This window comes from Callorhinus ursinus, unplaced genomic scaffold (assembly GCF_003265705.2).
Source record: "Callorhinus ursinus isolate GAN/ISIS: 27379988/994484 unplaced genomic scaffold, GSC_fseal_2.0 scaffold71, whole genome shotgun sequence".
NCBI classification, from domain to species: domain Eukaryota; kingdom Metazoa; phylum Chordata; class Mammalia; order Carnivora; family Otariidae; genus Callorhinus; species Callorhinus ursinus.
This window is the reverse complement of record NW_027397133.1, coordinates 5,982,254-6,048,436: the sequence shown is the minus strand read 5'-3', so window position 1 is coordinate 6,048,436 and position 66,183 is coordinate 5,982,254. Positions and strand designations below refer to the sequence as shown.

The window sequence follows — 66,183 nt, the reverse complement described above, 5'->3', positions numbered from 1 at the left end:
CCCCTCCTCCCTCACACCCAGGAGTCCAGGTCCCCAGCCCCTCCTCCCTCACACCCAGGAGTCCAGGCCCCCAGCCCCTCCTCGCCCCTCAGACCCAGGAGTCCAGGCCCCCAGGCCCTCCTCCCTCAGGCTCTGACCTGACTGCTCCCCCTCAGTGTCGGTATCTTCCTGGGGCCCTGGTGAGGCTGGTTTGGTCTCTTCTGGGGTTTTGGGTCTCTGAGGTGAGCTGGGTCCTGCTGCCTGAGGGGGCTTGGTTTTGGTCTGGGGGCGCTGAGGAGGGGGCAGCATGCGTATGAGTGAGTGTTCTTGCAGAATGCAGGAGTGGAGAGTCTGGGGTACCAAAAGAGACCCATGTCCTCCTCCCACTGCACCCTCCCCCACGCCACAGCAAGAGGCATAGGACCTTTTGGGGAAGCTTGGGGGCTTCATCCCCGCTGCTGCCGCTGTGGGAGCCCCCTTCGTCCTCACTGCCGGAGCCTGGCCCTGCCATGAGATACCTAGGGGAGGAATCCGGCCTCAGACAACCAGCATATCGTGTCCTCCAGGGGAGGTGGGGTGGGGGGAGGGCGCTCAGGAAGCCACAGTGACTGGCACGTACTAATTGCTCAGGATGCCCTGGCTTCCAGCTCTGGAAGGGCCCCACTGAAGCCGTCAGGCACCGCAGCCACCCACAACAGAGACCTCACCTTCGGGAGGGCAGCCGCTGCCGCATTCGGTGACAGTCTAGCACCCATTCTTTCCGCACGATGCGGCCTCCAAGGCCTAGGACCTGGCTGTACTTGGGGGTGTTGGCAAAGGCACAGCTGTTGGGGGAGCAGAAGGGAGGGTGTGGTCAGTCAGGTGTGGTCTGAGTGGGAAAAGGGAAAGAGAGATGGGGACAGGGGGAAGAAAGAGAGAGAAGTCAGAGACAGAGAAAGAGATGGATATGCGAGAAACAGAAAAAGACGTGAGGAGACCAAGGGAAAGATGTAAGAATCAGAAAAAGAGGCAGAGGATACAGAGAACTGAAGAGACAGAGACAGATGGGTAGAGAGGCAGACAGGGAGAGAGAGAAAGCAAGATGGAGGAGCCAGAAGGAGACGGAGAAGCAGTGGGGAGCAAGGAGGGGAGGAGGGCACAGGCCTACATGAGGTGGGTGCTGTCTGGAGTCCAGTCCGGCCGATACTTGGCCCCCAGCTCTAGGGCCTTGTCCCGGAGCTCCGAACGGAAGGGGTTCTGGAAGCCACTCAGCACCACCACTACACCCTGAAGGATCTTCCCCAGCTCCTCCGGGCCAGCTCGGGGTCCCCTGGGCTCAGTGCCTTCTCGGGTCTTCTCTGGCACTGCGCCTCGTGCTGGGGCAGGGACTGGGGTGGTGGCCGGGGTGCGGGTGGGAGCCGACACTGGAGAAGACAAAGAGTGGATTCATTTAATACTACTGGGACTAGGGGCACCTGGGTGGCTCAGTTGGTTAAGCAACTGCCTTCAGCTCAGGTCATGATCCTGGAGTCCCGGGATCGAGTCCCGCATCGGGCTCCCCGCTTGGCGAGGGGCCTGCTTCTCCCTCTAACCCTCCCCGCTCTCATGTACTCTCTCTCTCTCTCTCTCTCTCATTCTCACTCTCTCAAAATAAATAAATAAATCTTTAAAAAAAAAAAATACTACTGGGACTAAACCCAGCCCTCCTCCCTCAGAACCAGAAGTCCAGGCCCCCAGACCCCTCCTCCCTCAGGCCCAGAAGTCCAGGGCCCCAGCCCCTCCTCTGTCAGACCCAGAAGTCTAGGCCCCCAGCCTCTCCTCCCTCAGACTCAGGAGTCCAGGCCCCCAGCCCCCTCCTCCCTCAGACTCAGGAGCCCAGGCCCCCAGCCCCTCCTCCCTCAGGCCCAGGGGTCCAGGCCCCCAGCCCGTCCTCCCTCAGGACAGAAGAGCACAGGCCCCTACAAGAACAAGGAAGCCAGCACTCACATTTGGGTCTCTTGACGGCAGGTGGTGAGGGCTGGGCTGATGGTTTGCTGGGCGTCTTCCCTTCTTCTTGGTTCAAATCCAACTTTCTCTTCCCTTTGGGGCACTCCTGAGGCTGAAGGGTTGGGATGAGTTGAGGCCCCTAGCCTCCCTCTGCCCTCTCCACCCCACCAGCGTCTGACTACCTCACCTTGGAGGTGCTGCCCACTGCCCTGGACAGGGGAGAGGCTGAAGAGGCGGCGCTAGAGGCCTGCAGAGTAGCAGTGGCATAGCTGGGTCCGGCCGGGTCACCGGCTGCAGCTACCGAGGAAGAAAGTGGAGCCAGGGTGAGAGGGCAGGGCCCTGAGAGCCTTCCGCTCCCACCCAGGGGACAGAATGTTGTTCCCAAAGCCCAGCAGTGATCCGGTTAGTCCAGGCCCCCAGCCACCTCCTCCCTCTGACCCAGGAGTCCCTAGGCTCCTCCTCCCTCAGACCTTCAGGTTCCAACCCTGGACTCCCTGAGGACTCAAGCTTCCACACTTACCTGGGGAGGTCTTATTGATCCGGCTAAAGAAGAGGGCCCCGGGTCTCAGGGAGTTGGCACCCTCATCCTCCTCCTTCACACGGAACTGGCCAAGCTTGGTCACCTTCTAAGGTCTCACAAGGTCAGCACAATGAGTGGCTGTTGGCATGTGGGGGTTAAGTGGTAGGGAGAAGGCTCTGGGGGGTGGTGGGCAGAGCTTACCTGGGGTGAGGCCTCTGCCTCCTCTTTGTTTGGGGGGCTGTGAAACCGTATAAAACTCAGGCCATAGGGGGAGTCCTGGGAACGGAGAGTGGGGGTCAGGAAGTCTGGCCAAGGACAGAGGCCTGACCCCAAGCCCCTTTCACTTGGCTCTTTCCCTCTTATAGACACACATGTCTAGGGAGGTGCCCAGAGGACAATGATGACAATAATAACATCAAGCTGCTAATGAGCCCTAACTCTGGGCTGGGCTCAGCTGTGAACCCTTTACGTGCACCAGCTCCGTTAGCCTCATGGCAAGTGACAGAGGCTGCTGGGGGTCCGAGTGAATCCTCTCCTGCATGCCTGAATTCCTGACCACAGAATGGGAGGGAGCACTGTGTGCCACTTCTGGAACACAGAAATACTCCAGGCTCTTTCCCACTCTGCCGGCTGGACACAGAGCCTGGGTCCCTGGATGACCGGACAAACACCCCCCAAGACAGGTCCCCGGGTAAGAAGTCTACCTCCACTGTGTGGTGGACATATGTTATGACATACTCGAGTCTCGCTGTTACCAAAGCTTAGCATCCCTACCTCACAGCAACCCTATGAGGAGCAGGAAACTGAGGTAAGAAAGGTTAAGTCACTTGCCCAGGGTCACACAGCTAAGAAGTGGTGGACCCAGCATCTGACTCCAGATCCCATGACGGTAACTGTTAGACTGCTCCTCTGCCAAGTCAGCTGCCCCCTTCCCCCATTCCCATCTGAGATCCTGCAGTTCACCCTTCCCAGACATCCTCTAGGGAATGAAGCATCACCTATGGGAAGGATCGCAAACCCCTTCAGAGACCTCTGGGACCCAGCCTCTTCCTAATCCCCTGGGGAGATCAGCTGCCCCATCCTTCCAGCCCTCTAGGACTCAACGCTGGCCCCTCACCTCTTTCCTTGCCCAGGACCAAGGACCCTGCACCCCATTCCCGCCCCAGGTACCTTGCTATAGGGCTGGCTACAAACGATTTTGACGCGGTCCCAGCGCTTCTCCGCTGCTGCCCGGACCAACTTGTCGGGCCCAAAAATGCGAACACGGTTGGGGTTTGAGCCACTGCGGCTCTCGGAAGGGGACATAAAAGACGAAGTGACCAGCAGGACCTGGAAGAAGGAACATCGAAGGAGAACCAGGGCTGGCCACCTTAAATGACACCTCCTGGGGCCGGGGAGAAAGCAGGGGCTTTCGCCAGATCCAGCCTGCACTTCCACATGCCTCAACGCCTCTCTCTTCTCTTGCTTCTGGGCCTCAGGTCGGTTCCTCCCTGACACAGGCCCCAGAGGGATCCCTCCACTTCCAGGTCTAAATGAACCCCCTCCAAACTCTTTCACAGGGTCTCCTCTATCTGGCCATAGAGCCCGCTACACGGCCTTAAAGAACCCTCCCAGTGGAGAATAATCACGATGACTGGCATAATGTTCAAACACCTTTTGGAAATGCACGGCTGAGTTCACAGAAAGCAGAGGAAGTATCGGGGAGGCCAGACGTGAAAGAGCGGAATCCAGAGGGCTAGGAGAGCTGCACCTGTGATGAGTGATTCTCCTGGGGCTCAGCGCTGGGACGCTGGGCAGGGACATGGCTGCCTCTTCGGCTGCTCCTTCTCGGGCCCTGCCAGTAGGGGGAGCTATGGAGCGGCCGCGAGGCAAGAGGTCGGAGGAGGGATGTGCTCCCTGCTTCTTGGGGCTCCAGTGAGCATCACCCCTGGTGTGCTTCTGCAGCAGCCTCTCCCCAGGGCAGCCAGCGAATCTGCTTTCAGCGTCTTATCACCTGCAGAGCTGGCGTCATCCGGCCCCTCTCAGGGATTCCAGTGCCAGCTCCTCAGGGTCTGAGTTTCAGCTCTGTGGAACCCCACTTCCGAGCTTCTAAGCATCGACGTTTTAGGAATTCCAACCATGTCGCTGTTTCCCTGACCCCAGGCGTGGCAGCTGCTCGCCGCATTACTCCTTCACCACATCTCGGTGTTCTTGCCTCTCGGGTTCAATATGTAGCTGCTAATTCTTTAGGTTAAATTCTCGGTTTCAATAACTGGTGTGGTTTCAGTCTCTTGGCAGGACCCTGACTGACAGGGTGGGTGGCACTGAGGTTGGTGTTTGCCCGGGCTGCTGACTCTGGGTGCCAGAGAACGTAATTTTAATGGGTGGCAGGGGCGGGGGGTGGGGGAGACGGGAACAGAAGACAAAGCCTGGGCTCCAGGCAAGGAAGAAGAGTAGCTCAGAGACCGTCACCAACTCACACGGAACTTAGCCCCCTCAAAGGGCAACACCCTCCGTGAGTAAATTAGGGGAAAATGTGCCTTGTGGAGTGAGTCAGTGAGAGGCCCTCGCTCTGGAGGACAACAGAGAAAACATGAAAACTGCTCTGGAGGAATCCTAAGGACAAGTCTGTACTCTTAAGGATTTGGAGCAAAAAATTCATATGAGCTATCTGCATGGAAAAACCCAAGCTGAAGACTTTAGTCTTCAGTGGTCCTGATGTGGGAAACAAAGGCAGGAAAAAAAGTATTAAATTTCCTTACTACCTACAGCCCATTGACAAGTCCTTGAGACAGGCAGAGTGGCATTCCTCTAGGGACTCAGCTGCCTCGATGTTAATACTTTGCTAAGGGCAAAAGGCAATCTCAGCCTGACCCCTAGGATCCTGTAGATCTACTTTAACATACAAAAAATTCCTTTGGAAACTTCCTTTATCTCTACTCCCCAAGATACATGTTGGCAGTCATCCTCCGAGCATATGACCCGCCGATATACATCTGAAGAGTCTCATGACTGAGTTTTTACTAAAATAAATGACCTTTTCCTAACAACAGCTATCCTCCTCAGGATCCTGGAAACCTTGTTTCCAAAATAACTGGGAGACTTACGCTATCCCTAACCCCTTCCAACTTGAAAATATATATTGGGCCACTCCTCATGACCCCAGCGCAGCTCCTTCTGCCCCCGGGCCTGTCCCCATGCTTAAATAAAACCATCTTTTTGCACCAAAGACATCTCAAGAATTCTTTCTTGGCCATCAGCTTTAAACCCTAACGTTTTCTCCTACAGCAGACGCATGTATACAAGATCACCTGACACTGTGGCAGATCCTCTTTGGAGGAATATACTTAAAACCAAGTCCTCAGAGATTTCCCACAGACACATTCCTAAAGAACAGAGGTTAACACACACACACACACATACACACACACACACACACAAAACCATGAGGCATATGGAAACAAGCAGCAGAAACCACAAACTGCAGACTCAGACTCACGAAGGCTGCATACATTGAAATTCTCAAACACACAATATAAAAGTAAGTCTATTTAATAGTTTAAAGAAATAAATGGAGATCCTGATGGTATGATGAGGGGACAAATGAGAATCAAACGGACCAGGCAGTTCTGAAAAAGAGTGTTAGAGCTGTGTGCCCAACACTAAAGGATGAACCATGATTGGTCCAAGCCGTGCAATTTCCTCTGCTAATGGCCAGTCGGGGTCAGGCACATGACCCAGTTGGCCAATGTGATGGTAAGAGGAAGGCTGCTGGCGGCTTCTGGGAAAGTCTTCCTTCCTCATTACTGAGAAACAGGATGGAAGACAGCCACTGAACTCCTGCCATTCCACTTCCTCCAATCCCTGCTTTGGGTGCTACTAGGTGATGGGTGGAGCAGCAGCAATTATCTTGTGACCGTGTGGACAAGTCCAAAGAATCAAGAGGTGCCAACTAAGCACCCCAACTGCCAGATCAACTCTGGGTCTCCCTAATGCTGGACTTCCCTCCCAAGGAAACAATAAATATTCTTAGGCAGTGAGCCAATTTGAGTTGGCTATGTTCTGTTTTACTTTGTGTTTTCTCACAGACATGCTGTGCACTTTGGTGAAATCAGAAAAGAAAGCCTTTTGCTGAGAAAAACATTGAATCTGTTGGCCTCTTTGTGCTCAGCTCTGATTATGAAGAGGAAACAACAAAGACAAAGACAATTCTACAGAAGGAAAGCCGTCTCCCTGGCCTTGACTTGTTTATAAAAGGCCTGATTTTGAGCTGACAGGGGAGCTGATTTGATCATCCAGTGACAACAATGAAGGGACAATGCAAACTATGGCAGGCAGCTGCTACCCATACCACCAGGTAGATGTCCTTGCTCCTACCATTCGCTGGAAAGAGAAAACAACTCTAGTTACCAGACTTTTATTAACCGACACTGTATTTAAAGTTCTAGGGCTAAACCTTTATTCTCTAGACCATGTTAACCTTGAAAGCTTATGTATCTCCCTTGTAGAATTTGGAGGAGGAAGAAAAGAACAGGTTGATCTTGTAGGAAATGGTATTAGTTATTACACGAGGTGCCTTACGCTTGATTTGTACAGGCAACCCCAATGTGGACCAGCCCTGCTCTGCCCTTCAATTTCATTTTCTTTCTGGACTCTTCCAGACCCATCTGGTCTCTGGGTGGAAGCCAAACATCACAAGTCCCAGAGCCTTTTTTTTTTTTAAGGTTTTATTTATTTGACAGAGAGAAACACAGCGAGAGAGGGAACACAAGCAGAGGGAGTGGGAGAGGGAGAAGCAGGCTTCCCGCTGAGCAGGGAGCCCTATGCGGGGCTCGATCCCAGGACCCTGGGATCATGACCTGAGCCAAAGGCAGACGCTTAAAGACTGAGCCACCCAGGTGCCCATGAAAGAAGTTCTTAAATATAGTTGTTTTTTAAAAAAATATTTTATTTATTTTTTTGACAGAGGAAGAGAGAGCACAAGCAGGGGGAGCAGCAGGCAGAGGGAGAGGGAGAAGCAGGCTCCCCACTGAGCAGGGAGCCCGATGCAGGACTTGATCCCAGGACCCTGGGATCATGACCTGAGCCAAAGGCAGCCACTTAACCGACTGAGCCACCGAGGCATCCCCCAAGTCTTTAATTCAGTCTTGGTTAGAAGTTATAATAAAAATGCAGGACTCCAGCAGAAGTTTAATCAAAATTCTTGAAAGAATGGGAGACTTTGAGCATCGGCATTTCAGAATTTGAAAAGATAAAGCCCCGACTAGCCATTCCACCTTGCTAGACAGATAAGAGGGCGAATAATAAACATTCACCTATAAAGATATGATAAAACTGTAACTAAAAACACACTTATTCAGTTTTCATCATTACAAATAGAATTGATCCAAACCTGTTTGCCAAGAACAGAGAATTTTTTTTAATAGTCCCCCAAACTGCTGACTTTGTTAAAACAGTTAACAAGCAGGGTTTCTGGGACTGGGTGATTCTAGTGCTTAGGGAGCCTCTGTAAATAAATCCAAATCTAGGGCGCCTGGGTGGCTCAGTCATTAAGCGTCTGCCTTCGGCTCAGGTCATGATCCCGGGGTCCTGGGATCGAGTCCCACATCGGGCTCCCTGCTCAGCAGGAAGCCTGCTTCTCCCTCTCCCACTCCCCCTGCTTGTGTTCCTGCTCTCGCTGTCTCTCTCTGTCAAATAAATAAATAAAATCTTAAAAAAAAAAAAATAAATCCAAATCTAAGCCAGAGTCAGAAAATGAAATTCAAACACAATGAATCATAAACAGCCAACTAAATTTCTCAAGTTTGAGAAAATGAAATTCAAGAACCACTATTCTAACAGCCAAATAACTAGACTTTCCCAAACAAGGCAACTGTTTAAACTCTAGCCAATTAAACCATGTCTTTGGTTTGCTTCAGCGTCTTCTCTATAAAAACCTCTGCCCTAGCCTGCCCACAGAACACCCCTAATTATTTTCAGTTTGAGCCCCCAATTCGAATTGTTTGTTCAAACAAACCTTCAAAATTTCATGTGCTTCAGGGAATACCTTTTTACAATTTATATAACCTTGAGAATGAGAATGTTTGCCAAAGGAAAACCTCATTTGTGAAAATGTACCTCACAGATCAGAAAAAGCACTTGACAAAATTCCACGCACGTTCATTAAAAAAGCTCTCAACAAAGTAGTCTAGAGAAGAACGTCCTCAACCTGACAACACCCATCTATAAACAAATCTCCAACTGACATTGTATTTCATGGTGAAGACTCACCACTCTGCCAGTAAGACCAGGAACAAGACAAGGGTGTCTTGCTCTCACCACCTCTATTTGACACTGTGCTAGAGATACTAGTCAGTGTGATAAAAATGAGAAAAAGAAAAAAAAAGCATAAAGACTAGAAAGAAAGAAAACTGTCTTTATTCACATACAATGTGATTGTCTATGTAAAAAAAAAAAAAAAAACACAACCCAAGGGATCTACACAAATCCCATGGAATTCTCCTATAAAAATTAATAACTAAATTTAGCAAGGTCATAAGATACAAGGTCAAAATATAAATATCAATTTTATTTTTATTATGCTATCAACAACTGGGAAATGAAATTTAAAAACATATCATTCAGGGGCACCTGGGTGGTGCAGTTGGTTAAGCATCTGACCCCTGGTTTCGGCTCAGGTTGTGGTCTCAGGGTCATGAGATCGAGCCCCACGTCAGGCTCCCTGCTCAGTGTGGAGTCTACTTGAGATTCTCTCTCCCTCTCCCTTGGCCCCCCCAATAAATAAATAAATATTAAAAAATATATCACTCAAATAGCATCAATAATTTAGGCAAGAATCAGTAACAGATGCTAAAACTAGTGCATACAAGTTTGTGGAGTAACAAGATATTTATATAGCCTCAAAGTATTTCCCCATAATACTTATTCATTACAAAGGGCAAAACAGTAATTTTACAGTGAATGAGCCTGGCCCTCACCACCTTAACAAAAGGACCCAAGTTGCCACCATCAGTAATAGAGCAAGTCAGTGGCATGTGCTCTGATCTGATGCACCGAGAAAAACACATTACTTCTGTGGTGTTCTGGTCAAAGGTGTATAGCCTACATGTAATCATCAGGAAACATCATTTTGTACAATGAGTGACATTTTACAAAGTCAATGACCTCCTCTATCATTCCAAAATGTGAGTGGCATAAAATGACAAGAAAGTCACGAGAACTGTTCCCAGGGAAAGGAAACCAAGCAGACATGACAAATCAATGCAATGCATGATTCTGAATTTTCTTTCGCTATTAAGAACATTATTGGGCTGATGAAGAAAATCTGAATAAGGTCTGAGATCAGATGACAAAGTACTATATCAAGGTTAGTTTCCTAATTTTGATTAAATGTACTAAGCTTAAGTAAGAGAATCTCTCTCTTTTTAGGAAATACCCACTGTAGTGAATAGGGATAATGCAAAATCATGTATGCAACTTACTTTTCAGTTCAGTAAAAAATATGTACCTATGTGTTAACATTTGGGGAATCTGAGTGAAGATTATAAGGGAATCCTTTGTACTACTTTTGAAACTTTTCTGTAAGTCTGGAATAAATGAAGTTATTGACAAGCTGGTTTCATAATTTACATGGAAATAAGTGCTAAGGATCTAGAATAGTCAAGAGACTACTGGCAAAATTGGAAGTCCAACACAATCTGATTTCAATATTTACTATTAAGACAGTGTGGTATGGGCACAAAGATAAACATACATATCAGTGGAACAGAACAGAGAGTACAGAAATAAACCTACACATATATGATCAATTAATTTGCAATAGAAGAGCCAAAACAATTCAGTGGGAAAAGGAAAATCCTTTTTTTTTTTTTTTTAAGATTTTGTTTTTAAGTAATCTCTACACCCAACGTAGGGCTCGAACTCACAACCCTGAGATCAAGAGTTGCATGCTCCACTGACTGAGCCAGCCAGGCACCCCAGGAAAATCTTTTTTAGAGTATTTTCAATAAACATTAAAAAACAAAACAAAACAAAACAAAAACAGGAAAAAAAGGACCTTGTCCTCTACTTCACACAATATACAAAATTTCATTTGAGAGATGGATCAGAGATCTAAATGTAAAATCTAAAATTATAAAGCTTCTAGAAAAAAACACAGAAGATGGTGGCAGGCAGAATCATGGTGCCCCAAAGAGCTCCATGTGCTACTCCGTGGCACCTGTGAATATAGCAAGAGAGACCTGGCAGATGTGATTAAGTATCTTGAGATGGGGAGATAAGCCTGGGTTATGCAGGTGGGCCCAGTATCATCACAAGGGTCTTTATAAGAAAAAGTGAGGCAGGAGAGTCGGAGTCAGAGAAGTGAGGATGGAAGCAGATGTTAGAGTATTGTCATCCCTGCCTTTGAAGATAGAAGGGGCCGCAGGCCAAGAATGCAGGCAGCCTCTAGAAGTTGTGGTAGGTAAGGAAATGGATCCTCCCCTAGGGCCTCCAGAAGAAACCCAGCCTTGCCAACACTAAGATTTTAGCCCACTGAGACTGATTTTGGACTTCTGACCTCTAAAGGTGTGAGACAGTAAGTCTGTGTTACAGTTTTAAGCCACTGAGTTTGTGGTCATCTGTTATAGCAGCAATAAGAAATTAATACAGGGCATATCATGACTTTGGGACAGGCAAATATTCCTTACAGAACACAAAAGGCACTCAGCAGTAAAAAAGAAAGCAGTAAAGAAAAAGAAAAAAAGAAAAAGGAAGGAAGGAAGGAAGGAAGGAAGGAACTTTAAAAAAAAACCTTGATTGATTGAACTTCATCAGCTCCATCAAAAGGCACCGTTAAGATAATGGAAAAGTAAGTACATGGACCGCGGTGAGCACTGAGTGAGGTACAGAAATGTTGAATCATTACATTGCACACCTGAAACTAGTCACAGACTGGGGGAAAAATCTGCAACACATGTATCTGAAAAGAAAAAATAAATAAACCCATGCATGACAAAAAGATGTACAACCCAGTAAAAAACAAGCAAAAGACCTGAACAGACACTTCATAAAATAAGATAAATGAATACCTAGGAGGTCTGTGAAAGGTTACACGATGTCACATTACTTGTCAGGAGAATGCAACTTAAAGCCCTAATAAAATACCACTGCGTGCCATCTGAATGGCTGAAGTCGAACAAGTTAACAACTGGCAACATCACGGACAGGTAAGGATACAGGGCAACTACAACTCTCAGCTTCTGCTGAAGGGAACGTAAAACGGTACAACCATTTTGGAAAACTGTCAATGTCCAATAAGGTTGAGACATACATCTACCCTAAGACAACACAATTGCACTCTTAGGTATTTACCCAAAAGAGATCTCCATGCAGAGGCTTATACAAAAATGTTCACAGCAGCTTTCTTTGTAATCGTCAAAAAGTGGCAACAGCCCAGGTGCCATCCACGAGAGAATGGAGGCACAAATTGTGGTCTCTGCCTGAGGTGAATGCTACTCGGCTGACATGAGATATGGAAGAATCTCAAAAACACAGGACATTGAGTGAAAAAAAGCCAGCCACAAAAAGAGTACATACTGTAAAATTCCATCTATATGAAATTCTATGACAGGCGAAGCTAGTCTGGAGTGACAGAAGAGACCAGAGGATGCCTGAACTGGTGAGGGTGGGGGGCGGGGAGTGACTGCAAAGGGTGCAAGGGACCTCCCCGGGATGCTGGCAAGGCTCCATGTCCTGACTTGGGGGCCGGTTACACAGGTGTATACAGTTGTCAGAACTCTTCAACCCGTACACTAAGATCTGTGCATTTTACTGTTTGCAAAATATACTTCAACTAAAAACAATTTCTCACTGCAAGGAAAAAACTCATCTTGTAAGAAACTGGTTTACTGTTTACTGAAAATTATAAACTTGCTTTTCCAAATAGGTTTATTTCTACCCCAAAACATTTTGTGGATTAGCCAGCTGGCTAACTATGATGTCACCAACCCAGCTCTAATGAATTCAACCAGTAAGAAAAGGATTGTGCCAACTTTTAAAATATTTGTAATAGAGTGGGGCGATTGGGTGGCTCAGTCAGTTAAGTGGCCAACTCTTGATTTTGGCTCAGGTCATAGTTTCAGGGTCCCGGGATACAGCCCCACATCCGGCTCCAAGCTTAGCAGGGAGTCTGCTAGAGATTCTTTCCCTCTCCCTCTGCCCCCCTGCTCCTCACGCTCACATTCTCTTTGTCCCAAATAAATAAATCTTCAAAAATAAAATAAAAGAGGGGCATCTTGGTGGTTCAGTCAGTTAAGCGTCTGCCTTCAGCTCAGGTCGTGATCCCGGGGTCCTGGGATCGAGCCCATGTCAGGCAGGGAGCCTGCTTCGCAGGGAGTCTGCTTCTCCCTTTCCCTCTGCCCTTCCCCCCATGCTTGCTTTCTCTCTCTCTCTCTCTCAAATAAATAAAACCTTTAAAAAATAAATATCTGTAATAGAGCAAAATGCATTCTTTCTTGTCAACATTTGTCCCATATAAAGTGACTAACAGAGGCATCCCAAACAATGTGGAATCTCGATTTGCCAGGACATCTGTGAGAACCTCTGGGACCAGAGAAAAGCAGGTTTGCCTTCAAGCAGTGGCTGCCTCTTAGACCAAACAAGTGCGCCCGGTTGTTCACGGCCCTCTCCCTGAAGCAAACATGGGTCTCTGCCCTGGCATGCGGTTTATCACCCGTACCTACTCCTCCAGGGGGCAGAGTGCAGTGGGACTCACCCAGGAGGCCCTGGCGGGAACGGGGGCTATGGGCACCTGAGGCAGGGATCACATGGGGCTCATCTCGAAGCCCTGCTTACCTCATAGTCTTGCTCCCCAGCTCCTGCAGCTGAGCTGCCCACCAGCACCTCCACGAAGGCCGAGCCGTCATTGCCGATGTCCACGCTGTGTATCTGTTCCTCCTTCTCCAGCTGTGGGAGGGGAAAGCCCACTGTCAGGGCCTGCTCTGCCCCTGGCCTCACTGTGGGCCCTCCGGAGAGGTCTGACCCCCAGCTGGGCTGCCTCGTTCCCTCACAATGTCAGCTCTGTGACAGTGGGAGCCAGGATAAGGGGTGTCACCGTGCCCCCCGCATGTAACACAGGGCATGGCCCAGAGGTCGGAGCTCAGGAGATCTTCCCTGGATGAATGCATGAGCCCCCATGCTTGCCTCCCCGACGCCTCCAGACTGCCAGATCAGTGTGGAACCTGCTGTCATGGAGCTCTCCATGGTAGCACCTGCCAGGGTTCCAACTTCATTCAAATAATCATGCACACAAATGGCACATCTGTCCCCTCTCCCCCGAGTCACACAGGACTCTGAGGAAGCTCCCCCCGGGTAGGGGCCTGGTGTGGTTTTGCTCACCACGGCTTCCTGGGTTTGAGTCCCAGCTCTTGCCATACACTAGCAAAATGGCCTTGTCAGCCAGTCTCTTGGTGCCTCAGTACCCTCATCCGTAAAATGGGAATAATCACCAAATCCAGGAGTATACACATGAATACTGTGGCCACAGAGCACAACACGTAGTAGACACTCTGCCCCGCAATCAGGAGGCACTGTTAGTCAATGCTCCATAACTACTTTTTTGAAGGAAGGAAAGAGCTATCTATGTGGAGGAAGGCTCCCCGAAAAAGGGTCTGCCATTCCCATCTTGACAGTTAAAGGCACAGAAAGCCATGTGGGGGTGGAAGGCAGTTAGGAACGGATGACACAGTCTGCTCTCCAGTTTGGGGCTCTTCTCTGTGGCTTCTAGAATGACAAGTTATTACAGCACTCAAAGGTACCTAGTCCACCGCCCCCAGGAGCATCCGACGCTCCAGTCGGCCCTGTCACTCGCCCAGACTTCGCCTACACGCTGCCACAAAAAGAGACTTCCCTACATGGGTGGAGGAGCCTGGACTTGGGGTGAGGCGAGCCTGGGTTCAAATCCAGCCCTGCCATTTCCAAGCTGAGCAAGCCCGGTGGCCATGCAACCTCTCTGAGCAGCGGTTTTCTTCCGTGTAGGATGGGCGGGCTGTCCTTATAACCCTCCTCCTCAGAGGAGCTGAGATGAGTCACGAAAATAACAGCCACAGTAACACTTGCAGCGAACATCGAAGTGCTCATGCCGCACGGGACACGCAATACGTGCACCTCTTCTCCTCACAATGGCTCTGCCAGGTGGGGGCTGACATTACCCCCACTTAACACATGAGCGAACAGAGGCAGGAAGCGGTTATGTAACTTCCCCAAGGTCGCACAGCTGGTGAGTGGCAGAGCCAGGCCTGGAGCCCAGGGAGGCTGGCTCGAGTCCACACGTGCTCCTCCATCCCATCACGGGCACACTGGAGAAGGAGGCGGTGCTGAGGGAAGGGGCTTCCCATGGCAGAGCCAAGCTGGCCTCCTGACGGCACTCCCCCTGCCTCCACAGCTCTGGGCCCTGGGACGGTGTGCGGTGCTGCCCAGGACACAGGTCCTAGTCTGACTTCTCAGCCTCCTGACACACTTGATGGCTCCCCTCTAGCCACGCCAGCCTTCCTTCTGTCCCAAGAGCACAATGGCTCCTTTCCACCACAGGGCCTTTGCACCTGCCATCCCCCCTGCCTAAACCATTCTTATTTTTCTTCAGTTATCACCACTTAATTATGTAACTACACTTTTTATTTGCATTTGTCTGGCATCTCTTTCCCCCACCAGACTTTTAAGCTCCATGAGGGCAGAGACAATATCTAAGCCATGATTGCCGTCGTGAATGCCGAACACAGTGTCTGGTCCTTCCCAGCTCTGCATACTTAGTCTGTGTGACCCTGGAGCAAAGAGTTTCATTTCACCCCTGTGTCTCAGTTTCCTAACCTATAAAATGGGCACAGTGACAACTTTGAACTTAGAGAGCTGTTGTAAAGATTCAAACGAGGGATACTACAAAGCCCCTGGAATGGTGCCTGCCATAGAGCAAACACTCCTAAATGTCAGTGGACACTGTTCCCACAGAAGGCCTTCAATACGTTCCTGATGGATGGATGGACAGATGGACAGATGGACGGGAAGCCCCTAGTAACCATTTGCTGAAGGAACCAATGCCCCCTGAGTTGTAACTCGGGCTCTGCCCTTCCTGACCAAGTGGCTTTGGTGAGGCACTTGCCTCAGTCTCCCCATCTTGTCGCAAAGGAATCATCGTGGCCAACACTTTCCGATTCTCACTGTGTGCCAGGGGCCTGGCGTATTCGTGTCCCACTGCTGCTGTAACAGATGACTGCAAACTCACTGGCTAACAACAATACCTCTTACAGATCTGGAGGTCAGAAGCCTGAAATCTGGTCTCACGGGGCTTCAATCCAGGTGTCGGCAGGGCTGCATTCCTCTGGAGGTTCCAGGGGAGAATCTGTTTCCTTGCCCTACTTCCAGCTTCTAGAAGCCACCTGTGTGCCTCAGCTGGTGGCCCCTTCCTCCACCTCCGAAGCCAGCGATGGCATCACTTTGGCCTCTGTTTCCCTCTTCATGTCTGCTTCTCTGGTTCTCCTGCCTCCCTCTTTCCTTATAAGGGCCCTTGTGAGGATGCTGGGTCCCCTCCTATCCTCCAAATAACCCAAGCTAATCTCACTACCTCAAGATCCTTAACTTCACCACAACCACAGGGTCCCCTCTGCTGTGACAAGTGACACGTTCCCAGGTTCTAGGGATCAGGACGTGGACGTCTTTCAGAGGCCATGACTCTGTCACTGAATTGTACGCTTCACATGGTTGACATGGTGCATTTCATGTTATGTGAATTTTATCTCAAAAAAAAAAAATCGGGGAGCCTGGGTGGCTCAGTCGTTGAGCGTCTGCCTTCGGCTCAGGTCATGATCCCAGGGTCCTGGGATTGAGCCCCGCATCCGGCTCCCTGCTCAGAAAGGGAGCCTGCTTCTCCCTCTCCCTCTGCTCTGCCACTCCCCCTGCTTGTGCTCCATCTCTCTCTCTCTCTCTCTAATAAAATCTTTAAACATAAAAAAAAGTCACAAACATTAGGCTGAGCGACAGCAGCCACAGACATCTATCCTGCATGCTTCTATCTATATAAGATTCAAAAAGAGACAAAATGAATCTGTGCTAGGGGCACCTGGGTGGCTCAGTTGGTTAAGCGACTGCCTTCGGCTCAGGTCATGATCCCGGAGTCCCAGGATCGAGTCCCATATCGGGCTCCCTGCTCAGCAGGGAGTCTGCTTTTCCCTCTGACCCTCCCCCCCTCATGTGCTCTCTCTCTCTCTCTCACTCTCTCTCTCTCAAATAAATAAATAAAATTTTTAAAAAAAAAAGAGAAAAAAAAATGAATCTGTGCTACTAAAAACCAGGACAGTTGCTACCCTGTGGGGCGCAGGGACAGGAAGGAATGAAGGGGGCCTGGGGCCTGGGCCCATCCTGTGACTCGGATGTGGATGGGGTGTAGATGGGGAGTATGTGGGTTGCAGTCTGTGAGGATTCACTGAACCGTGTGCTTCACTGTACACCTGTTACACATCAAATAAGCGAAAAACAATTGAAGATGCCATGAGGACAAACTGAATGGTTAGAAAGCCACTGAAAAACCACCACAAAATGTGCACCACCCTGCTGTTAAGCATTTCTTCTAAAGAACGCACATCAGCGGGGCACCAGAGCTACCTGGACCTTGTCCCATCCATGCCCTCTGGCCCAGGAGCGGTTAGCCAAGAAGCTGGAATTCCCCTCCTGGGAGCAGCTGATGGGTTATCCTCGGAGCCTCCGTCAGCTACCGCAAACAAAAAAGGTGTGTGTGGCCGTCACGAGCAGAGGGTTGAACGCTGTGTGGCAATCCAGATGTTGCATAACATGGTTGGGAGGAACACTCCACAGATTAATCCACACGCATCTGCGTCCAGAAATGTCTGCCTTTCCACTCGCTTGACAAGAACCAGAATTAGCATTAGATGAATCTGGAGTCACCCTGAATCCTGGCCATTGCCAAATGCAATCAGATTGCCCAAAGTGTCTCTCATGTGGGATAAATTAACAGTCGCTGTGATGCCGCATGCCCCCTGCGCTTTATTCTCAACGCGGAAAGCAGGATTCCGTGAGAAGCTAAGTTCGCTTCTGTTCCTCCTTCGCTCAGAGCCCTTCAGTGGCTCCCAACTCATCCAGAGTAAAAGCTCAAGTACTTACAGTGGCTCTCAGGCCTTCAGCGTGTTGGGGGCCCTCCACCCCCCCCCCCCCCCCTAGCTCCTCTCCTGCTTCTCCCCACCTTGGCTAACTCCACTGCACCCACACTGGCCTCCTTGCTGTTCCTCCAGCACGCCAGGGACCAGGCCGCCGCAGAGTCTGTGTTTCCTTCCCAGATCTTTACATAGCTCACTGTGCTCAATGTCACCTGCTCAGGGAGGCCTTCCTGGATCCGTATTAAAAGAAAAACCTCTTGGGGCGCCTGGATGGCTCAGTCGGTTAAGCGTCTGCCTTTGGCTTGGGTCATGATCCCAGGGTCCTGGGATTGAGCCCCGCATCAGGCTCCCTGCTCGGCGGGAAGCCTGCTTCTCCCTCCACCACTCCCCTGCCTGTGTTCCCTCTCTCGCTGTCTCTCTGTCAAATAAATAAATAAAATCTTTAAAAAAAGAAACACTTCCTGTCACTGCCTCCTCCTCCAGCTGCAGCATTCCCCTTTCCTCTTAAGGGTTTAATGTTCCTCCACAGCATTCACCATCCCTCTGACACTCTTTACATATTGGTTTGTCAGTCTTTCCCTCCTAACACGAAAGCTCCACACGACTGACAAATTTTGGTCTCGTGCTATCTGCTGCTGTGTAGCCCCAGGACCTAAAACAGTGCTTGGCCTATAGAAGGTGCTTCATAAATAATTAGTGAACAAATGAACATAAGAATCCATTTACTCCTGAGTCTACAGGTCCTGCCCCTGCGCTAACAACTTCCACACCTCTGTCTCCATCCAGGTCCGGTTCTGATTCCTAACTGCCGCCTGGACCTCAGATGTCCCAAAGTCACGGCATGCCTGGACATCCCAACTGAAGGTATCACCTTCTCAAGCTGCCCCTTCTCTGGGTTTCCCATTTCAGGGACAGCTGCAATATCTCCCTCAGTCTCCCAGACCAGAGAACCCTGTGTTTTGCTCTGGCCCCTCTGGTTCCCGCATCCCCCGTCACGTCTCTCCTCCCTCTGGTCTCTCTGCTCCCACTGCAACTAGGGTACAGAATGGAATGTGATTCTCCCAGGGTCACCTGATCCTAAGAGAACCCAGCAGAATCATCACCCAGTAATAAAAACATGAATCCCTCCCTTTACACAAACATCTACCTGTTGACAGAGCACTTTTGCAGACGTTATGTCACCATATTTTCACAATGACCCTGGGCTTCGATCTCATTATTCTCAATGGACAGGTGAGAAAACAGGTTCAGAGAAATGGAAAAATGTGCCTGAGGTCACAGAATGAGTAAGAGGGAGAGATGGGGACTTGAATCCATGTCCCAAGACTAAATCGTGAACAACTTGTCCCTCCCTCAGTTTATATATTTATTTGTTTTGTACCTCCTCAGTTTTAAACACTGGCTTTAATCAAATGGCATAACCTCTCTGGGACTCAGTTTCCTCATCTCTCAAATGGAGATAATACTAGACTCTAGGCCATGGGGTTTTTATAGATTCAATGAGTTGATCCATGTGAGGTGTTCAAAACCATAACTGGCAGTTGCAACGTTGAACCAATGTCAGCTCTCATTATTATTACTCTGTTAGGGACTGAGGAGATGTTTAAACTTCTAAAATCAGAAAGTCTTATAGGTCTGCGTATTTTTCCTGGGGCGAGAATCCTCAGCTTCTCTCTAATTCTAAAAAGGCTCTGTGAGCTCAAACTTTTTCAGAACCACTGGGCAAAAGAGAGACCAAGAAAAGGTTCGACACAATCATGTAAGCCTTGCTCCGCAACATCCCTCCCCAAACACCCCTACGTTCAGAAGGAGTAGGGCCAAGATCAAGAAAGCCAGTGTGTTGGGGGCGCCTGGGTGGCTCAGTCGTTAAGGGTCTGTCTTCGGCTCAGGTCATGATCCCAGGGTCCTGGGATCGAGTTCCGCCTTGGGCTCCCTGCTCAGCGGGAAGCCTGCTTCTCCCTCTCCCACTCCCCCTGCTTGTTTGTGTTCCCTCTCTCGCTGTGTCTCTCTCTCTCTCTGTGAAATAAATAAATAAATAAATAAAATCTTAAAAAAAAAAAAAAAGCCAGCGTGTGAACACAAAGCAGTGTGACAAAGTGTTCAGAGCACCAATGTGGGTTTGAGTCTTAGCATGCCAATGACTGATGGTGATAAGGGCCCTTGTGTCACACTGTGCCTGTGAACAGTGAGATCATCCAGGCCAGTACCCAGCACAGAGCAGATGCTTCAAACATGCTTAGCTCTCTCCTCCCACCAGTTTCTTATCCGTGACAGGAACAGCCCGCTTGGAATTCTGTAACCATATGGGGTCAAACCACACTTTCCTCCGTGCCTCCCCCCAACTTCACAGCACTGGGGTGAAGAGTGGGTGAGAGCACTCAGAAGAACCTGGCAAGCATTCTAGAATGGCACTTAGCCTAGCCACGTCACTCCTCCCCACCTCCCGCTTCAGTTTCCCCATCTTTAAAATGGGGTTGATTGGTTTCCATGAACTTCGGGGACACTTTCCAGCCCGGAGCCCACTGACTTCAGGAGGCAGGATAGTGAAAATGATTCACCCTGTTCCAGCTGAGGAATCTGAGGCCCAGAAAGTAAAAGCAACCACACATTGATTCCTATGGTCATCCTGGCCTAGTCCTTGGGCCACCTTTGTCCTCTGCTAAGGGGCACAGCAATCACACTGCCCATTTTCCAGGTAAGGAAGCTGAAGTCCAGAAGGGAAAGTGTCTTAACCCACTGCCAGTTGGCTCAAGAGCCGTGTCTGGACCTTGAGTCTCCAGACTCCTATTAGGAAGGAGACAGGGGGAGGGCAGGATCACCTGGAGCACCACAGAGATGGTCTTCTCGCCTGCCTTGGCTGCTCGCCATTTTCGGTAAGTGTCCGCCTTGAGGAGGTTTTCTGCACAGTGGGTCTGGAGATAAGCGTGGAAAAGGGAAAGTAAGGGTACAGGGAAGAGAGCTCGGTCCCCGGCTCTCACATTATTCCTTTGAGTCCTCCCGAGCCCTCTGCGCTGCCCCAGATTTAAAATTCCCCATTAATCCCCCCACACCCTGCCTCGAGTCCCCTGTAACATTTTCCCCGGGATGCTCCCCAGTGCCTCCTTTCCTGACCGGAAGTTCCCCTATTCCACATCTCTCCCAGAATTCCCTCAGAGCCTCCTGGAATTCCCCCATGACCCGCCACAGACTTCCGTGAAGTTCCCTTTCACTCTCCCAAAGTTCCTGTGGTGCCCCCGCATGGATTCCCTGACGTCTTCCAACCTCCTCCCAAGCCAGCTCCTCACCGAGTCCTGGCTACTGCAGGACACCACATGACGGAGACGGATCTCCGGCATGTCAACGTCTTGGGCTTCGCCTGGCGCGAAGGATGAAAGAAGGTCCGAGTTTGGGGGGGGTGTTGGGGGGGGTGCGCCCTGCGCGGGCTGAAGTGCGCAAGCGCACAGGCCTCGGGCCTTTCAAACCGCGGCGCGCCGGCTCACGCGTCGACGCCGCGCATGCCCAGTCTCGCCTCTCCGGAGCGAGGCGCTTAGTTCCCTAGCAACGGGCTTTCCTCTAAGCTCCGCCTCCCGGTGTCGTTCACACCCTGCTTTCTGGGCGCCTGGCAACAGGAGCGGCCTCCAGGATTGGCCCCTAGAAAAAATTCGCCGTTCTCATTGGGCGATGCAGTCACCGCCCAAACTGAAGCCTTAGAAAATAGGAGGACGCAGACCCGACTGGTTTTTCCCAGGGAACCTGGAACATACCGCTACGGGATCCTCTCCACGGGTTCCTGCGGTTACACTCTTCCCCGCTACCCCCCCCACCACCACCACCATGCACACACGAACAAAATCTCCGATCTCTCTAGGGTTATGCCTGAGGCGAAGAGAGAGTGGATCAAAGACCTAAATAAGACCCAAAGCATGCATCCAAACCAGATACACCCAACGTAGCATGCTTTCACCGATGCCTCGGGTTCCCAATATGTGACCTGCGGGCATTTGTCTCCTACCACGCCCGCCCCTGCCTGTTGACAGGCATCCCTCTGTTCGGTCCCCGTGAGACCCAGAGGTGCAGCCCCAGGCGGGGTCGGAGCTGGGGACAGCCCAAACACAGAACAGGGAATATGAGCCAAGCGCACGAAGAAGGAAGAGAGACAGGGCGCCTAGTCCCCCGCAGAACGAGCCTGGACATGCTGGGCCCTCCCAAGTAGGGCCCCACCCACGCTGGGCGCCTCCTTGGAAAGAGAGGGAAGAGAGAGGGGATCTCAGTCCTAGCAGCCACCCTATACCTAGAGGGAATCAAGTGACCCGACTCTGACCTTGGGCTTCAGGCCAGAAAAGATGGGGAGAGGAGGGCAGTGGGAATGTGAGAAAACAGGAAGGTGACCTTCTGGGTCTTGATGGAAGAGGGGGCCAGAAGCCCAGAGTGCTGGGGTCTCTGTGGAGCAGGTGGCTGAGCATGAGATGCCCAGGTCCCTTTTGGATTCTGGTTCCATATCCCCAACGCAGAGCCACAAAGGCCTGCCCTGAGATCTTACCTCAGCTATTTCTCACCTCAGGGTGAAGGTGGATCCAGACCCGCCCCTCCTCAGCTTCCTATAAGGGCTGGGGACCTGGGACTACAGGTTCACTCACCATGAGGACTCCCATGAAACCGGGGACCTTCCTGCTGGCCTTCACGCTGCTCTGCACCCTCCTGGGTCTGGGTAAGTGAGAAGGGATCTGGACCCTGAGGACCATGAGAGAGCACTCAGCAAGATCTTGGAGGGGGAAAAGAGGTGGTGTCCTGGGAATTCAGATTCATGGTGAAGGCAGGGTCTGAAGGAAGAGAAAGCCTGGGGCCTCAAGGGAAGAAAAGCTCAAAAGTTCATGTGACTGGATCCCTGAGAAAGGAGGGAGCTTGGTGGGCTCTGAATCCTCTCTCCCCCCAGGCAAGGTCTCCAAGTAAGACATGAAGTCTAGGAAATTGGATGAGAGCATGACTAGAAAGGGGGTGGGGGGAGAAACTGGGGGAAGGGCGGGATGCGGGAGTAGAGATTTCCTTTCTCCCTGGATTCTAGAGTTCAGACCCCCAGCCCCCCTTCCCTTAGATGCCGGAGTTCAGACAAGTTCCACCTTCCCCAGGACCCATGTCTGGGCCCCCAGTTGCCTCCTCTCTTAGGACCAAGGAGTCCATGCCCTCTGCCCTCTTGGTCTTGACTCATCCTTCTTGATCTGGGATGAAGACCCCAGCCTCAGGTTCCCCTGCCTGAGCTCCTACCATCCCCAAGACCTACACATGGTCTTGTGTCCAAGAAACAGCTGGACCTGAAGCTTCACAAAAGCCCTTGGAAAGCTTCGCCAGGACCCCTCCCTGTCCCCCAGCCTTCTCAGAGGACCCTAGCGTCCCAAGTCCCCAGCCTTGTAATTAGGGAAACAGGCTCCCTGGTGGAGTCGCTTCCCGCCCCTGGAAGCAGCTTTGCTGGCTTCACCACCGCGTCCCAGCAAGGGCCCTGGACAGCTCCCTGGACAGCGGTCCGTGCTCCACCCCTGAACAATTAGGGAGACACCTGTCCCTCCTCCCTCAGGACTCCAGATCCGGCCCCCTTTGCCCCATCTCCCTCTGGACCCTGAAGTCTCACTGGTGGTCCGCTGACCATGCCCCTCATGTCGACAGCCTGGCTCTCTACACTGCAGGGTGCCCGCTGAGCTGTGAAGTGTGCCGGGGCTCCGGGCCCACGTGCAGTGGAAAAATGAAGGCCTGCGAGGCCGGCAAGGACGCATGCGTGGTCATCGTCGGGGAGTCGAGCACAAGTACGAGGAGGGCCTGGCGTCACACCCTGGGGAGGTGGTTGTGCCTTCAAGGGTAGAAGATAGCTTCACGCCACGGGAGGGATCATCACGGTGCTCGTGTGGGACGTCAGGGAAGAGGGAGAGACTATCCTGAGGTGGTGGGTGGAAGGAAGCGAATTCAACGGGATGATAGAAACCATTGTTCTCAGGGATTTCGGAAAACGAGGCTCTCCAAAATATTCGATTGGGGTGGGGGGAGCGGGGGCGGATATAGAGACTTTCTAAGGCAGGTGGGGGTGAGGAGAGGAAAGGACATGGGGGAACAGAACAGGGGAGGGGGTAGAATCTAACAGGCAGGAGGTAGAATGGGGGCGGGGGAGGAACGGAAGAGAAGGAAGACGCTGGGGTGAGTTGGGGAGAATGTGGTCAGGTTGACCATTTAGGGTGAGAGGGAGGAATCGTCCAAATTGGGAAGAACAGACCCCACCGCACCCCCGCCCCGGGGATGGTGGGGGTGGTGCGGGCTGGAAGGGACCATTCCCGACAGGAGGAGGTCGAGAGAGAGAGACATAAAAGGGACCATGCCAGACAGGAGAGGAAAGAGAACCCTGCACTATGAAGCAAATCGTCGTGAAGAGAAGTAGAGGGAGATGGGGAGGCAGGTGGGGGAATTGGGAGAGGAGGGCGTGACTTCAATGGAAGGGACCGCCCCAGACCCGAGAAAGGATGGGGGAGAAGGGGAGCGATGAAGAGACCACGGCGGGGGGCGCGGGGAGCAGCGCAGGGTTTTTCATTCAAAGCTGAAAAGGACCATTCATTAGGCACTGGAGAGATGATGGGGCCGAGGCAGGTGTGAAGGCGGCGGCAGGAGCTGAGGGCCACCTGGAGTGTAGGAGGAAACCACGCCCCACCGGAGGGGGGGTGTGAGGAGGGTGGGAGAGAGGATTGCACGCTGCCCTACCCGGCGAGCCGGCGTGCCGGTGGGCGAAAGGATCCGAAGGGCTTGGAGAGACGACCCCAGGCTTACAGGAGGGAGATTCAAACCCTGGCACTGGGGGAGAGGAAGGTGGGGAAAAAGCACCTTTTAGGGGGTGATGAGGAAAATCCTTGGATTGGGTTGGGAGAGACCACCAGTTGGTCGCGAGGGGGAAGACCACGGAGACTAGAAGAGACCACTGCAGCCAAGACGTGGGGGGCAGCATAGACCACCTTAAAGGATATGGGTGTTGCAGGGTGGGGTTGGGGGTGGCCTCCCAGGGTTTGTTGGAAGGGATTTGGAAGGTGCAGGGGGAGGGCGAAGGTGGAGAAGGCTGGGAGAGACCATTTCGCACAAGCCTAGGCAGGGCCTTTGGAAGAAGGCAGTGGGGCGGGGCACAAGGGACCCGGTCAGGCCGGCACCTGGGCTTGGCAATGGGGAGCTGCAAGAAGCCATCAGGGCAGACTGGGGGCTATGGTAACGGGGCGGGTGGCGGGGGCGCCACTTTATAAACTACTCCAGACCATACCCCAGGCAAATAAAGGGGCATGGCTTTGGGGCGCTGGAAGAGACCATCCAAGGCAGTCGCGGGGGTGTGGGAAGTGCAGGGTTGGGAGACCCCCCTCTCACCGAGGCCGGGGTCCGCGCTGGAGTGGGGTCAGCGGGCGCTGCGGGAGCCCTCCCTTCCTTCCCCCCATCCTTCAGAGGGCCATCACGCTCTGAACACCTACAAGGGCTGCATGAAGTACAGCGACTGCTACTCGGGATTCGTGTCCACCACGATGGGCCCCAAGGACTACATGGTGTCCAACACCCTCTGCTGCCAGAGTGATGGCTGTAACCGTGGCTCCGTGCCCCGTGAGTGCCAGCTCAGCCCCGCATCGGGACTCGCTTCTTCCAGCCACCCCCAGAGCCCGCTCTGTGTGCCCCGGCCTGCCTCTGCCTGGTGCTCAGACACTGCCCAACTTGCTTGCCGTGCCCCTCAGTTTGCTTACCTGGAAAGGCAGTGTCCCTTCGCAGCCCATGTCCCTCCCCCACCCCCACCCCCGGGGTTGTTGTGAGGTGAGGGAAGGCTTTCATCTCCGCACCTTACACTGCACCCTCATCCCCAGCTCCCCAGAACAATCGCACCGAGAACGGTCTCCAGTGCCCAGCCTGCATCGTGCCCTTTCAGGAGACATGCCCTGGGACCCAGGCAGCCCGCTGTGTTGGCCAGGAAACCCACTGCGTCTACTTCGCTGGCAACGTGCAGGCTGGTGAGGGGAACCTGGATCTCTAGAGGAGGGGACAGGGCCCCAGAACTGGAAGCCCATACTGCCAGGTTCTAGGGGAGATGGTAGCTCCAGGGAACTGGGTGAGGACATGCGGAGTGGAGCAGTGTGGGGGGGGTGGTGGTGGTGAGAAGACCCCTGGGTGGTGAGGAAGGCAGGGGCAGGGGCCGACTCCATTCTGAAATCCCCTTCCCAGGTCTCATCAACCCCAAATTTGCCACTCGGGGCTGTGCTACAGAGAGTGCCTGCTACGCTAAGGCTGGGGCCCAGGTGCCTTCAGCCTCCTATCTCTACTTCCTCCGCCGAGCAGACTGCCTTCCAGCCCCCCAGGCCCCTGGCAGGGCGGAGTGAAGAACTGAGGAATATGTGGCTTGAGGTCTCCATTTGTCCTCAGCCTACACCTCCCCATGTGCGTATACATTAAACAGGTTAACAAAGCAAGCCTGAGTTCTTGTGATATGATGCATCTCATATCAGGAAGGTAGGGTGCAGAAAGCAAGGGTCTTAACCCTTGGGAACTTCCTCTTTGCAAGGAAGGGAGAGAAGACCCTACTGTTTATTAAAGGAATGCTCCCTGCTGGGCTGCTGTGCAGAGTGTTCTCCATGCTGTACCTCATTTCAGAATCCCAACAACTCTGTGAAGTGCATATTATTATCCCCATTTTACAGATGAACAAACTGAGGCCACAGGTTGTGGTCACTTCCCTTGGGTCAAACCACTAGGGAGGGGCAGACCCCGAGTCCGTGATCACTTATGACTAACCTCTCCCTCTTTTTGCCTGTCTTCACGTCTGCAAAATGTGGATGGTAATAGTTATAACCTCGTTGGGTTGTTGTGTCAAATGAAAGAAAACTGCAAAAGCACTTGGTGTGGTGCCTATCACCTGTAAGACAATGTTGGTTCTAGAGACAATATGTCTGTACATGGTAATCATCATAGGAGCTGCTACTCAATGAGTGGCCATTTCTTGGAAGGCGCTAAACACTCTCCTCTATCAGATTATGCTACAGGAACAAGCAAGTTCCTAATCTCAGTGGTTTAAGGCAACAACGTTGTATTAGTCGACTAATGCTGCAGCAATGCTGTGTAACAAACCATCCCCAAACTGAACCATCACAACAAGCATTCTTCTTTCTGAGGGTTTGTGGGTGGCTGGCTCTGCATTAGCTGGTTTGGCTCCAGTTTGGGAGGAGGATTCAAGTTCTGGGATCAGTGGCTAACGTTCTTACAGCAGATCACAAGAGCACAAGAGCCCAAGTGCATTAAAAGCCCCTACTGAGGTCCAGTGTGCTAACATTCCATTGAGTCAAGTAAATCATATGGTCAAAGCCAACATCAACTGAGCAAGGAAGGGTGCTCCCTTTCCAGTGGGAGGGAGGAGAGCAGTATTTGCTGAACAAGTCCCCATTCACAAATAGTCGATTCTTCCCTCACCCTACATGTCCAGCACCGTTCACAGGGTGTTCTGCTCATCACAATCGTGGAGCAGCCACCAACTCGAACATTGCTGTGTACAGGAAAAAGCACAGGGATGTCTCAGGTGGGTGATTAAATGCTGTGACCCAGAAGTGACTTGACATAACTCATGGGACGGAGCTAGTTGCATGGTCCACCAAACCCAACAGGCTTGGGGGGGGTGGGGCAGCTAGGAAGTGCAATCCTGCTCGGTGACATTGACCATGGATGTGTTTCGTAAACAGCACAAATGACTGCCAGGGCCTCCTAGCAGAGAGTATCATTTTACCTTCACGACAACTCCCTCTGATAGGCACTGTTATTCTCAGCCCTGTTTTCAGAAGAACCTGAGGCTCAGAGGAGGGATGTTACATTGGAGTTCATGCAACTACAAAGCGGCAGAGCTTAAGATTTTAATCATTGCGTCACCTCCAGGGGGAAAAAGGACCACAGCACACAGAGCGGGAACAAGCCTATATCCGGTATCTTTGGCTGTATCTGTAACCACCCCAAAACTTAGTCACTTAGAACACTCAATCCCCTTTTATTTAGCTCATGATTCTGCCAGGCCGCACTTTGGTCTGGGATCAGCCGGGTGGCTCTTCTGCTGGGTTCAGCTTGTCAGCTAGGCAGCTCTGCTTCAGAGGGTTGGCTGGCTGTAGCTTGGGGTGTCAAGACTGACTGGGCCACATGCCTCTACTCACCCAGCAGGTTAGCCTGGACTTCTTGGCGTGGCAGGGGTTCCAAGGGCAGCGAGAGAGGAAGCCCTAATATGTGAGCACTTTTCAAGCGTCTACTTGTATGGTGTTTGCTGTTTGTTGTTCCTGTGGCCAGGCAAATCACGCGGCCAGCTCTACAGCCAGAAGGGACTCTCCAAGAACACAGAGAGGCATTAATGGGCCAAGCTGCTTCCAGGGCTGGGATGCTTTACTGTCACAAGCCCCTAAGGTCTAAATGTCACTTTTCCACCTGCATCTACCCTCCCCCTCCCCACTGCCGGGAGTCTCTGGATTCCAGCTCAAGGGGTTCTTTCCCAAGCAGACCCTCACCATCCAGCACTCCTCTCCCAGGACCCAGGAGTCCCCACCGTTGGTCTCTTCTTCCTTCAGACCCAGTACTATCTCCAGCCCCTTCCTTCCCCAGACTGAAGCAAAATCCCAAGCATCTTCCCCTTCAAATCCCCAAAGAAGAGACACAGAGTGGGATTTCTACACATTTTTATTCACTCCTTCAAAAAGCACCGCAGGCCAACCACACCTTTGATTAGCCCTCCCAGGCTCCCCACCCTAGTGGATACGAGTCTCTTCATCATCATCCAGAAATGTATGAAATTCGGCTAAGGCGATGAGATCATCTCTGGCAACGGCAGGGCCAAGACTTAGCATCCATTTCCTTGAATTCTTGCCTTCGAGGGTCTTCCAGCCTGGAAGTACGACGTCGACACACCCCGGGGGCAGCCAGCAATCAGTTCTCAAGGGAGTCTTAAGTCTTTCTGCTTGGATGCTCCCAGAGACAGATGCCTGGCTAGCAACGTGATGCCTTCCATCAAAAGTCATAATTTAAAAGACAACCCCCCCCAATTAGTCACAACACCCAAGAGTGTCAATACACAACGACAGAAACACAATCAGCACTCCCCAGCAAAGACACAGGCAAACAAAATTGGGTTTTGCTTTCTCAGATATGATCTCTGGCACGACCCTCGTTGGCATGAGGGCAGAGGGAATTTGGAGCAGGGCAGCATGGGGTAGAGGTGTCAGGCAAGACCAAATCAGAGATGGCGTGAAAAGTGGCGGAGACAGAGGAGGGCACTGTGAGCAAAGGCATGGGCGTGAGACAGAGGTGCCCAGACTAGAGCTGTCTGGGTGCTGCCTGGGGCCCAGGGCATAGGCAACAAGACTTATGGTGGAGCTCCCCAGGGGCCAAGCTTCTCCCAAGGGCTGCAGCGTGAGCTGACGGGTTGTGTGTGTGTGTGTGTGTGTGTGTGTGTGTGTGTGTGTGTGAAGATGCATGTACATACATACATACATATTCTTACAATTACCCTGTGAGGTAGATGCCATTTGCTGAGTGACTTCCCCAAGGTTACCCCAATGTCTGGAGGACTGTCTGACCCTAGAGCTGTGCCAATAGGATTTCCCGTGATAATGGGAGCGTCCTAGGTCTGTGCTGTCCAACGCTCTAGCCACACATCACAGGTGGCTACCGAGCCCTTGAAACGTGGTTAGTGTTAACTGGGAAGTGGAGTTTTAAACTTTATTCACTTTTAGTTGAAAATGGATACACACCTCAGTTATTGGGAAACTGGTCAATATAATCGGGACAACTTGGGTAAAGGAATCGATTTCTCCACCGACAAATTTTTCGGAAAGTTAAATAGAGGTACTTCTGATGAAAATTTACCATCTGAAGGCGATGTACGCTAAGTGTAAAATATCTCATTCTTTTCTCGATTGATTACATGTTGAAATAATATTTTGGATTTACTGGGTTACATAAAACATAACTAGCTTCACTCTGTTTCCTTTTATCTTTTTTAATGTGGCTGCTGGGACATTTCAAGTTACAGATGCGGCTCACATTCCGTTTGTCGGACAGCGCTGCTGGGCGCCTCTCCCACTTCCCCACGTGTTGTACTGGATATTACAGATATGGGCAAACACCCTCCCCTGAAGCCCAAAAGGCCTTTGAGGACAATGCCTGAAGCCGTTCTGTATGGAGCCAAATGCTTTTCCCCACCTCGGCCATCTCAACTCCGAGGGGACAAATTGTGCCAGTGGTAGGGGTTCAAGATGGACACGGGGGTACCATCTGGCAGGTATCTGCCCCTCAGATGGGTCACCCCTGTCTCCCACTGTTAAAGAAAATAGGATCTTGGAAGTGTTTAGGGTTCTCGTCCAGCCCTTTCCTTTCGCAGATGGGAAAATAAGGCACTGGTCCAAGTCACCCAGAGTGCCAGTGGCAAGGCCTTGCTTGCTTCCCAGATCCCCTGACCTCCGACAGGAGCTTCTCTCCCACCAGATGCTTGTTTCTCCCTGCCTCGCTCATTTCCCCTGTCTTGTGGCAAGAGGTCGACAATCTAAGTTCCAGTCTGCCATGGAATAATGAATTCAGTATTTACTAAGCACCTACTGTGTTGTCAAGCACTCTTCTAGGTACTGGGGATGGAGCAGAGAACAAGACAGGTAAGAGGATCATAGCTATTAAATAGGTAAATAAATAAGGTAATTGTTTACAGTAATAATTGCTACACGAGAAACACTGACGGGCTGAGATGAATAATGGGGATGTGTGAGCTACTTCAGTTACACTGGTCAGGGAAGGCCTCTCTGGGGGGACATGTGAGCTGAGACCTGCTTGACAAGGAGGAACCAGCCATGGGAAGATCTGGGGGCAGAGCATTCTACGAAGAACAGCAAATGCAAAGGTCCTGGGGTAGGATCCAAGGTGGCCCACCCAGGCATCAGAAGGAAGATCAGGCTGGTTGGGGGATGGGGGGGGGCAGGGAATGTGAAAAGGCAGGGGCCAGACCACGTAGGACCTTGCTGTGTGCTGTTGGGCCTAGAGCCTGCCCTGACTGGGCTTTGCTCTCCCCATCTCTCATAAAAGAGATTCACTCTACTTAATGGCCTTTCGGTTCCCTTTCTGTTTGTTGACACTGAAGAATTCTGTGACCTGTGGCGTCTTTTCTACCTATCATTGGCAGCCTAGAACATTCCAGGCACTGTGGTTTCTGGCTTTGCTTCACTCATGGCACACTCCCACGGTCTGGAACGCTCCCTAGCTTTTCTGTGGGTCTCTTGCCCTCTGCAGCACTGTGTGTACACCAGAAGGCAGAACCTCTTGGTGACACCTGAGGTCGCCAACACAGAAATGTCTGGATCACTGCAGTACGACAGCTGCTTTTCCAAAAAAGGCAGGAGTATAAAATACCAAGGCCAGAAAGGGTTAGGCTTAATGTCGGAACAAATCAAGACCAAAAAGAGATAGAAACCACTAAGGGAGAGAGGAACAAAGGAAAAGACTCACCAAAGAGCCCCTGAATCACTCAGCACCTATGAAAAGGGGCAGTCATATCCCTTCCCAAACTCACACAGACAGAGAGAGACAACTGCCAGGGTCGAAATCCATAAGGGATTTGTGGGAGGTACCTCTGAGGTATGGGTTCCTGCCCTTCCACACCTAGAAGGCCTCATTTCTGGTCTCTGGCTACCATGCCCAGACCTCTCGCCTCCTCCCCTCATTTTTGTGGGACCATCCTCCCCACAACAGCTGGGAAAGGAATCTGGGTCATCAGTCCCCTGGAGCAGCAAATATTAGGTATCTCTCTATTCCTCAAGGGGGACCAAAGGCTCTCCAGCTCTTTTGCACAGCCCCCTGTTCCCTCCTGTAGATGGAGACCTCCCACCACCCAGGAATTAGAAACCAAGGTCCAGGGAAGATTCAAAGCCACCCTCTTGAGGAACTGGGAGGCTGGATGCAGACCCATTCCCTCTGGGAAGCCTGGATCCTATATCCCCATGTGTCTCAGCAGTTCCAAGGATTCCGGCTCCCTGGGGTACCCAGACTCCTTCCTCCATACTGGAATCTCCAGGATGATGGAGACCCTCTTCATCAGGAACCAGGGCTTTCACCTATTCTCCCCCCTCCCAGGGCTAGAGGACCAACAGATCCAGTTTCTACTCCCCTGGAGACCAGGACAGAACCCCTTCTAGGAGTCCAACCCCTCAACTTCCTTCAGGACACAGTCTGGAGTCATGCCCTGCGGTCCCCAGGGAAATCAGTTCTCTCCCCCAGACCCCACTCCCCTTCAGGACCTAGGGATCCAGGACACTACAAGTCACGCATCCCAGTCCGTAGTCCTAGAGCCCTCATCGCCTTCAGGCACCCAGGATTCTGGGTGGTGGCCCCCAGCTCTGTTACCTCAGAGGCCCAGACATCCGACGCCAGATTCTGGACTCCCAACTCCACCCCCAACCCCCCCCCAAGCGGGACCTGGGAGTCCTCAGCCCCTGGTGGAGCCAAGCAGCACGGACGCTGAGCACCCCGGAAGCCCCGACCCTCATCCCTCCCCTCACTGCGCGGGCCAATGGGGTGCCAGCACCGCCTCGGCATCGGCCTGCATCTCGTCGAGGGCCTGCAGCAGGACACCGTGCGCGGCGCGGTAACCCAGGCCGCCGGTGGCCGCCGCCCCGCCCGCCGGCCACAGGAAGGAAAGGGCGCCCAGCGCCGCGCCCCCCGCAGTGCCCTCGCCCGCCCACGCGCCCAGCCTCGCCTCCACCTCGGCGCGCGTCACGGGGCCCGGGAAGCGCGTCCGCTCTGCCAGCTCCCCGGGGGCCAAGCCTAGCGCGCGCTCGCGTCGAGCCAGCGCCGCGGGTTCGAGCCCCAGCGCCCGCCGCCACTCTGCCAGCTGGCCCCGCAGCAGCGCCACGTCGCACGCCCAGCCTAGCCCTGGTACCGGGGCCGCCGCCGCCGCCAGGCTAGCCAGCAGAGCCGGCCGCCACGCCCCGGCCCGCAGCGCCGCAGCCTTCATCCGCGCCCCGTGGGGAGACGCAGGTGGCAGCGCCAGCAGCAGCGCCCCCGCCTGGGCCGGGGGGAGCGCGCGCCGCAGCCACTCGCAGAGCCCGGGGAGGCCGCCAGGCCGCAGGGGGAACACGGGCGGCGGTGCCTCCTCCAGCACCTCCCATGTCTCATCCTCCGGGCTCAGTGCGGCCGCACGCTCTGAGTCCCCACTGCCCGATTTCTTCGCGCCGCCGCCAACACGCGGCAAACTCTCACTGCCTGCCTTCTCTGAACCTTCCCCGCTGCCTGCTTTCTCAGACTCTTCCCCGCTACCTTTCTGCAATCCAGTGCCACGGCTCTCCCTTCCCTCACTGCGTGCATTCTTCAACCCCTCTCCGCCTGCGTTCTCTGAGCTCTCGGAGCTGGGCTTCTCTGCCTTCTCCTCTTCCTCCGGGTACTCTGGATCCTCGCCCTCACCGTCTGTTCGCACGCAGACCAGCGGCGCATCTGGCAGCACGAAGGGCCGAACCTCAGCCCAGTCCTTCTCAGTAGGGGCCCCCGGGGTGACGAGGATGAGGGCGTCGTAGTGGGTCGGATGGGGGGCGGCAGCAGTGCCCGCGGAGCCCAGAGGTACGTTCCAGAGCACCACGTTGGGACGCTCTGGGGCGGGGTAGGGCGTGGGCCCCGGGGGCGTGAAAACAGGCTCGTCATCTGGGTCAGTGGGATCCAACCCAAGTAGCATGTTCAGCACAAGGCTCGCATCTGCCTTGCCGGTCACAGCCAGGTCCAGTTGCGCGCTGCCCAGGCGCTCCAGGCCAGCGCGAACCCACGACAGCGCCGCCTCCAGGCCACCGGTCTCAAAGGCCTCACGCACAGCCTCCAGCTCTGCCGCACCCAGTACCTCGAAGCCATCCTGAGCGGGTGGAAGGAGCCTGAAGGAACAGGAAGAGGGAGGGTAAAGGGCAGGAAGAGGGTTTAAACGCTAGAGGGCGGTGCTATGCGGACAGGACTAGGCTCGGATGATAAGGGTGGAATTTTCCGAATGATCCCTGAAAGAAGAGGGAGGGGCCAGACTAATGGTACAGCATATAGAAACCAGGGCTTAAAACAGGGGTGGGGCAGGTTCGTTGAGGTCAGGTTTCCAACAAAGCCTAAAAGGGGGAACCCGCTAAATCTTCTCTGGGATTCAAGCTTTTGAGGGGAGGGGGGGGCTTTTCCAAGGGACCTGCAGGGTTAAGAAAGGCCAAGCAAAACTCACCGAAGGTCGGGCTCAGGCAAAAACAGGCTTGCAACTTAGAATTGTGGACTAAAGAAAAGTCAAGCACCTTCCGACCAGAGCAAGGTCACCCGGGGCGCTCTTTGCTGAGACTAGGCGTAAGGAAGGGAATAAGGACCAAAGAGGGGAAAAGCCTCACCTATCAGTGCTTACCAAAGAAGGAGATGTGGCTAAGGAAAATGATGCACACTGAGCCTCATGTGACTTCTATGAAATAGGTGGCCAGGGGATGGGGGAAAAAATTCAGAAGGTAGCCAGCAAATGGGCATAGAAACGAGACGGGATTAGAGAAAGGCGGTGGGGGAGCAATCCCAGAAATAGTAAGGCTCACTGAGGGTGTGGCTTTACAAGGACTGGTGTAGCTGGAGAACAAAGCTGATGATGGGGAGGGCGAGGAGGGCTCAAAGAAAAAGTGTGACTCCTAGGGTAAAACCTTCGCGGGCATCACAAGCTTGTGTGCTGAGTGGGCCCTCCTTCAAACTTTTGCGGGGGAGGGAGGTAGTATTTGGGCTTTAGGTCCTGGCCTCTCCTAAAATTCTCACTGGGGCAGGGCTTGTGACCTCAGAACACTGGCAGGAGGACGAACCTGGAGGACAGGTCGGAACCTATAGCTGACCCTTGGATGGGGCGAGGCCTAGAAGTGGGGAAAGGGTCCAGCACTGAGCTTGGGCTTGGGGTGGAGCCTCGCTGACCTCAAAACCTGCGCTGAGGGGTGGGATCTGGACGAGAGAGCAGGGCCCCCAGCAGCTATCCTGTTAACGCCTGCCCCAAGCTTGCTGGGGGTGGGGTCTCGCGGATCTCAAAGAACATTTTCTGAGTGCGAAGTCTAAAAGACCAGGCCTCCAACCCACCCCAACTCCTCGCTCACCTTTGCAGCACCTCCGCCTGGCTCCGCAGCGCCACCCGCAGGCGCTCCAATTCCTTGCAGCCATCTCCGCTGCCGCAGTCGGCCGGCAGCACGAAGAGAGCCGCGGCCCCCAACCCTGCGCTGTTCAGCAGGGCCTCTGTCTCATCCCGGGCCTGAGCTTCATTTTCCGAATCTCCAGGACGGAGGTTCCGCACAGCCAGCAACGGGGTCCCTCCGGCCAGGGCGGCCCGCGCTGCTTCTCCCAGCGCTGGGGCTAAGGGCTCCCCGTTCCCGTCGGGGCCGGGCAACACCAATACCAGCACATTGGCCTCCGCCGCCCAGGGCCCTGGCGCTGCGGGTGGACAGCTCAGCTCGCCCAGGAAAAGGCCAGGGCCGGCAGCTCGCAGGCTGGGGATCCCGGAGTCCGGCCGTCCCTCGGGAATCTCTATCGTCTCCACATTCCCGTCGCACAGCGCTGCAATCAGCGCGGACTTGCCACAGCCCGGAGGCCCCAGGAACAAGGCGGTCACGTCACCCCGTGGCGGTGGCATACCTGGAAAGCAAGGGGGTGGGGCAGACCCGGGTCAGGGAGCACTCAGCCTTGTTCATTCTTTGTCATCCCACTCTGGTCTCAGAGTTCAGTCCTTCACCCCGTCCCCTTCCCTTCTTGGATGTCACTCCCAGGGAAAAATCCGGCACCCACGCCCTACTTTTTCCCCAGGGATAAGGGCATCTTATCCGCCCTCTTTCTGGATACATTTTTGTTTCAAATTCTCAAAATCGGGCCTCCAGCCCTCTTCTTCCTCAGGGACATAGATGTTTCTATCCCCCACACCTCCCTTCCAAATCACTAACCGAGCAAACCGCCGACACAACCTGAGAGTTCAGTCGGCGGCGACTTATCAGCCGCCGAGAAGCCCCGCCCCTGGGGTCTGGCGGACGGAGGCCGAAGAGGTTAGAGGGCCGGGATTTGGGGACGTCCGGACACGTTCCGGGGGCTCTAACCTGACGTCACTCTTTTAAGGAGAGGGTGTGTCTTGGAAGCGTGACCTCGGGGCTACAGCCCTTCACGGCGCCTGCGCAAAGCCATCGACGTACGCCCGCTCCTTATGGGGGTCCTGCTGCCGCAAGGCTCGGAACAATGAAGGAGTCAAGGCGCCTGCGCGCCAGGAGAGCCTGGCCACAGTGGCGCAAGAAGCTGAGGTCTGTACGGCACCGGGGCCTGCAACGTCATCATAACGCACCCCAGTGCAGAAAAGGACCCCTCCCGTTACTCTGAGGACCCGGTTGGCGAGACTGCATCACTGCCGGATAGCATGCCGGGCCTGGGCTTCGAGAGGCTCATCAGGCGAAAGGGCGTGGAAGCCACTGGGACCTTAAGACTCGGTGGGCCCTACCCCGCTTCCCTCCGGGTGGCGGCGCTGTGACGAGCGACTGACAGGCGCAACGAAAGGCAGCCCTCTGCCGTCTGGAGCAAAACGGAGGCCTGGGCTACCCGCCTCGGGAGGAGGGAACCGAGGGCAGTGCTCGGGGCGAAGGCTGAAGGCGCGCGTGGGAGGCGGGGGCCCTGGGTGGAACGCGAGGGTTACAGGATGTCAGAGAAAGATGCCTCCCGGGAAGAGGCGGGCTAAAGCCTGGATGCCAGCACCGGCCTCAAGACACGTGGGAGACGGGGATGAGGCTGGTGTCAAAGCTCAAGGGTTCCATGCCGAGTTCAGGGAGTTAGTTTGATGTAGGAGGCCATAGGTCTCATACAGGTGAGAAGGCTCGAAGGGGTGTCACAAACCTAGGGAGTCGACCCTTTTGGGAGGGTCGAAGCTTCCCTAGGGAACAGCTCCATCAGGTTAGAGTTCAAGAGGATGGCATCTTATGGGGGCAAGGAGAGCCCGTCAGAAGTCACGGGATTAGCGGGCCCTTTAGTGCTGTCGATAAACGAGCGACTTCACTTGATTTACTATTCTGTCATGCGTGCTACTCTCTTGACCAGAGGGATCCCAGTCACTATGGAGGACCCGCACCCTGAAGAGACCATGGAGCAGCAGGATTCGTCCAAGGAGAGGAGTCCCCGCAGTCCAGGAGGCGACATCTGTGAGTGCTGCTGGCCAGAGGAGGGTGGGGTGCTGGAGCTGATGCTAGCTAAAGGTATTTCTATAGCATTTCAGTGTCCCAGGCGTTACAAGCACTTGCCTGCTGGGAAGGGTCTCTAATAAATGGCTTCTAAGCTGCCCTACCAGGGACTGCCACTCTCCACCCTTACCCTCATTCTGCTCAGATGTACCCACCCTGCTTTGTCCACGTAAGTTCGAGTGGGCTGCAGTTCAGGGCAACAAAGTGGCATCCAGAGAGGCTTGGGGTGGGAGATGTGGCTGGGAAAAGTGGGGCACTGGCAGAGGAGCCCCAAGGTTCCAGGCCCAACTCCGCCCCAGACTTTCGGTGTGACTCGGGCTTGGGTTTCCCTATGTCAAGAGAGGTTGCCACTACTCAGGTGACACGGCTGTAATGGGGATTGGGGCAGAGAAGGGGAAGGTCTGATGTTAATGAAGGCAGCCAATTTGACAGAGCATGATAGCAACAGCTTCTACTGAAGGCTCTTGATGCTTATGGGCGCTTTGTAAGCTTTTAACCTTCGTTATCCCAGTCCTCCTGTCGGACCCAGGCAAGGAGAGGTTATCTGTGACAAGGACAGCCCCAGTGTCAAGGCCCTTCAGCCAAAGACCACCAGGAACACACCCTACAGTTGAACGAGTTGGGTTTATCGCTCTTTGCACTGAGGAAGCACACATGCCCTGGGGCGCTGTGGGGCCTCTCCGTGTTATAAAGGATTTATCTTAGGTGGTTTGGGGAAGGGTTCAAGGAAGGGTTTTGCTCCAGAATTAGATGCTGCCTGGTAAGCAGGTGCAAAAGATAGGGTGGTCAGATCTTATCTAGGAGGGAGACACAAAGGCTCAAGCTGCGACTGATAAAGCAGCAGCAGCCCCTCCTAAGAGCCAGGATAGCGGGGTGTTTGGTCTTTCTTGTGGCTTGGACAACGTTCATGTTTTGTCTGTGTTCAGACGTTATTCTGGCATGGTCTTGACTTGATTCATCTCAGTCACAGCATGGCCTTGTCTGACGAGGTTCTGTGAAACTGCTTATGTTCAACAGGAGAACACCAAGGCCTAGCTGCGAGCGCCAGGCCGGCCCCCGGCTGTCAAGCTGCTTTTCTCTTTCTCAATACTAATAATTGCAAACCACTGTGTAGCACTCTTCTAAGCACTTTATATGAATTAATTCATTTACTCCTTCCAGCAACCCAATGAGATAGTAATAACCGTACTGATCAGTTGTAGCCATACTGATGTGGTTATGACCCCATTCTCCAGATGAGGAAACTTGTACTTGCCTAGGAAGTGGTAGATCTGGAATTCAGTGCCAGGCGTTCTGGCTCCAGAGACTGTGCTCTAACCACGGGGCTCTGTTGGAAGGGCAGATTCCCCGGGTTCCAGTCCTGACTCCACCATTTCATTTCCCGGCCTCATGACTGTAGGCAAGTTGCCCGGCCTTTCTGAGCCTCAGCCTGCTCATCCATAAAACAGGTCCTGTAATAGTTTGCCTGTGCCACTGTCCAGCCCTGGCATATAGCCTGGCACATGGTAAGCCCTGAATGTGAATTGTTGGCATGACTCTGGGGCTTGGGAGAGGTCCTGGTGACTCTTGCTGGCTTCCCCCCGACCTCTCCCCACGTCCCTCAGGCCACCTGGGGGCCCCGCAGTGCACCCGCTGCCTCATCACCTTCGCCGATTCCAAGTTCCAGGAGCGTCACATGAAGCGGGAGCACCCAGCGGATTTCGTGGCCCAGAAGCTGCAGGGGGCCCTCTTCATCTGCTTCACCTGCGCCCGGTCCTTCCCCTCCTCCAAGGCCCTGATCGCCCATCAGCGCAGCCACGGTCCAGCCGCCAGGCCCTCCACGCCAGTGGTGCCCACCGCTGCCCAGCCTACATTCCCCTGCCCTGACTGTGGCAAGACCTTTGGGCAGGCTGCTTCTCTGAGGCGGCACCGCCAGGCGCATGAGACCCGCACCCCTCCCGGCCCTTTTGCCTGCACTGAGTGTGGTCAGGACTTTGCCCAGGAAGCTGGGCTGCATCAACACTACATCCGGCATGCCCGGGGGGAGCTCTGAGTGAGGGCTAAGCCCTCCCTAGGGCAATGGGTGTGGGGGAGGGTTCTTTGGCTGCTAGAACCCACCTCTGATATGGGACGGGGGCCTTGGAAGGATTTGCTTCCCTCCCTGGACAGGCAAAGGACTCCTGATAAGTAGGACCCAGAAGATGCTCATCTACAGCTTCAGTCTTTGGAGGACACAAAGGCCTTCAGGGATATAGTGAAATTAGTGAAATCTTTTGTTTAAAAAAAAAAAATGAGCAAGCAAAAGGGAAAACTGTTATTTGTATCTCCCTCATTCCCAATTAAATAGTTTGAAATCACAACTAGCTGCAGATTGTGTAATCACCTTTAATTCTTCCCAGACGGGTGGCATGAGCTGTAGGAGCAAATTCCCCTGGATGTGTGCCTGAAAGGGGGCAGGGAAGGTGAGGTGTTGCGGGGCCTGTAATGTCACTGGAAGGGTCCCAGACGTGGAGCAACTTGGGCCTTTGGAGACAGAATAGCAAAGTTGGGGGCTGTACTCTGAGTCACGTGGGGGTTGCAATTCAAGTCCTTGTCTTCTACCACCCTGTCAGTCTTTCCCACTCACGGAGAGGCCATGGTATTGGATGGACTGGGGCTCCCCCCCCAGTAATCTATTGCCCGCTTAAATAATTTTATGTACTATTCTGGTCATGGAATATTTTCTAGATGTGTAAGTGAGATGACATGAATAAAATTAACAAATAGTATCTAAAAACAAAAAAGACCTACATTAAAATGTCTAAACAAGGAACTCTGGCTCTTGAGCAGGAATTCCCAGAAAATATAAGGGCACAGGGTGGGGATGCCTAGGTGGCTCAGGTGGTTAAGCGTCCAACTCTTAATTCTGGCTTATGTCATGATCTCAGGGTCGTGAGAGCCCGCCCGGTTTCAGGGTCTGCACTGAGCATGGAGCCTGCTTAAGATTCTCAATCTCCCTCTCCCTCTGCCCCACACCCCTTCGCACATCCCTCTCTCTCACTTTCAAAATAAATAAAATAAAAAGAAGGGCACAGGGAGGGGGAAGCTCAGGTCAGAGCTGGCCTGGCCCTGCAGGGAATCTGGTTTGAAATCAAACAGAGATACCTTCTGTTTCCTGTTGTATTTGGCCAACATTGGGAGAGCTCCCATTAAGATCCTATTTTCAGCTCTTGAAAAGCCTAACCCTGGGCCAAGTCCCACCGGGCCTCGTGCTGAGTGTGGTCAGGACTTTGGATTACCTGTCCTGCCCCCTTTAGTGACAATGGTTGATGCCCTGCATACAATAATCACAGAGTCTATCTGAACCGAGGGATGGGGGGCGGAGCAAGATGGCGGAGGAGTAGGAGACCTGGATTTTGTCTGGTCTCAGGAATTCAGCTGAATAGGGATCAAACCATTCTCAACACCTATGAACTCAACAGGAGATGGATGAACTGAGGGATGTTTTTAGAGCCCATAGCTGAGATAGATATGGTAGAGACTGATAGATGTCTCCCAATTTTTAGCTAGGTACATGGTAGCTACAAACACTCCCATTCCCCAGGGTCCCTTGCAGCTAGGTGTGGCCCTGTGACCCGAGTTCTGGCTAAATTCTGGGTAGAGTTCTCAGGCTTCAGAGAGGGACATGCCTTTTCCTCTACCTCCCTGCCTGGAGTGTGGACGTGGTATCCAGCCATCTTGGGCCATGAGAGCAAGATATGGGCTGGCAGAGCAGCAAGACAGCAAAAGGATGGATCCCTTGACCGTGGGTCCCTGGACCATGATGACTTCATGGAGCAGTCATCATACCAGCCCTAGAATATCCACTTCCATACTATCACGTAAGAGAGAAATAAGCCTCTATCTTGTTTAAATCACCCTTATTTTGGGTCTCTGTCACATGCAGCCTCATTTAAAGCCTGTCTGCAGCGCAGAACTGCAGATCTGAGTAGTCACAATGGAGACCGTATGGCCCGCCAAGCCTAAAATCGGAAAGGGCCATCTGGCCCTTTACAGTAAAAGTTGGCTGACCTCTTGTCTAACCGACGGACAAACAAACTACTCTGAGCCTGGCAGCCAGGATTCCCACCCCGGGAAATACTACCTCTAGTAGGGGGCTGTGCATGCATGTGTTTGTTTGTGCAGGATTTGGGCGGGGCTAGCTAGCCCGGATCTCTTTGCTTGGATGACTTACGGGGAAATTGGTTTGGAGTCAGTTGGCCATCACTGTTTCCTAAAATATCGACTTCACCAAAGTCAAATATTTCCTCTGCACCTGGCGACAGCTCAGAAATTTCCAACCCAGATGTTTTACACCTCCCCCACAGCGGTTCCCTCCAACCCAAACCTAAGGCTAGAATCACACATGCTCCCCTGAGATAGATAGCAGCCTGCCTGTGTTCTTCCTGTTCTCCCCACTCTCCAGATGTCATAGATTCCCAAGATTTTAAATAGCATCACTGGTGACTTCCCAATCTTTATCTGCAGCTCAAACCCCAGACTTCTCCCCATGAGAAAGTCACTTGGATGACGAATAGGCGTCTCAAAAACGTAAAAAGGGTCGATGTGACTCCTACAGCCCCCACCTACACCACTACCATGAGATTGGTCAACTGTCCACTCTACTTCTAAATTCCCAAGTCTTGGGGCGCCTGGGTGGCTCAGTCGTTAAGCGTCTGCCTTCAGCTCACGTCATGATCCCGGGGTCCTGGGATCGAGACCCGCATCAGGCTCCCTGCTCCGCGGGAAGCCTGCTTCTCCCTCTCTCACTCCCCCTGCTTGTGTTCCCTCTCTTGCTATGTCTCTGTCAAAAAAAAATAAAAATCTTTAAATTCCCAAGTCTGACCGGCCCTCCCCACAGCTGCTCTCCTAACTGCTCCCCTCAGCCCACCCCTGGACCTGCCACCACTGCTACCCCCTCCAGTCCACTACAGACCACCCCCCGTGTATGTAAGTCAGTGCACATCACTCATTTAAAATCCTCAAATGGAATACCATAAATAACATCCCAAGACCTTACCCAGGCCCAGAAAACCCAACAGTGATGGGAGCCCCTGCCTGCTAAGCAATCTTAACTCCCTCCCAGCTCTATCTTCACTATACTCCAGTCACACATGCCAGGCTGGTTTCTGCCTCAGGGCCTTTGCACTTGCTATTCCCTCTGCCTCGAGTGCTCTTACCCAGAATTTTGCAACACTGTCCCTACGTTATTCAGGACTCAACACATGCTACCACCTCAGAGAGGTCCTCCTTGACCTGCTTGGCTAAAGTGGCACCAGCAACCCTTACCCTGACTTAATTTCTTCTTAGCGCTCTTCAATACCTGGGATTATCATGCTTTTGTCTGTCATTATCCGTGTTCTTACCCTGGAATACACACTCTCGAGGGCAAGTGTTATGTCTTCCTCACTTCCCCAGCACCTAGGACACTTGATCTCAGAGGCTCAAAGAATGCTCAACTGTGCCCATTGTTTACTGAGTGTCTCTCGGCATCATCCCTGTGATGCTCTGTGATGCTGGGCTTTCTGCAGTTAGGTTTCCCAGACTCCAGAGCTGGCTTCCTCAAGTTCTGCCCACAAGAGGGATGGCATAAAGAAGGTAGGAAGACGGAGAAGGGACTCACCTTGCTTTGGATTCCCTCCAGCAGCAGCTCAGGCTCCAGTGCCATTCTGTACTGGGCACAAGGTACTGTGCTAAACCTCTTGAGGTTTAAACCTCTGCACACGGCCTGTCCTCCAAGCTCCTGCTGGGCCCGGGACCCCAGTCCTAGGGGTGGGAGCTTTGTGCAGAAACGAACTGCTCAGTTGCCTCAGTTTTCCACATTTGTGCTCTCAGACTTCTAATAGCTGCATGACCACTCCCCTGCGTTAAGTCCTCTCGTTGTAACTCCCAGCTTGGTGTCCCTATCCTGCCTGGACCCCAAGGAACTGAATGACCCCACTGGCAGCAGACTAGGTGTCTGGATTCCCAGTCTCTCATATCCTTAGGAATTTTTGCTGATGAATGGATTGTTCTCTACACCCATGCTTAGAAACCCCCATCTTAGGGCAGAAGAGCGCTTAAGCATGCTGCTCCAGGAAATAAAATCCATCTGTGGTGTTTTAATGAGCTGTGAATTTCTGCTTTGACGATTCTAAGAGTCATTGATGTTAAGCTATAGTGGTTAGGAAAGTCTCAAGCTGAAGAGTGGATAAATGTCAGGTTTTCAGATTCTGAGTCTCTAGGATGAAAAGTGTGGGTTTTGACAGATGCTTTGGTATAAGATCCTGTAACAGGCACCAAAATGCAAGTGTTCTTTGTGGCCAAGCAGGTACCGTCATCAGGGAAGCAAGCAGGGCGTGAGGGGTCCACATGCCAGATGGTGGGGAATGGGTGCGTGGGCCGGAATGCCCCATTAGCAGAAGGTAACCCTTACTCAGCTCCAGCAAGCTACTGTCCTATGGGATTGTGGGTTCAGCAATCGAGATCTCACAATTTTTAAGAGAAACTCCAACCCTCCATTTTGATGTGAAATCTGCCCATTTTTAAATGTTGGTAACCAACATGATTAAAAAACCTCCGTAACTCTGTGGAGACCAAACACACTCCTGCCAGTCAGATGATGGCTACGGACAGCCAGGCTGCCATTTCTGGAATGTGGCTTAACGGTGAAGGACGTATGCCCTGCACCCCGTTGTGTGGAGTCAAACCCGGGCTCTGCTTATTAGCTGTATGACCGACCTGTAGCAGTTAAGTCAACCTCCCTGGGCCCGAGCTGGAACCGCTATAAAATGGTTGTGATAATAGCCCCTATGCCTCTAAGGGTTATGACAATGACTGGAGACATGGAGACACAGCCCAAATTGGTAGAATGGCTTAGAAGGCCTGGCCCTCTGCCCCTCCCTGACTTTGCCTTCCCACCAGTCTTCCCCTGCCTTCATCAGCAACTGCCTCATGCCCTAAGTGTTCTTCCATAAATATCCCAAGTAGGGCCCCACCTCAGGGCCTTTGCACTCACTGCCCCTGAAGACAGGAGCCACACACACACACACACACACACACACACGCCTCCCCACCCCGTTTTCCTCCACAGCACTTACTACCTTCTAATGTTCTCTACGTTTTATATATTTTACTGTATCTAAGTATCTGTCTTCTGCGTTATAAGAGGGGTTTCCAAAAAGGCAGGGAGTCTTGTTCATCATGCTCACTGCTCTACTCTCAGCTCCCAGAATAGTGCCAGTATCTCGCAGGTGCTCAATACATCACTGTTGAATGAATGAATGAATAAATAACAGCCCCTACCTCATAAGGATCCGATGCGATTGTCCATATAAAGCGCTTTAGCCCAGGGCCTGGTCCACCGTGAGCGCTGATTTAATGATGGCCATTACGGTAATTCAGGTTCTATTCTTGAAGGTTCTTAGTTGCCAAGCTTCTATGAGTTAACACATGTAAAGCGCCTTAGAACAGGGCTTGGCATACAGTAAATGCTCAGTAAATGGTAGCTATCATTATAATTAGGCTTCTATTTTCTAAGAAGCTTTGGTGCCAAACTTCTATGAATTAGTACTTCCCATCTCCAAGCAAGAGCCAAGTTCCAACAAAGCTCTAACCAGCTGGCCCTCCGCTCCCCTCTGCCCTCACCCCTCCAGCTCTGCCCTCTCTGACACCCAACAGGCTCCTGCCTCCTCCCGCCTGGACTGCTCGTCCCGCCTAAGTATGCAGCTCCAGCTCCCTCCTCCCCTCTGCCTCTGCTTAGGGCTCCGTCACCTCCTCAGGGAGGGCTACATTTAAAATGGCAGCCCCCTTCCAGCACTGTTCTCCCTCCTCTGCTTTGTTCTTCTCCACAGCATCTACCCCCAGCCAGCATACGCTCCATCTTACTTATTTACTGTCTGTCCTACCCTCCCCCCTGCAAGCTCCATGAGGACAAGGGTTTTATTTTGTTCACTGGTATATTCCCAATGCGCAGCATACAGCAGGGACTCGGAAGATAATTCCTAAATGAATTAATGGATCACAGTCCCTACCTCACAGAGTTATTCTAAGGACCTGATGATCTCATGCAAATAAAATGCAGCACTCTGTAAGCGCTGGGAAAATGGCAGCTGTAATTATAATTAAGGTTCTATTTTTGGAAGTTCCTAGATACACAACTTCTATGAGTCAATATATATAAAGCTCTTGGACCGGCACTTGGCACCCAGGAAGCACAGCTCTGATTATAATTAACGTCCTCTTTGTGAAGGTTCTTAGGCAGGGGCAGAGAACATTAGCTGTCCTCCACCATCCTCCACAAACTGTTCTCTGCTTCCCGGGCATTGGCTAGACCGCTTCTCCCAGATTCCCCTGCAAGGAGCTGTGGCCATGTGACTCATTTCTCAGCAGAGGGATGTCAATGGGAGCAGTATGTGCCCCGTTGGGGCTGGGGCTGGTAAGACATCACAGGTACCTCGCCAGGCTGGCCTTCCTCTTCCACCAGCAGGACCCAGGCCACAGCCACTCAGCCATGACCATGTGGATGACAGTCGGCTAAGGGATGGCCCAGGTCCTCGAATCACTGCATGGAGAAAGGCTGTCCCCCAACCTGAAACACCCACCCTGGACTATGATGTGAGCGCGAAACCTCTGTACTGTTGAGTCCAGCCCGTACATCATGGGGTCTGTGAGTAAATACATGGAAACCACACTGAACAGAAGCACTCAGGAAATGTTGAAAGTCTTAATGACGATGTTAAGGGTCCCCCCAGGGAGGAGCCCCAGGGGATGGGAGGGGATAAACACCCAGGCCCATGCCTCACACACTCAAGAGTCTACACACATGCACGCACGCGCACACACACACACACACCAAACACGCTGGACCAACACACACAGAATTTGGCTTTTATTCTGGCCTTCACACATCTACTGCTAAGACGACACAGATTGGCGTTACCCCCATCCCCCATGACCATTGTGACCCTCCCCCAGTTTCCTCTGCCCCCTCCTCCCACCCCACCCCTTTGGCCAAGCTCCCTGGGTGGGGTCTCCCCCTACACCTCCCCCCGGGCATGCAGCATGAAGTGCCCATGCAGCTCCCCGAGGTTGTCGAAGGAATCCTCACACTCTGTACAGTGGTAGGTGCCCTCCTCCTCCTCCTCCTCCTCCTCCTCCTCTTCCTCCTCCTCCTCCCTCCCAGCTGGTCGGCCCTCCCCAGCCCGAGGTGGCTCCTCCTCTTCCTCCCCGAGGGCCCTGCCTTCAGGGGCTGGAGCTTCCTGGGGGGCTGTAGCAGGACAGCAGAGCCGGCAGGGCGGGGTCCCTGGTGGGGCCTCCCCAAGGGGCGAGCGGCCACAGAGCTGGCAGGGCTGGGCTGGGGGGCCTGGGGGCTGGGCTGCACGGGGGGCCCGGCGGGATGGGCCCCCCCGGCCTCCCCCCAGGCGCTGCTTCACCTTGTAGCCAGGGTCATATTCAGGATCATCAGTGGCCTCCTCCTCCTCCTCCTCTTCATCTTCTTCCTCTTCGGAGTCTGGCTCTGAGAGAGTGTACTCAGAGTCAGAGGAATGCTCGGGGCCTGTAGGGGGATGGATGGGGAGAGACAGAGGCATCTGAGGCCGAGGGCTCTGCCCCCTCCCTGAGCCTCATTCAGACTCTCGCCACAGCATGGAGGGGGCAGCCCAGACACAGCCCCTGCTCCTCCCCCCAGAGGAATCCCAGTCGCATTGAACATGGCCTGGCATGCAGTAGGTGCTCAGTGTCTGAGCAAATGGATGTCTTGCAAGAACTGCACCTTAGGGGTTTAATAAGGACAAAGCAGCAGTAATAAAAACGGTAACAATAACAGTGTTCCTTGCTATTTTAAGAACCCTGTTCTTGGGGCGCCTGGGTGACGCAGTCAGTTAAGTGTCGGGCTCTTGATCTTGGCTCAGGTCTTGATCTCAGGGTCACGGGATCGAGCCCCGCACCGGAGTCTGCACTCAGTGGGAAGTCTGCTTGGGATTCTTTCTATCCTTCTCCTTCTGGCACCCCTGCCCCCCAGTGTGCGCGCACGCGTGCTCTCTCTCACATAAATAAATCTAAAAGAAAAAAAAAAGAAGAAGAACCCTGCTCTTATATATTAACCTACCTAAGGCTTATAACAACCTTTGGAGGCAAGTACCATTATTAACCCTAAGTGACAAATGGGAAACTGAGGAACAGAGCAGTTAGGTGACTCACTCACCTCCAGTCACACAGCTCTAACAGGGAAAGCTAAATATGGGTGATGACCTACAATGGATCATTTTAGGGAGACAAATAGGTCTTCAAGCAAATTAAAACACATGTATGTGGTGTGTATATACCTATACAGTTAAGTGAATTAACTCTGTCTTTTAGAGAGAGAGAGCACACGATCTCATGACCCTGAGATCACAACCTGAGCTGAAACCAAGAGATGGGTGCTCGACTGACTGCACCACCCAGGCACCCCTAAAAATTTTTTAATTTTATTTGAGAGAAAAACAGAAAGAGAAAGAGAGAGAGAGAGAGTGTGTGTGTGTGTGTGTGTGTGAGAGAGAGAGAGAGAGAGAGAGAGAGAGAGTGTGTGTGTGTGTGTGTGTGTGTAGGAGCAGGGGGGAGGGGCAGAGGGAGAAGCAGACTCCCCGCTGAGCAGGGAGCCTGATGCAACTTGATCCCAGGACCCCAGGATCATGACCTGAGCCGAAGGCAGACCCTTAACCGACTGAGCTGCCCAGGTGCCCCTGCTAAAATATTTGTAAGTACAGATATATTACTGTGATTTCATGGGCATGCAGGACATGTCTAGGACAAGTGTGGGTTACAAAAAAGGAAAACAATTTGCAGTCGATGACAGGAAAGGGTGCCATCAGCAGTCATTACGGGGGTGCACACAGAGCACTGGTTGGGGGGGGAGGCCCCCCTACAGCAGCAGTGGTGTGGGAAATACTGCAGGCACCTATCAAAAGCATCCCTTAAGACTGCTACAGCCTTGCTCTGCGTCCATCCTGGGTCCTCTTCCTCATTTCCCTCCAGCAGCCTGGAGGGCTCTTATGACAACTGAGCCAACCACACTGAGCTCCTCATGGCTCCTCGACCCCTCAGGCATTCACCTGCCGCAGGGCGTTTGCTACCCCCTTTTTACAGATGGACTAAGGCTTGCTCCCTCCCCTCGCCAAGTCTCTGAGCAAGGGTCACCTTCTCAGAGACACCCTCACCACTCTGTCTGATCGGCAATCCTTCCCCAGCACTCCCTATGCCCCTGACTCTGCTGTTTTTTCTCCTCAACTTCTCGTATCCAACATCAACCTGTGTGTTTACTGCCTGTCCCCCAGAGCAGGGACTTTGTCTGCTTCATTGCTGCATCTCTAGCATCTAGAACGCCTTCTTTGTGCCTGGCATTCAATTTAGCAAACCTTTTCAGAGGTTTTCACACATGTTGTTCCCTCTGCTGGGAAGGTCTCACCCTGGTTTTCCCCATCATTCTTTAGGACGCAGTAGGAAGCCTCCCTCCTTAGTGAGGCTGTCCCAGATCTCCTCATCCTAGGCAGCCACTCACTGTCTTTTGCCCTCTGGCTGTCCTCACCCTGAGCCCTGAGGGCTGTGCCTGTACAAAGCCCTTTCCCACCAGACCAGGGGGCAGGCCTGCTCTGACTCACTGCTGGGTCCCCGGCATCCCCCAGCTCAGGAGAGTAGGTGCTCCTACTCTCGTAGGCTGAACGTCCCTCCCTGCGGCTCTCTCTCTACTCATTCCTGCCTCGGTCTTGCCGTCTCTCTGCCATTTAACACCCGTTTCCTGAGGCCCTGGTGTGGGCTGCTCCCTCCTCCTGGAAGGCTGTCCCCCACTCTGTCTGCCTGGTGACCTCCTACTCATCCTTCAGGCCCCAGCACCCAGGCTCTGTTCTCTATGATGGCGGCTCCCTCCACCCTGGCTCCCGCTGGCCCGGCCCTCTCCCCTGGCTGCAGCCATGGGCCCCGGTATGTCTTCCCCGTCAGACTAGGACTCCTTGAGGGCAGGTCTGACTCATCTTGGGGTCCCCAACACTGCCCAGCTCACACATCACCTCCTCTGTGAAGTCCTCCCGGACTCCTCAGGCGGTTAGTGTCTCTCTCTTGTCTGGGAACCCTCTGCCCCTGTCCCCACCCCCCCCCACCCAAACTCCAACACATCCTGACTACCTGGGTAGTGACCTGGAGATGGGGGACTCCTGGAAGACAGCACCTGGGTGTGACCCATCTCCATGTCCCCAGCAATGCTCAGTCCCCAGGCAGCCTCAGCAGACATTTGCTGAATGGCTGCAAAACACAGAGGAAACCCCTCTGGCCTTGGGCCGGGGCCCCACCCCTCTTTCTCCTCCTACCTGACTTCACACCACCTGCCCTCCAGGGCCTTCAAGGCCCACTATGACTTCATGCGGTTGGCTTGGGAAAGGCAATCAGGTCGTTGTCCATGGCAACCAGGTCTTTCATGTCCACTGTGATTTTAAGGACCACAAGCCCTTTTGCACCTACCATGCCTTCTCCACCTACGAGATCCTCCAAGCCTGGCATGTCTCCAGCATCCACTGAACCCTCGATGTCCACAGTGCCTCCCAAGCCTCCCGCCTCCTTGAGGCCCACCAAATCGGCAATGCCCAACAGCTCCTCGGTGCCCACCAAGCCATCAACGGCCCCCAACTCGGCCACAAGCCCAAGCAGTTCCAAGTCTACCAAGTGGGCAAGTACAAAGACAGCCCCTTCTAAACAGCCCGGCAGCAAGTCCCGAGTCCACAGCAGGGCAAGGACGCCCAGCAAGGCCAGCACTGACACCAGGGCCAGCAAAATCAGCAAGGCCAGTGGGGTAAGACCCCACCAGCGGAGGGGCACACACAGCCGGGGCCGACCTCCTGGCAGAAGGGGAAGCCGCAGCTCCAAGAGGTCACCCAGCAGGGCCAGCACCATGACCAGGATAAGAACTCACGGTGCCACACCAGGTGTGCCCAACAGGGTAAGAACTCCTACTTCCCAGAAAAAACAGAGTAGGGGCAAGAGTTCCAGCCAGCCTAGAAACAACAACTGGGAAAGAAGCAAGAGCCAGCCTGGAAATCTGAGCAGAGAGAAGAGTTACAGCCCACCAGGAGCCTCAGGCATGGGGAAGAGTTCCGAGCTGGCTACAGCCCCAAGTAGGGCCAAGAGTTACAGCCCCACTAGAACTCCCTTCAAGAAGAAAGGTTACAGCCAGTCTCCATCATCATCGAGGAGGGTGAAGAGATATAGTCAGATGACCACCCCTGGCAGGGAATGGAGTTACAGCCCAACTGAAGTATCTAGCAGGGGCAAGAGTTACAACCCGGATAGTGCACCCAGCAGGACCCGGAGTCATAGCCGGTCTAGCACCCCTAGCGGGGCCCAAAGTCACAGCTGGTCTAGCACCCCCAGCAGGACCCAAAGTCACAGCTGGTCTAGGAGAGCAAGAAGTCGCAGTCAGAAGAGAGCCCACAGTGGGATGAGAAGTCACAGTTCGAAGAGAAATCACAGTAGGGCAAGAAGTCGTACCCGGAAAGGAACTCCCAGTCAGATGAGAAGACACAGCCAATCCAGAACCCACAGCAAGGGAAAAAATTATAACCAATCTAGAACCCCCAGAAGGGAAAAAAGTCACAGCCAGTCTAGAAGCCCCAGCAAGGAGAGAGATCACAGACGATCTAGAACACCCAGCATGGAGAGAGATCACGGACGATCTAGAACACCCAGCAAGGAGAGAGATCACAGACAATCTAGAACACCCAGCAGAGAGAGAGATCACAGACGATCTAGAACACCCAGCAAGGAGAGAGATCACAGACAATCTAGAACACCCAGCACAGAGAGGTATCACAGACGATCTAGAACACCCAGCAAGGAGAGAGATCATAGACAATCTAGAAGCCCCGGCAAGGAGAGAGGTGGCAGACGATCTAGAACCCCCAGTGAGGAGACACAGCACAGCCGACCTGGAACCTCCAGCAAAGAAAGAGATCACAGCCAATCTAGAACCTCCAGCAAGGAAAGAGATCACAGCCAAACCAGAACGCCCAGAAAAGAGAGAAATCACAGCCAATCCAGAACCCCTAGAAAAGAGAGAGGTCATAGTCGATTCAGAACCTTCAGAAAAGAGAGAGATCACAACCAATCCAGAACCTTCAGAAAAGAAATAAATCACAGCCTATCCGGAACCCCCCGAGAGGAGAGAGATCACAACCTATCTAGCACCTTCAGCAAGAGAGGTCACAGCCAATCTCGAACCCCCAGTGAGGAGAGAGACCACAACCAATCTAGAACCCCTATTAAGGAGAGCAATCCTAGCCAATCTACAACCCCCAGAAGTCTCAGCCGGAAGGATTCCACCAGCAGGGCACACAGTCCCAGTCAGAATGGAACACCTAGCGAGACAAGGGGCCACTCCCCCTCTAGATTTCTCAGTAGAGCCCCAATTCCAAGCCAGGATGATATTCAAGGCAATGCCACCATCTCTAAGGCTGCCTCACCTGGAGAGAGGTCCTCATCGTCTTCTTCCAAGCTGGCATAGCCCCCAGTCTCAGCTGGCTCACGGGTCTCTGTCATGGCCAGGGGAGGGGACAGGAGACAGGAGAAGAGCAGCAGCTGGGCAGCGTCCCTCCCCGGCCAGCTCTTCAGAGCCACACCTGGGTCACAAGTTCTCCAATGCAGGATGTTGGCAGGTAGAGCGGGATGCTGCGCAGGGGAAGGAAAGGCCTGTGGTGACTCAATAAATTTTTACATAGCATCTGCCTCCCTAGGCCCAGCTGTGTGCTCAGTGCTGGGGGAAAGGAAAAGAAAGATAGCCCCAGCTCTTCTATAGATCTTAATTTCCCCATCTGGGCAACAAAGCTGTCAGTGGTGTGGGGAAGCATCCCAAATATTTAGCAGCAGGTATCAGCCTGGGCACCAATTAGAACTGAGTGGAACATGGTCCTACGCCAAGAATTAACCCTTTAGTTGCTAAGTTTGTGAGAAAGTCCGGGGCTGGGGGAGGGTCCAAAGTGGCAGCTGGGGGTAGGGAATTCCTTGATGTAGTGGTGATCAGTCTAGAAGGACTTCGGTATTTAAATGAGTGGTATGACAGCACTAGTTTGTGTCAGCCCTAGTTCTATACCTTGGCAAAGTGGTGTCTTGGTCTGAACCCTAAATCTGCCATATTCTAGCTGTGTAGCTTCAAGCAAAGGACTTAACTTCTCTAGCCTGTTTCCTTCTCGGTACCAAAGGGCTCCCGGGGCTTAACCCATGTAGTCCTTGTAACTACGTTGAGAGATTATCACCTTCTTTGTACACGAGGAAACTGAGGCACAGAGAGGATTAACAAGTAGTTCAAGGTCACACCAACTAGTTGGTGGGTGAACTAGGATTTGATGTTACCCTCTCATAAAATGATCCCTCGGCTGAAAAAACTTTTTGAATTCAGTGGGCTGATTCAATATAAACTGCTGGTATGTGGCAGGTACTCCATTAACAGTGGCCGTTAATACTCCCGCCCACAACCCTTTCTACAAACCCCAGCCATTTCAGACTTCTCACCTCTCCCCGTGCACACCAGGGCTTTTCACATCTGCGGGTCTTAGCAAATCCTACTATTGCTGTCTAGAATGTCCTTGTCTGCCTGGAGAACTCCTACTCACTCTCCAAAACCCATCTCAAACACAAGAACCTCTGTACTTCTTCGAGCCCAAATACCATCTCTACCTCTGGCAAGAAGCCTTCTCTGACTCCTTTCCTTCCTATCCCTCTTCACCAACACCTCCCTTCACACACACACACACACACACACACACACACACACGCGGCAATTCTTTTGTCTCCCATTGCACTCCCTGGCAGTAAAGAGCCAAGAAGAGCCAAGCTAGTGAAAGGATTGGCAGCCTCAGCTACACCTCTTTATGCCAAGACTTGTGCTGGGTACTGGGGATATAATGGTGGAAAATACACAATCCCTTCAAAGCCTAGAAGTCAAGTTTAATGCTGGGGACTAAAGAAAAAAAAAAAAAGCGAAGCCTGGGGGGGGCTGGTGCATGGGGGCGGGGGGGGGGGGCCTGGTAGCAATGGCAGGGGAGCTTTCTAAAGACACCTGGATCTGGGCTTTAAGGACAGGAAATTCGTAATTGGCAGAGAATTGTCCTAATGCCCTACTGCTTGTAGGGTCCATTTAATTTGGAATTTCTACTTCATGCCAGGATAAGTTTGCCAGATTTAGTAAATAAAAACAAACCATGCCTGGTTAAATTTTAATTTCAGATAAAAAGAAAATTATTTAATATACACAGGTTCCATGCAATATTTGGGATAAACATTTCTAAAAGGTTATTTACCTGAAACTCAAATTGAACAGGACGTTCTATATGTTACCTGGCAAGCACACACTAGAGACAATCAGGACTTCCCATTAGATTACCAGGAGACATTGCTCACCAGTCCAGCCTACCTTCCCCCAAACCCACATCACACAAGGACCTTCCAGAGTATTCCAGATGTCAAGTGGAGACATTCTTTGGTGCACAAGTCCCATTCCTACAACGACTATGGTGGCCATACCGGCTTCCACAATTTTAAAGGGACACAAATGAGGCTCCCTCACTACCACAAGGAAAACACTGTGCCTAGGCCCCACCAAATACTGAACCTACAGGAACCAATTCCCAGGATGCCCTGCGTGAACATAATAGGCACCCGTTCCCACAATGCTAGGGCAAGGAGGCCAGAGCAAAACCTTACACCGGACAATAAGGACCAGTCCCCACAATGCCCTGCGACAATCCTTCCCAGGACGCCTCGGGCCTATAATGACCACCTTCCAAGGTGCTCTGCGTCGAAGCACTCCGAGCTTCCAGGATGCTCAGCGGAAGGTGTGTGACAAAAGGGACTGCTTCCCCACAAGGAGCTAGGATAATGCTTCCCAGAATGCACTAGGCCCATAACGACTAGCGGACCGACTCCCACAATGCCTCAGGGCCGAGCGTCCCGTTTCCCCAGGATGCCCCAGGGCGGCACGGAGCCGCGTTGGGGGAGAAAAGGGAGCCTGGGTCTCGCCCTCCGGCCATCACGGGCCAAGACGGCTGCCTGCTCGCCCCGGTGACGGGAGCCGTCACTCCCATCATGCAGCGGTGCCGTAGCGCCCGCTTCCCAGCATGCCCCGCGCACCCCTATCCCGGACACTCACCGGCGCTAGCTGCCCCCGCTCTGGCTCGGCGGCGGCGGCTGCACGCCTCGGCTCTGCGCCTGCGCTGCAAGTCGGGTAGGAGGCAGTGCAAAGCGGCGTGAAGAGCCTAGGGCGCTTGCGCGGCGAGATGGACCATTCCCGTCGTACTGTGGGAAGAGGGGCTCTCCGAGTTGGGCCGTCGACGAGACCCGCGCAGGGGGTTCCGGGCTTTGCCCCTCGCTGTCCGGGTTTACTTGGTACAGTCCGCAGCTAAACGAACAAGAAACTGCAAGGCTTGCGCGTGCGTGAGCGAGCAGGAACGCGCCTTATAGAAAATGTGATGAGCTAGGGGATGGGAGCGTCAGCTAAACCTGGATCCTGGGCCTGAGGCTTGCTTATTTGCATAATCTTAGTGAGGGACAATAGAAGCCCTACGGCGCTGAAGGGGTGATTTGCATATTCCTCGGAGAGGCCGTACTCCCGAACGCCGTGATTAGCGTATGGGGAGGGCGGCGGCTGGCGGCGCTCCTGAACAAAGCGCACGGGCTGAAGGATTGCGGACTAGCGCGGAGCGGGTGGCCTTGTTTTTAGTTGGCATCAGTTTGCATCCGGAGAGGGGGCGCAAGGGCCAAGACACTTACCAACCCCACAAGCCCTCCCCCCCAGCATAAATATTTACTGCTCTCTTTTGTGCCAGCCTGTGCTGGTGGGCACTGTTTTCCGCAGTAGACAAGACACACCTGGCTCCTATCCTCATGGCACCTCAGTCAAAGGAAGGAGAGCCACAAAAGTCAGAACCACAACCCAGATTGGTCAGACTTGGGATGAGTGGAGTATAGGAAACTGTGGGAGCCACAGGAGGTGCCTGCCCCAGCCTGGAGAGGCATCCAAGAGGTGATGATATTTAAGCCAAGGATGAATAGAAGCCAACTAGAATAGGAGTTTTTCTGGCAGAGGGAACAGCAAGGGTAGAAGCCTATAGGCAAAAAGTAGTTATGGTTTGATTGAGAAAATGATAGCAGCTAAGTATCCCTGAAACACAGAAATAAGAGAGGGGAATGGCTCCTACAGGTGAAGTTAAGACCTCAGACTACGCTGACCTGACCGTATAGGAAGCTATTGCAGCATTCCAGGCTTCCTCCAATTGACTCAGATTCCCCGCTCAGAACTCTCCAATGAGCTCCCGTTACACTTAGAAAAAAATCCAAACTCTGTCATGGCCCAGGGGCTTATACACATGGTCTCCCCCTCCTTGTCTCTGACTTGACTCACCTCTCTTTATCCACTCCACCGTCTAGCTCCACTTCCCCTCAAACACTGCAATCTCTTTACCACCTCAGGCCTTTGCCCTTGCTATTCCCCTTGCCTGAAAATGCTTTTCCCTCTGATCTTTGAATAGCTGATCTTATGCTCATCATTCATTTCTTGGCACAGGTGTCAATCAGGCAGGCTCTCCTTGATCTTTCAAAGATGGCACTTTGAAAGTGCCATCTTTCAAATCTGAAAGCCAGATTTGCTTTAGAGAAGTGAGTGGTGTTATGGTTAAAGCAGGTTTGGTCATGAGTCCATGGTTGTGGAAGCTGGGGTGAAGGGTGCATGGGACTTCATTATCCTGTTCTGTCTACTTCTGTTTTGAAGTTTTCCATAATAAGTCAATAATACCCCACATCACCTTACTCTGCATTTTATCTTAAGGGTACTTAGGGCAATCTGAAATTTAAGTTTTTTTGCTTCCTTACTGCAGTCTGTTCTCATGGAAGCTTTGTGAGGGTAAGAATGGAGTCACCCTTTTTCTTTGGGTCCTCAGTGCCTAGACTAGGATCAAGTTTCAGATTAGTACTAAGGTGTCTAGAACATCTAACATTTGCCTTTTTTTTATTCACTATGGCATCTCCACATCTTTGAGTAGCACCTGGCACAAAGTAAGAGGTCAATGTATTTTTTAGTCTAAAATTAGAATCACTCATCTAAAATTTAGTTGAATGAGGAGGAGGAAGGAGTCAGGAATGCCAGGCTAAGGGGGTTTGACTTGACCTAGAGGTGATGGGGAGCTAGGGAAAGGTTTTGAGCAGAGCAGGGACAGGTGTTGCCAGGGAGAGAGGTCCTTTGGAGATTGATGTCGGGGGTAGGAGTAAGCCAGGGGAAGGATCCAGGCCATTGGCTGGGGATGGGGTAGCTCAGTGGCTACTGAAGAGACAAGACTCAGTGACTTTTGGCTCATGGAATGGCCAGGAGAAAAAACAAATTTCTTGGAAGAGGGGAGGTGCCTTTGAAGAGGTAAGGACCCTCTCCTGGCTTGTACTGTCCGCCAGCAACCATCTTACTCCTCTCCCTCCTCCCTCCCTTAGTTCAGTTCCCCTCCCAACATAGTGCAGCTCTGGGCAGAGGGACAGACACACAGCCACCCCAGACACTTGTTCTCTCCTCAGTTTAATGGTGGTTAGTGGGATTGCCAAACCCCCTCCCCGTCCCCTCCCCATACAAAATGTGTTTTTGTTTTTTTTTTTTTACAAGAAAAAGGGGGCAAAAGCCAGGAATGAGGGGAGGGGGGTGCAATCTGATATTTTCATACAGATTTTTAATTTTTTTTAATATATTATATATAAAACCATAGAGACCAACGCACCCCCCAAACTCCTTTCCCTCTCCCTGGAGGGCCTGGAGGAGAGATGGGGAAGGCCCCCCCAGGAGCGGGTAGAAAGAGAGACAAATATGGATAGGACAGATATGGGGGGAGGAGGTGGAGGGAAGGGGAGCCCAGGAACCTGGGGATTGGAGAAAAGGGTTGGGGCTGTCTCCCTCACCACCCCCATCGAAGTTATGACACAAAGACACAGAATCCCTGTTTCCATGCCCTCCCCCCACCCTTACCCCCACCGTGCAAACATGGCTTTGCAAAGAGGTGCCCAGAGCTCTGTGGAACTCCTACAATGGCTGGCATGGGGTCTGGGACCCCCAAAGAAATCTGTGTTCCCCTTCCCTGCCCACCCCACCCTTCCCAGAATCTGACCCCCTCCCCACAAGACCTGGTTCTGCAGCCTAGGGGCCGTGGCCTTCCCCCAGTTATCTTCCCCCAACCCAATCCCTACCGCCCTCCCTGGACTTGGGGGGTCTGGACCTTTGGCCCCTGCCCCCTGGGGGGCCCAGACCTCTGGGCCCTTGCTTCTGGCCCTTGCAGAGACCCGGGATCCGACACCCCCATCCCTGCCCAAGCGTCTGAGGTGTTAGTGGTGGGGAGAGAGGCCCACCATCCCAGACTCTGGTAAATGTCTTTGCAGCTGGCAGTGGGGTGGACCCCAGCCCAGGACCAGGCCCAGGCCCAGGCCTGGGTGGAGGTGGGGTCAGATGAAGAATTCTTCTTTCCTCTTGTGTCCGTCGCTGCCATTGAGAAAGGCTTCTCTTGCTTCTCCCTGCTCATCCAGGCCACTGGCCTCATGGGTCAGATAGGAGCCTGAGGGGTGGCAGACCCCCAGGCACAGGCGGCATATATGTGGACCCAGGAGTTGGGCAGAAATATACGGGAAGACGGAGACAGACAAGACATACCAGGCGAAGAAAGAGGGAGAAAGGGAACATACAGGGAGAGGGCATCAAGTCCAGGGGATAGCAAAACAGGGGCAGAAAAGAGGTAAAAGCAGAATTAGGAAGACTCCAAAAGTTCACAGGAAGACCACCCTTATCCGTTCTCTTGGCGGTGTCCCCTTGCTCTGCTCCCAACGAATCCAACAATTAGGAAGATAAATGTTGTATTCAAACCCATGGCCTTAATTGGCCCTCAGCGTTTCACCCCTTTTAAGAGTCGTGGCGGAAAGGTCCGCCCTTTTGGAATCTTGGCCTCAGGTCCCGCCAGATTTCGAATCCCGGATCTAGGCTCCGCCCCCTTACCACCTCGGCTGTACGCCCGCCCGCTTTCCAACCCGGGCTCTAGGCCCCGCCCTCTTCCGGATCCCACAACCAGCCACACCCCTCGCTGAAGTCAGGCCCCGCCCCCACTCACCCTTCTGCCGTACTGAGCACCAGACCATGCCCACCAGCACACATATGATCAGAAACACCAGTAGCGCCAGGATGCCGCCCACAATGGCGTAGGGCACCGACGTCTGAGCCTCTACCACCGCACCCGGGTCTGCCAGAGAGACAGGGCGCAGGACCAGGTCATCGGAGGACGGTCCCAGCCCGGCCCCATAGCTGTGGATCGCTTAAACCAGTCCACACACTAACCGTGCTTTTACGTGCCACGCCCCTCAAGTTACTGACACTCCTGGTCCCTTGTCCTGGCTCCACTCTTTCCTGATGCTCCATTTCCACAAAGAATGCGCGCGTGTTGGTTTGCACACTGCCCGACCCAGCCCCTGAGTCCCTTTGCCAGTACTATCCCACTTCCTTCCCCCACCCCATTCCCCACAGAACAGAAACAGCACATCCCTTTTCTTTGGTCTCGACCCACAGAACCTCAGGTCCAAGTCCCTTCCCCCCTTGTCTAAAACGCTCCAGGTATTTAAAATGCTGAGCTATAGGGCCCAACAACTTCCAAAATTCCTGCCCCACCGTTATAAGGGCTAACCACATAACACTTATTTTGTGCTAGGGGCCATTTCAACCCCTTTATATATTTAGCTCATATAATCTTCACAACCCTATGAGGTGGTTGCTATTGTTTATTTCCACTTAACCGATGAGGAAACTAAGGCGCAAAGTTACCCGCAATAGGATGCTGCAGAGCCCAGTGTGAACCCAGACGGTCAATCTGGCCGCAGAACTCCAGGAATTCTGTTGGCTGTTGACCCCAAGGAATCACCCTTTGCACAGGCCCCTCAAACACCCCTGGCAGGTCTTGAACCATCCAATCCAGCTCGCCCATTCCCAAGGCCCCGCCCCACCCAGGACTCCCGGAGACCTCCTCCGAGGCCCCGCCCCTGCCTTGAGCCCCGCCCCCAGGCCGGCCGCTGCCTGCCCTCACCGTAGACCACGAGTACATAGAGCGCCCTCGCGTGGCCGTGCTTGTTCGACGCCTCGCAAGTGTAGGTGCCATTATCCGCTGATACCAAGCCTGGCAGAGTAAGCGTCTCCCCGACCGCCTCGGCCCGCTCTGGCAAAGATTCATTCCCGCGGTTCCAGCGGATCTGGTTTGGCCTGGGCATGAGTAAAATATAGTGAGAGTTAGGGTCACAGGTGCCAACATCCAATTCTGAGTTCTCAGTAATCTAGATATGTAGCATCTCCAAATAAGACGGTCTTTACTAGCCAGCCCTATCCTTCCAATATAACCTGCAGTCCCGGGCCCAGCTTCCACCCGACACCAGTCTCAAGAATCCTAGCCTCCCGACCCCTGCCCGTTCCACTGTCAGAATCCAGGAGTCCAGGGCCCCACAGCTTCCTTCCTCAAGATCCACAAGCCCAAACGCCCAGACTCCTCCCTCAGGGCACAGAAGTCCGGGTCCCAGGCCCTTCTGTGCGTCCAGTTCCCCCTTTCCCGAGACACAGGTGTCCAGGTTCCCGGTCTTCTTCTTGTCGGGACGCAGGAGTCTCGGGTCCAGCAGCTCACCTGGGGTTCCCCGTTACAGCACACGTTAGCACCAGCGTGTCTCCCTCCCTCACCACAGCTTGGGAGGCATGGATCCGGGCCGTGGGAGAGTCTGTGGGCGGAAATGAGATGGGAGAGAGATGGTCAGGGTCATCACGCGGGGCTGGAAACCCTCCCGGGGGCAAGCGGCTGGCGTTGGGACCCTCCGGCCCCCAGGGTCCCGGCCCGCCGGGCACTTACACTGCACGTCCAGCACGTACTGCGTCTGCTTGCTGTGTCCGGAGGGCAGCGCCTGGTTCTGCGCCTCGCAGATGACGATACCGCCGTCGTCCTTGCGGTCCACCCGAAACCGCACTGTGCTCGCCACGCTCCAGACCTTGCCATTTTCCTGGCCGCTGCTCACTCCTGCCAGGCGGGGCCGAGAAGCTGTCAGGCCAGGGTTCCGGCTCCGCCCGTCGAGGGCGTACCCCCCCGCCCCCCCGCCCAAACCAAATCATGTCATTTGCCAAGCTCCGCCCCTTATCCACCAGCTACGGGTCCTCCAAGCCACGCCCCTCCACGAACCAAGCCCACCGCCCCAGGTGCCTCGTCCCAAAGCTCCTCCCTCTTTCGCTCCCACGCCCTCTCCTCTATCAGTTCATTCCGTAGAGGGGTATTGAGAGGCCAGTGTCCGCCTGTGCGCTCTTCTCCAGGCCCCGCTTCCTCTCAGTCCCACCTCCCGCCGGCACCTCCCCTCCCACCCCGCCCCGTCCCGCCCCCCACCCCAGGTAGTACCTTTCAGCTCCTTGCGGTCGCGGTACCAGCGCAGGACCGCGGCAGGGCGGGACCGCGGAACTAGGCAACTGAGCTCCACCTCGCCTCCCTCCACCGCCTGCTCCCGAACCTCCACCACGGGATTCTCTGGGGCCACTGCCGTAGGGAGGAAGTGGTAAGGGGAGGCGGTCAGCGGAGGCACCGAGGGAGACTCAAAGTAACTAGGTGGAACAAGGATCCCGGGTGGCAGAGGTCAAGAACAGCCAGGTTAAAAAAAATCAGGTCTCAGGATAAGGGGAAAGCAGAGGAGAAAGGAGGAGGGGATGAGTCTGAGGAGGGGGGTGGCTTTACCCAATACAGTGAGCGTGGCAATCTGGTGGTGGGTATCCTCCGTGTAGAGCTGGCAGAAGTAGCCCCCCTCGTCCTCCAGGCGGGCATCTGAGAGCCGGATCCGCACGCGGCGGGGGGAGAACTCCTCAAGCTGGAAACGCTCGTCCTTCAGCGCTAGACAGGATGAACAGGAAGGGATGAAACTGGGGAGTCCTGGCCTCAGGGGTCCCGCCCTTCCGCCAGGAGCTTAGAGACCGCTCTCGGCGTCCCCTCTCCAGGCAGCCATACCTGTGCCTCTAAGGGGCCCACCTAGTTACTCCCTTGGGGACCCAGAACGATTCAGGCCCTCCCGCCCACGGGACCAGGAGTCCAGACCCCTAGCTCCATGCTCTGTCAGGACCCAAGAGTCCACACTCTCCGCTCTGTCCTCTTTCAGGACACAGGGGTCAGGCCCCAGCCCTCTTCTTTCAAGACGCGGCATTCCCTACCCCAGCACTCACCGCGGGTGCCGTTGAAGAAGAGGGTCTGCCGCGCTGGGTTCTGAATGACAACTATGGACCCATCATACTGGTGCAGACGGCAGGTTATCTCGGCCACCCCTCCCTCAGCCACGGTCACGTTCTCTGTCTGTACTTCCTGTCCAGCCCCTGGGCCAGTAGAGAAACTCGTTGAGGGCTGCAATTCCATCTTTTCTCTCTCCCTCTGTTCCTCTCCCACCCAAACCTCCAAACTCTCTTTTCCCTCTCATTCAGTTCATTGCACCCAACGTTTCCTGAGGGCTGGACTCTGGGAGACGGAGAAAACCTGCTTGAGAGGGGCTGCCAGTCAAGATCCAGTGGTATGTGCTCTAATGGGGGCAGCGCGGGGCACACTGGGGGCCCAGAGGAAGGGGAGAGACTAAGGCCACCTAGGGAGATGGGTGATTAGAGAAGGTTCTGGAAGGAAGCTCCATTGGATCCAGATCTTAGAGTGAGCAGGAGATCACCAGGTGTGGGAAGCTGCTATGTGCCCACCAAATCCCGTCTTTCACACCTGGGCACACGTTGTAGTTTGCCTGCAAAGATGGCCACAATATTCTTCCCGTCCCTGTGCATGTACTTTGTAAGTTGACTTCTCTCCTCCTCTCATCAAGGAGGCACTCCGACCCTGTGAATCTGGGCGGGCCCTGTGACTTGCTTTGGCCAACAGAATTTCCTAAAAGTGATATTGTCTGAGTTCTAGAGCCCAGGCCTTGCAGTTTCCATTTGTGCCCTCTTGCTGTCCTGAGACCATCAGGTGAAGATATCCCTCCTAGCCTACTTGAGGGCAAGGGACCACATGGAGAGAGAAGCCCAGCCAGAAGCCAGCACCAACTGCCAGTCATGTGAGTGGGGCCATCCTGGGCCCTCCAGCCCCACGTGACTGCAGGCACATGAGTGACTCCAACTGAGACCAAGAGAAGAACTGCCCAGCCAATTCAGTCTGAATCACTGACTCCCAGAGTCATAAGCAAATAACACGACTATTGTTTCAAGCTACCATGTTTTGGAGGGTCTGTTACACGGCTAAAGTTAACTGGTACAACATGCGATTGGGCTACATTTCCTGGGATGCCTTATACTTAGTTGGGGCCATGTGACCGATTTCTGGCCAATGGGATGTAGGTGGAACAGAGAGACACCCCTTCCAGCCTGGCTCCTGTCACTCAAAATCCTTCTTGCTGGCTGAATGGAGAGGACCCCGAGGAGCCTTAGGATGACAGGATCACAAGCTGGAAGGAGCCCGGGGCCCTGACTGACTGTCCCCTGCAACCTGCATGCACAGGACTGTGACACGAATGAGAAATTGACTTTTTTGTTAAGCCGTTGAGATTTCAGGGCTCATGTTATTGCAGTCAACCTACCCTGATTAATCCATCAGAGGAGCAAGGTAGTGGATTAGTAAGGGGGTATTTTCAGCAGAGGCAGTAGCCTAGAGTAAAGCTCAGAGCTGGGATTAATCAGCATCAGCATCACCATCATCATTGTCACGGTCATCTTCAAAATAAAATAACCACATAGTGGTAGCTGGTGTTTATTAGGCTCTTGCAGTGCCAGGCTCTGTGCTAAGGGTATCAGCTATACAATTTCCACCTCATCATCACAATACCCGGATAAGGTAGATACTATTACCAATCCCCAGGTTTTTTTAATTCCCATTTTAGAGATGAGAAAATTGGTCCAGAGAGAGAAAACGACTTGTTCGAGGTAGTAGTCAGAGGGGGAGTGGGAGGGGGGCAGGATCTGCATCCAGAGCTCTCTCTAATTCTACAGTTTGATTTCACATCCCCTCCTGGCTGTCTGGGTAGAAGGAACTGTGCAAGAGGGGTTGTGGGATTTGCTAGTGAAGGGCCACAAACACCAAGCTCGGAGATGAGCTTTTATCCTGAAGGCCGGGGGAGGGAGGTTTTGAAACAGGAAAAGTGCCATGATCAAATGGGGTTATTTCCCTTTAAATGTGGGATAACTATAGCTTCATGTCTCTGACATTCTGGCCCATTCATTCGAGTGTTTCCTGAGTGGTAGGTAGGTGTTTAGGGGCCGGGTGCCCAGAGATGAGTCAGATGAGGTCCCTGCCCTGGAAGGCCTTCCAGATTTACAGGGAGGTAGACACAAATCACCGTAATAGCCCATCAGAAGCGTTATGTTCCCTGTAAGAGGGCTAGGTAACCTGATTTGGCTGCCGAGGGGTAGAGAAGATTAAGTCTGGAGGATGGAGGCAGAGACAGCTAGCTTTCTACCTGGCATCCACAATTCCCTTTTCTTCTTAGTAAAAGAACCCTGATTGTATTTATGGATGCCCTATGTCCCGCAGAAAGAGATATTTCCCAGACTCCCTTGCAGCTAAGTGAGGCCATGTGATCAAGTTTTGTCCAGTTTGATAGAAGGAAAAGTAATTTCTCTGGTAATTCATGTGGTAATTTTGGGAGGACTTCCTCAAGAAAGGGGATAAGTCCTTTTTCTTCCTTTATGCTGCCTGGAAGTAGGATGTGATGCCTGGAGTTCTGGCAGCCATTTTGACAAGAGGACAAGGGCAGTAGGGATGGTGGAACTAAGAGCCAGAAGGTGCCTCGAGTCTCTGGTGATGCTGTGGAGCTGCCTCAAAAGCCCTGGATGCCTACTTCTGGACTTCCCTTAGGTTTGAATATCATGCCTTGTGTATTTAAGCCACTATTAGCGGTTAATTTAGCACCTCCTGGCACATCAAGCTTGACATGTCCCATCCTGGCCCCACATATTTTCCTCCCCATGTTTTCTCAATCTCAGTAAATATCACAACCATCCACCCAGTTGCTCAGGCCTAAAGACCTTTCCCTCACTCTCACATCCATTCCATCAGCAAGATCTATCCATCTACCTCTAAAAAGCTTATCCCAAATCAACTCATCTTTGTTTACCTCCTCTACCACCACCCTAGCCCGATGACACCATCTCTTACCTCGACCTTCAAGAGCCACTCATGGGGCTCCCTGCTTCCATGCCTGCTTCCCCTCAGGCCATTCTCCACACAGCAGCCAGATGGATTTGTCAAGAAGGTAAATCAGATCAAGTCACCTCTCTGCTTAAAACGCTCTGAAGGCTGCCCATGACACTGAGAATAAAATCTGGTCTCCTTCCCTGGGCCTTCAAGGAACTATGTGGCCTGGCCCTTCCCTGACCGCAGTTCCAACCACCCTCCCGCTACTTCTTCACTCCAGGCTCACTGGCCCTTGATGTTCCTCAGACTCACTGAGCATGATGCCACCTCAGGGCCCTTGCACTTCTTTCTGCCTGGAATGTTCTTCACCCTTGATCTTCCCACCACTGCCTCCCTCCTGCTCTCAGTTGGATCTCTGCTCACATCCACACCTCCTCACGGAGACCTCCACTCACACCCTGTCCCTCCACCTCCAGAACACTTTGTCATTGCCATTGGCTCTATTTCTTCTACAGAAATGTCCCTGAAGTTATTTCGTTAATTTGCTTACTTGTTTATTGTGTTTGTCCCCCATCACTAGAATACACACCACACACACCCCATGAAGGCAGGGGTGTCATCCATTGGTTTTACTGCTGCACCCCTAGTGCCTAGAAGTGTGCCTGAGACTTGGTCCGTGTCTGGGAGATGGATGAACGAATAGCTTGTGTCAGGCAGGATTTCATTTCCGCCTCACAACGACTCTGTGACATTGTCATTCTCCTCCTAAACACCTGGGTTGATCCCAGCTGGACCACTGGCCGTCTTTGTGACCTTGGGCAAGTGGCATGCCTTTTCTGATGCCTTCCATGTAAAAGGGGGTTGATGCCAGTGCCCGAAGCTCAGGGAGCCCTTCCTGCAAAGCTGCTGTTATTACAAGTCCAGAAACATGCCCGTGCACATGAAAACTGGCCTGTCCGCATATTTTGGCGCTTAAAAAACAAACAAACAACAACAACAAACAGAAACCATCCTGAAGCCTATCCATGGATTCTGGACCTCAGGGCTAACCTAGTGCTACCCCCCATTTTACAGATGTGGAGAATGAGGCTCAGGGTTCCCAGGCAAGTCAGTGGCAGAAACTCAACATCTCCTGGGAGCCATCAGGACCTCGGCATCTCCCCCCCCCCCAATTATTCCTCTGCTCTCTGCTTGAGGGTGCACATGGGGTGAGGGTGGGGGGCTTTTGTCTTGTTCCCTCCCCCTCCTGAGGAGTCAGTAACCAACAGTGTCTGTGCCTGGAATATTAATGTCCCAGGAGCTTTTGTTTCAGGGTTGGGGGGTTGGGGGGTGGTGAGGCGGGACTTTCTGGTCTGAGAGGGCTAAGCTTTTGGGACTGGGGCACTGGCCCTTTAAACTGTGTTGACAGCCTGGAGTCGTCATGGGGATGGTGCCTGGAAAAAGGGACTGGGGAGGGCTTGGGAAAGAGTGGCTGAGCAGGTGATACGTAGAGACCCAGAATCCAGCCCTCTCTTCCCTTAGACCCAGGAACCCAGCCCCCCAACTGCCTCTTCTCCCAGGATCCAGGAGTCCAGGCTCCTAGCCCCCTTCTCCAATCAGGATCCAGGAGTCTGGGTTCTTAGGCTCCTTCTCCTTCAACCCCAGAAGTCCTGAGCCCCAGCTTCTCCCCCTTCAAACCCAGGAGTCTGGGCTTCCAGCCCCCTCCTCCTTCAGGACCCAGGAGCCAGGGGTCCAGAGTACACAGCTGCTGGATGTTTCCATGGAGACTAAACGGGGTGGGGGGAGCACTTCCTGGGTCCTGAGTCAGCGAATACCCAAGGGAGTCTCAAGGTCATGGTTCCGCGAAGGTCACAGCCACCCCCTCTGTATCCGCTCCCCAGGGGGCTCATGGCTTCAGGCCTCCTTCCCCCACTTCCTCCCCTAGGGAGGTGGTACATCCCTGCGTCCTGAATGAACCCCCCCTCAGCCCCCCATCAATGGCGGAGTCCGAACATCCTAGCACAAAGCTTCAATTCTTCCCCAGCTCAGCCTTGTGAAGGCGCCTGTATTCGCAGGACCTAGGCATCAGGGTCCCAGCCCCTCCTCCCTCCGAAACCTGGAGTGGGACCCCCCCAGCCCCTTCCTCTCCCCAGGACTCAGTAGTCTGTACCTCCATTCCTAGGAGTATGGACCCTCAGCCCTCTTCTCCCCTTAGACCCAGAAGTTCAAGCCCCCGGCCCCCTCCTCCC

The 66,183-nt window shown here is 53.1% G+C and overlaps 6 protein-coding genes across 16 annotated transcripts in view; 2 read left to right on the top strand and 4 right to left on the bottom strand.

The window, feature by feature from the left end:
* Window positions 1-20,993, bottom strand: part of XRCC1 (X-ray repair cross complementing 1) — a 23,281-nt gene extending 2,288 nt beyond the window's left edge. The window contains exons 1-12 of one of the 2 annotated variants that reach the window (XM_025849563.2): window positions 20,868-20,993; window positions 20,403-20,495; window positions 13,277-13,387; window positions 3,635-3,793; window positions 2,666-2,740; window positions 2,465-2,570; window positions 2,132-2,241; window positions 1,945-2,056; window positions 1,127-1,382; window positions 687-803; window positions 404-497; window positions 138-270 (exon numbers count right to left, since the gene is read on the bottom strand). In XM_025849563.2, coding sequence (XP_025705348.2) covers window positions 138-270; window positions 404-497; window positions 687-803; window positions 1,127-1,382; window positions 1,945-2,056; window positions 2,132-2,241; window positions 2,465-2,570; window positions 2,666-2,740; window positions 3,635-3,793; window positions 13,277-13,387; window positions 20,403-20,495; window positions 20,868-20,918 — 1,417 coding nt within the window. In that variant the 5' untranslated portion in view covers window positions 20,919-20,993. The remainder of the gene's footprint in view (window positions 1-137; window positions 271-403; window positions 498-686; window positions 804-1,126; window positions 1,383-1,944; window positions 2,057-2,131; window positions 2,242-2,464; window positions 2,571-2,665; window positions 2,741-3,634; window positions 3,794-13,276; window positions 13,388-20,402; window positions 20,496-20,867) is intronic. The other variant, XM_073886629.1, reaches the window with a different exon arrangement.
* On the top strand, window positions 20,828-26,016 carry PINLYP (phospholipase A2 inhibitor and LY6/PLAUR domain containing). Of its 2 annotated transcripts, none has more exons than XM_073886632.1 (6): window positions 20,828-20,960; window positions 22,124-22,270; window positions 23,241-23,357; window positions 25,018-25,170; window positions 25,425-25,568; window positions 25,780-26,016. In XM_073886632.1, exons 2-6 carry the CDS (start codon window positions 22,201-22,203, stop codon window positions 25,932-25,934), a joined length of 639 nt encoding a protein of 212 aa, XP_073742733.1. In that variant the 5' UTR covers window positions 20,828-20,960; window positions 22,124-22,200; the 3' UTR covers window positions 25,935-26,016. The 2 variants fall into 2 exon arrangements, with proteins under 2 accessions (XP_073742733.1, XP_073742734.1); XM_073886633.1 differs by lacking the exon at window positions 20,828-20,960 and adding an exon at window positions 21,684-21,771.
* Window positions 26,017-28,239: 2,223 nt separating this feature from the next.
* Window positions 28,240-45,492, bottom strand: IRGQ (immunity related GTPase Q). 4 transcript variants are annotated; one of them, XM_025849701.2, is made up of 4 exons: window positions 45,371-45,492; window positions 44,073-44,205; window positions 34,686-35,217; window positions 28,240-33,473 (listed from the first exon to the last, which is right to left on the bottom strand). In XM_025849701.2, exons 3-4 carry the CDS (start codon window positions 35,213-35,215, stop codon window positions 32,114-32,116), a joined length of 1,890 nt encoding a protein of 629 aa, XP_025705486.2. In that variant the 5' UTR covers window positions 35,216-35,217; window positions 44,073-44,205; window positions 45,371-45,492; the 3' UTR covers window positions 28,240-32,113. The 4 variants fall into 4 exon arrangements, with proteins under 4 accessions (XP_025705486.2, XP_025705484.2, XP_025705485.2 ...); XM_025849699.2 differs by lacking the exons at window positions 44,073-44,205; window positions 45,371-45,492 and adding an exon at window positions 35,670-35,803; XM_025849700.2 differs by lacking the exons at window positions 44,073-44,205; window positions 45,371-45,492 and adding an exon at window positions 35,541-35,674.
* Window positions 35,753-39,130, top strand: ZNF576 (zinc finger protein 576). 6 transcript variants are annotated; one of them, XM_025849703.2, is made up of 3 exons: window positions 35,753-35,867; window positions 36,652-36,752; window positions 38,396-39,130. In XM_025849703.2, the coding sequence occupies exons 1-3, from the start codon at window positions 35,806-35,808 to the stop codon at window positions 38,821-38,823; spliced, it is 591 nt and encodes a 196-aa protein (XP_025705488.1). In that variant the 5' UTR covers window positions 35,753-35,805; the 3' UTR covers window positions 38,824-39,130. The 6 variants fall into 6 exon arrangements, with proteins under 6 accessions (XP_025705488.1, XP_073742760.1, XP_025705490.1 ...); XM_073886659.1 differs by lacking the exon at window positions 35,753-35,867 and adding an exon at window positions 35,874-36,050; XM_025849705.2 differs by lacking the exon at window positions 35,753-35,867 and adding an exon at window positions 35,874-36,184.
* A 142-nt stretch (window positions 45,493-45,634) lies between the features above and the next one.
* On the bottom strand, window positions 45,635-54,294 carry ZNF428 (zinc finger protein 428). The gene is made up of 3 exons (XM_025849614.2): window positions 53,935-54,294; window positions 51,254-51,458; window positions 45,635-46,323 (listed from the first exon to the last, which is right to left on the bottom strand). The coding sequence occupies exons 2-3, from the start codon at window positions 51,327-51,329 to the stop codon at window positions 45,806-45,808; spliced, it is 594 nt and encodes a 197-aa protein (XP_025705399.1). The 5' UTR covers window positions 51,330-51,458; window positions 53,935-54,294; the 3' UTR covers window positions 45,635-45,805.
* A 2,032-nt stretch (window positions 54,295-56,326) lies between these two features.
* CADM4 (cell adhesion molecule 4) lies at window positions 56,327-61,207 on the bottom strand. Its single transcript, XM_025849612.2, has 8 exons — window positions 61,021-61,207; window positions 60,542-60,694; window positions 60,212-60,346; window positions 59,678-59,842; window positions 59,459-59,549; window positions 58,874-59,046; window positions 57,911-58,039; window positions 56,327-57,364 (listed from the first exon to the last, which is right to left on the bottom strand). Exons 1-8 carry the CDS (start codon window positions 61,205-61,207, stop codon window positions 57,255-57,257), a joined length of 1,143 nt encoding a protein of 380 aa, XP_025705397.1. The 3' UTR covers window positions 56,327-57,254.
* Window positions 61,208-66,183: the final 4,976 nt, after the last annotated feature.

Bases quoted from the DNA above. Each gene is read 5' to 3' on its own strand.
- PINLYP (XM_073886632.1), top strand. From the start codon at position 22,201: ATGAGGACTCCCATGAAACCGGGGACCTTCCTGCTGGCCTTCACGCTG. The intron at 23,358-25,017 runs GTACGAGGAGGG...CCCATCCTTCAG, and splicing joins CGTCGGGGAGTCGAGCACAA to AGGGCCATCACGCTCTGAAC. The intron at 25,171-25,424 runs GTGAGTGCCAGC...CCTCATCCCCAG, and splicing joins TAACCGTGGCTCCGTGCCCC to CTCCCCAGAACAATCGCACC.
- ZNF576 (XM_025849702.2), top strand. From the start codon at position 36,524: ATGGCATCTTATGGGGGCAAGGAGAGCCCGTCAGAAGTCACGGGATTA. The intron at 36,753-38,395 runs GTGAGTGCTGCT...CACGTCCCTCAG, and splicing joins CAGTCCAGGAGGCGACATCT to GCCACCTGGGGGCCCCGCAG.
- IRGQ (XM_025849701.2), bottom strand. From the start codon at position 35,215: ATGCCACCGCCACGGGGTGACGTGACCGCCTTGTTCCTGGGGCCTCCG. The intron at 33,474-34,685 runs GTGAGCGAGGAG...CTGTTCCTTCAG, and splicing joins CAGGCGGAGGTGCTGCAAAG to GCTCCTTCCACCCGCTCAGG.
- ZNF428 (XM_025849614.2), bottom strand. From the start codon at position 51,329: ATGACAGAGACCCGTGAGCCAGCTGAGACTGGGGGCTATGCCAGCTTG. The intron at 46,324-51,253 runs GTGAGGCAGCCT...ATCCCCCTACAG, and splicing joins CGATGAGGACCTCTCTCCAG to GCCCCGAGCATTCCTCTGAC.
- CADM4 (XM_025849612.2), bottom strand. From the start codon at position 61,207: ATGGAATTGCAGCCCTCAACGAGTTTCTCTACTGGCCCAGGGGCTGGA. The intron at 59,550-59,677 runs GTAAGTGCCCGG...TTCCGCCCACAG, and splicing joins GTACGTGCTGGACGTGCAGT to ACTCTCCCACGGCCCGGATC. The intron at 58,040-58,873 runs GTGAGGGCAGGC...TCTCTCTGGCAG, and splicing joins CTATGTACTCGTGGTCTACG to ACCCGGGTGCGGTGGTAGAG.